Source organism: Oreochromis aureus, linkage group 3 (assembly GCF_013358895.1).
Source record: "Oreochromis aureus strain Israel breed Guangdong linkage group 3, ZZ_aureus, whole genome shotgun sequence".
Taxonomy (NCBI): Eukaryota; Metazoa; Chordata; class Actinopteri; order Cichliformes; family Cichlidae; genus Oreochromis; species Oreochromis aureus.
The window spans coordinates 101,536,672-101,597,619 of record NC_052944.1 but is presented as its reverse complement, the minus strand read 5'-3'; the positions used below and the strand labels follow the sequence as shown (position 1 = coordinate 101,597,619).

The 60,948-nt window shown below is 42.7% G+C and overlaps 3 protein-coding genes across 4 annotated transcripts in view; all 3 read left to right on the top strand.

Moving 5' to 3' along the window:
- The first annotated feature begins 892 nt into the window (after window positions 1-892).
- Window positions 893-32,732, top strand: LOC116336262 (NACHT, LRR and PYD domains-containing protein 12-like). 2 transcript variants are annotated; one of them, XM_039608990.1, is made up of 10 exons: window positions 893-962; window positions 3,443-3,559; window positions 6,565-6,800; window positions 6,920-8,711; window positions 10,311-10,484; window positions 21,613-21,789; window positions 23,757-23,930; window positions 28,363-28,539; window positions 30,560-30,733; window positions 31,751-32,732. In XM_039608990.1, exons 1-10 carry the CDS (start codon window positions 904-906, stop codon window positions 31,761-31,763), a joined length of 3,093 nt encoding a protein of 1,030 aa, XP_039464924.1. In that variant the 5' UTR covers window positions 893-903; the 3' UTR covers window positions 31,764-32,732. The 2 variants fall into 2 exon arrangements, with proteins under 2 accessions (XP_039464924.1, XP_039464925.1); XM_039608991.1 differs by lacking the exons at window positions 21,613-21,789; window positions 23,757-23,930; window positions 28,363-28,539; window positions 30,560-30,733; window positions 31,751-32,732 and having other exon boundaries at window positions 6,920-8,706; window positions 10,311-10,478.
- Window positions 32,733-52,513: 19,781 nt separating this feature from the next.
- On the top strand, window positions 52,514-57,900 carry LOC120434868 (protein NLRC3-like). The gene is made up of 6 exons (XM_039603405.1): window positions 52,514-52,570; window positions 52,655-52,756; window positions 54,354-54,432; window positions 55,277-55,397; window positions 55,639-56,559; window positions 57,824-57,900. Exons 3-6 carry the CDS (start codon window positions 54,430-54,432, stop codon window positions 57,898-57,900), a joined length of 1,122 nt encoding a protein of 373 aa, XP_039459339.1. The 5' UTR covers window positions 52,514-52,570; window positions 52,655-52,756; window positions 54,354-54,429.
- A 47-nt stretch (window positions 57,901-57,947) lies between these two features.
- The window catches only part of LOC116336263 (neoverrucotoxin subunit beta-like), an 8,279-nt gene continuing 5,278 nt past the window's right edge, over window positions 57,948-60,948 (top strand). Inside the window, exon 1 of the mRNA XM_039603395.1 lies at window positions 57,948-57,997. Coding sequence (XP_039459329.1) covers window positions 57,948-57,997 — 50 coding nt within the window. The remainder of the gene's footprint in view (window positions 57,998-60,948) is intronic.

The following is a 60,948-nucleotide window of genomic DNA, read 5'->3' as shown; positions in this document are numbered from 1 at the left end:
TCCTGGGCCATCTGACCTCAGGAATTCACATGACAAGGTGGGGCCAGGTTTCACAATGAGCTCACCCGAAACCCTGGCTGATTAGGTCCCACACCCGCTTTCGCACCTTGGCGCATGTGATTAGAGGATCACCAGGGGGTCCTTTGTCCCTCTTTGGGGGGATACTCCCACTGGGTTTAAATCTGGGACTCTCGGCCATTTGACCTTAGAACTGAAGAAGCTTCTCGGATGAGAGATGAAACGTCTTCAAGCAACTTAAAGAAGTCCAGACGCTTTTCTTTGCAAACTCCTTTGACTACGATGACCTGGATGACTGAGAACCTTCACAGACTTACGAAGGGTATGTTGTGACTTACCTTCAAAATTACAGTGGTCCCTCACTTCCGACACTGCAAAATAACATGCTCCAAAGTTTCCTCCTCTGCACAATAATCATAGGTCCCTAAATTATGTTTCCCTATCAACAATAGTGTAGAATTCAATTCTGTATGTCCAAATCTCAGTCTTTACGACACGACCACCACCACATCCTCCTCCTCCTCCTCGGTTTCAGTTCTGCTGTTAGTCTTTACTGTTAGGTGAAGCTAGAAAGTGTGACTGGATCTATAGACTGGAAGCAGAGAAACATGCTGAACATTTAAAGCTTTGCAGTGTAAATGTTCATCTTGCAAACACAGCAGAGCTGATCTGGGATCAGTGTTCACACCTGCAGCTACAATAAAGTTTCATGTCTTCACACGTCAGCATTTGAACTATACTGTGACTCAGCGTCACTCTGACTCAGTCTATACAGTCAGACAGCATATTTTTAAAGTTAACACATAAACACACACATAGCTGAGGCCGTCCCATCTGTCCTGCTTCAGGTGGAGACCAGCCTCCTTCCAGGAAGGACCTGTGTCCATGATTAGTCTCCAGGTGTGGTGTGGAGCTTGTTATTGGTGTGTTCGTTTGAAGAAACTGTAAGTTTGCTTTGTTTCCTCCTTAACAGTTTTACTGTTTGTTTCTGCTCTGGGATGTTTGGACCAGATGTTCAGCTCTTATTTCAGGACAAACTTTGATCACTCTTATGTTTGAAGACAAATCCACATGATTTTAGATTATTGATTGACTGAATCCACACTGGTTATGAGTCAGTAACTCTGCACTGAAATATTTGGTACTGTGATGGATCTGTATGAAACTTTAGAAACATCAGACATTGATTAGTGATCTGATAGAAAATTGATCTTCTTTTAACTGGAAACAATCAGATAAAATCAGTTTGTTCTTAAGAAGTTGGTGTTCAGGTTTTACTGAAGTGACAGAAAAAAACCCCCCTTCATACATCTGCATGTGGAGGATTTTACTCGAGTCATGCATAATATGCAGCAAAGTATTTGGACTCTGCAGCTTTTCCATGACTTTGTGTTTTTAATCAGTGGATTTGAGTCTGAGATTTCTTTTAGCATTTGAAGCTGTGAATCATTATTAGTTGGTCAGAGTGTGTCTCTTGTGTTTCTCTCTAGTTTGTGGTCTCTGGGTTGTTTTGCTGATGATTGAGGCGTCACAGAAACTGATGGAACAGAAACAGAAAGTGAGACATTTTCAACTTACTGCTGATGCTTCACAGAGATCAGCTGTTCTGTAAACTGAAAGAATGCTGCTTGCAGTTACCAGTTTTTCTAGTTTAAACTCCCATGAAGAATGTTCCCTCGGCTGAAAAATACGGGCTCAAATCGTGATCATAAATATTTTGTACTTGTAAATCAGGATTTGTATGTGTAAAAAGAATTTGTGTGTGCGTAAAAAAGATTTCTATGTGTAAAAAGAATTTGTGTGTGTGTAAAAAAGATTTGTGTGAAACTCTGTACTCAAGTTTCAAGTTACAAGTACGAATTTTGACCCTATTTTTCTTCCTTTCATCTGATTGGCCAATGTCATGTCAATCACAAATTTAAATATCCAATCAGAGAATAGATGGGTTTGGCTGTCGGAGGGGCGCGTTTTTGAACTGCAGGTCCTTGAAGGGTAATACAGTTTGAAGCTGGAGGATCTCTATATAAATATCCGATAGAAGCTAGGTCCCCTAACTATCAGTAGCTGTGAGCCATAGCCCAGTTACAGACCTGAGTGCCTTCACTGCAATCTTGGGGGACTTCAACCATGTCACCTTGGACAATACATCACCAACATTCACACAAAATGTGGTCTGTCCCACCAGGGGGGAGAGAATCTTAGATCTACTGTATGCTAATGTCAAGGATGCATACAGCTCCTCCTCCCAGGCCCCCACTTGGAAGGTCAGATCACAACCTGATTAACCTCATCCCCGCTATGTGCCGATTGTGAGGAGGGAACCTGTGACCACGAGAAACAGTAGGATGTGGTCAGAGGAGACATTAGCGGAACTACAGGGCTGTTTTGAGGTGAATGACTGGGAGACACTCCGTCAGCCTCACACCGAAGACATCAATGGGCTTACTGAGTGTATGACTGACTACATAACTTTCTGCTCTGACTCCATTGTTCCAGCTGAGACTTTCCATTGTTTCCAAAATAACAAGCCGTGGCTGAATAAGGACATCAAAGCTATCCTCAATGACAAGAAAAGGGCTTTCAGAGGGGGCAATAAAGAGGAGGTGAGAAGGGGTGAGGTGTTACTAAAGGATAAGATCAGAGAGGCTAAGGACAATTACAGGAGGAAGCTGGAGTGGAAACTCTAGCAGAACAGCATGAGAGAGGTGTGGAGTCACAAGAATATCATTTGTAACCTTCACTAAAGCTGTTTCTGTGCTGTGATGAGCTCTGAAACCTGACTGAAACTCTTCAAATAAGCTATTTCTCTGCACATGATCTGTTAGCTGTTTGACAACAACTCTTTCAAGAATTTTTGGTATGGAAGAAAGGTTGGAGATTGGCCTATAATTAGCTAAGACCGCTGGATCAAGAAATGGTTTTTTAATTAACGATTTAACTACACCCAGGTTGAAGGCCTGTGGTACATAGCCGATTATTAGAGATAGGTTGATCATGTTTAAGATTGAATTAAACAAACAGTTCTCTATGGTGGCATCATAGTAGTACTAGAGAAGCTTATGGCAGCTTCTTCTGTTTCACACTGGTATCTGACTGCATTCAGCTGACACTGAGATGAAGCAGGAAAGAAGCAGACGATATTTGGACAGCACACGTGATGGAAAGGAGGATTTCAGTTGATGTGCACAGGAATGATTTGTGTTTCCTCTGCAGGTGAAGGTAGAAAGTGTGTGTGAGCTGAATTGAGCAGCATGGATCAGTGTCAGGACAGAGATGAGGGAGTCCCTCCCTCTAAAACCACTCTGTGTGGGGAACATGAGAGCCAGACCAAAGTTCAGAGGTGAGATGACCATCTCTAACTGTCCATGACTCTTCTCCATGTCACAGCTCAGCACTCATATTACTGCTCCATCATTATTCACAGGAAGAAACGAGGAACTAAACGCAAACATGAACCCGGATCTGATCCCAGCTTTGTGTCCTCAAAGAGCAATGTGCCTAAAGATGAGGTCATTGATTTTAACGTCTCTGCTGCAGAGAGGTGAGCTGTTAGTAACATGAACTGATGTCCGTTTGGTGTCTGATTTAAATGACTTTTATGTTTCCTGTTTTCTAAAATGCATATCTGTAGGAGAGCAGTGTCTGAAAGAATGCACAGGTGTAACTGTCTTTTTAGCTGGTTTTAAGACAGATTTGGACAGAATTGTCAGTTTTTAACTATTGGAAACAAAAATGAAGCATCACTTTGTGACAAAAAGTGGAGATACTTTTCTGTTGGAAGTAGGGCTGCCACAAACGATTATTTTGATAGTCAACTAGTCACCGATTATTTTTGCGATTAGTCGACTAATCAGATCATGCATCCATTGGACGTAAAACGTACAGCTTATTGCACCAGCATGCATCTGCTCTTATATAACTATCATTAGCTTACAGCTTTAAGTGTTTAAGGTATGTGCTAACTAAAAATAAAGACAAGATGATAGTTTATTTAATTTTAATGAAATCTGCAGATTGTTTCAGTGGAGTTTAATAAACTTAGCCATCTGCTCCTTGCTTTCTAAAATATAACAGGACACTGGAGTAAATTCTTGAGCATCTCACACTTCTGATAATCAGTTGTCTGCTTGATGTTTATTCAGCTGTGTAAAAACTATAACTTTAAATCTCAGCCAAACCGATTTACTCAGGAACAAATAAAATGAAAAAAGCCAAACAATAACATTTTTAGGTTATCTAAGTGACTTATATATCATGTTTAACCTGAGTAGCGAAAGACGGCGGTGGGTTTGAAAATGATTTGCCGGGAGTCCGCTGTTCTCACCGGCTCTAGTGAGCCTTGAACCCCGGCTAGCTATCGAGCTGGTGGGTAACAGACGTCTCCAAAAACGTCGGCATGCTTTTGAAAATAAGTGGTGTCTTGATAAACCAAGCAGATACTTGAGGTTTACACTAGAGATGGACCGATGCGATATTACGTATCGGTATCGGTCCGATACTGACCTAAATTACTGGATCGGATATCGGTGAGAAATTAAAAATGTAATCCGATCCATTAAATATATATAAAAAAAACACCTCACAAAACTTGCGACACGGCGTAACTGGCCTCATAACCGTAGCATGTCGGAGCAGTGTGCGCTCACGTGATAGAGCGGCTGTGTGTATTTGTAGCCTCGCTACCAAACCAGCATTTCATCTCCTAAGAAGTTATCCCAGAGAGAAGTAAAGCAAGTGTGTAAGTTCATCTCTGAGTGTTTGTAAAGCGTTCCCATGTTAAGCTTAACAACCGATATATGGAGCGAGTGCCTCTCATTTTCTCTCCCTCTCCTGCCGCTACTTCATGAAACTGCTTAATGATCAGCTGATCGGCTTTTCTGTCGCGAGTCCGTCTCTCTTCTTTGTTTTTGGCCCACTTTGCACCAGAAAGAGGAAACCAGCGGCGGAACAACAGCAGCACCTTTAAGCTTTAAGCTTGATAAGCTGTTGTTAGAATTTATTTAATATTACTTTCTACACCAGGATCCTTTTCTACGTAGCTGACGGCTGGTAACTGTGCAGGGGCGGATCTAGCAAAGTTTAGCCAGGGGCCGATAGGGCATGAACGGGAAAAGGGGCACAAAGACATACTTTTCTTTCTTATTCTCATTTAAAATATCTAGCTTTTAATAAATAATTATCTGAATCTTACACCCAAAGTTTTAATCTGATGTAAAATATATAGAAGTCCATTACTGTATATAGTAACTGTTAAGTCTAATATACCCTAGTAAGCTACAGTACTTTTTCCTTTGGGAAAGTACCATCTGTGCACTCTGCAATTCTGTTGAAGAAAGATGTTGAATCTATTTAATTATTCTTGAAAAGTAATTTAATTCTGTGCATTTTTTTTCACCCTGCATCAAATTAAAGTTGATTACGTCGATTAAGCATCATGAGGTGGAGGGTGGGGGGTGGTTCCCTATTTTTTTTTTTGCTGGGAGTTTGCAACCCTATTAGTTAGGTTGCTTAATATTTCTGCTAAGTACTCTTTAAAATACCAGAATAGGGAGGATGGAGTAGGTTTAAGTTTATTAGATTGATCAGTGTTGCTGAACTATAAAATATTTTGGGTGCAGTGTATTTTTTTACATACAGGTATAACAGAATAGCTTTAGTGTTGTTGTTTATTTAAACTTGAGGTTGAACTTATACAAAATGCAGCAAGATATTAAAAAAACAGTTTTATTGATTAAAAAACACACTATATCGGATTCATATCGGTATCGGCAGATATCCAAATTTATGATATCGGTATCGGTATCGGACATAAAAAAGTGGTATCGTGCCATCTCTAGTTTACACAGCTACATTCTAACATGAAAATATGTTAAAAGTTTATTTTGTGACCCAGAAAGAATAATAAGTGTAATATTAAATAATATCAAACAATGGTTGCTGCCATTGTTTGAAACTGAGCAGGGCTGCGCTATGAATTCTGGGACACAGCTTCTTCTTCTTCTGGGTTTAACGGCAGCTGGCATCCTTGTACATGCAGTGCTGCCACCTTCTGTTTCAGTCCGTTATTACACTCTTAAATCCTACTACTTATTCCTGCGTCTTTTGGGATCTTACAAAGCTTCAAATGACGTGTCGACTATTAAATTAATCGTCCACGATTTTGATGGTCGACTTAATCGTGACTAGTCGACTAATCGTGGCAGCCCAGTTGGAAGGCACTGTTCAGTCTGGAAACAGTCTGGCTGGGGCAGACTGCATGTAGTGTGAAAAGGACTCAAATGCAGACAAAAACAGAATGTGAAACGCGACGCTGATTAACAAAATCAAGCCGTTTATTAAGGCTAGCAAAAATAGATAGAAACAAAGGGCATGGGTGAAACTAAACAAAAACCTAAACTGGGAGAACTACAATTAAAACATGAAAAAAAATTATCGTAACACTTTTACTGTTCTCTGTGACCATCAGAACTTTTTCACCATCTTTTAAATTTGGATATTTTTAGCAACCGTCAGTAAATGATTTTAGTGATAAAAAAATGTGTTCAGAGAGAGGAAGAGGAGTGCTGTTTGTGAGGAGGAGCAGCTGCCCTGCTGTCCTTTCTGTCAGGACGTCCTGAAGGATCCAGTCCCTACCAGCTGTGGACACTGGTTCTGCAGACAGTGCATCTCCTCATACTGGGACCAGTCTGCCTCATCAGGAGACTCATCCTGTCCCCAGTGTAGAGAAAGATCCAGAACTGGAGCTGGACTGCAGACAGCCAGTCAGAGCAGCTGTGTACAAAGTAAGACTGAACATCTGTCTGCTGATGGACTCATTTCTGAAAACTGGACTTCTTATTCCGTTGTTCTGACATTGAAGAGTTTTCCTTCTCTTTAGTCTCATTGTTTTTCTTTCTTTCAGCAGATGTTGGTTTGCAGGAGGTTTTAGATGAACATAAGATCAGTGTGAGGAGGAGATGTGAACGTGTGACTGAAGGAAGTGATAAAGCAGGAAGTAGAACCCTCCTCAACAGGATCTACACTGAGCTCTACATCACAGAGGGACAGAGTGAAGAGGTTCATACCCAACATGAGGTGAGGCAGCTGGAGACAGCTTCCAAGATGGACACCCTCCATGACACTCCAATCAGGTGCATGGACATCTTTAAAGCCTTACCTGACCAACAGAGACCCATCAGAGTGGTTCTGACCAACGGCGTCGCTGGTGTTGGAAAAACCTTCTCAGTGCAGAAGTTCACTCTGGACTGGGCAGAGGGCTTGGAGAACCAACATGTCAGTGTGGTGGTTCTGCTTTCATTCAGGGAGCTGAACCTGATCAGAGATGAGCAGTACAGTCTTCTGGAGCTGCTCCATGTTTTCCATCCAACATTACAGAAGGTCACAGCAGAGAAGCTGGCTGTCTGTAAACTTTTGTTCATCTTTGACGGCCTGGATGAAAGCAGACTTTCATTGGATTTCACCAACAGGAAGCTGCTGTCTGATGTCACACAGAAGTCATCAGTCAGCCAGCTGCTGACAAACCTCATCCAGGGGAATCTGCTTCCCTCAGCTCTCGTCTGGATAACTTCCCGACCTGCAGCAGCCAATCAGATCCCTCCCACATGTGTTGACAGGCTAACAGAAGTACGAGGCTTCACTGACACCCAGAAGGAGGAGTACTTCAGGAGGAGATTCAGTGATGAAGAGCTGTCCAGCAGAATCATCTCCCACATGAAGACATCCAGGAGCCTCCACATCATGTGTAGTATCCCAGTCTTCTGCTGGATCACTGCTACAGTTCTGGAGCACATGTTGACTACAGAGCAGAGAGGAGAGCTGCCCAAGACCCTGACTGACATGTACTCACACTTCCTGCTGGTTCAGACAAAGAGGAAGAAGAACAAGTACCGTGAGGGACATAAGATGAGTCCACAGGAGCTGATGGAGGCTGACAGGGAAGTTCTTCTGAAGCTGGGGAGGCTGGCATTTGAACATCTGGAGAAAGGCAACATCATGTTCTACCGAGAAGACCTGGAGCAGTGTGGTCTGGATGTCACAGAGGCCTCGGTGTACTCAGGAGTTTGTACAGAGATCTTCAAAAGAGAGTGTGTGATCTTCCAGAAACCAGTTTACTGCTTTGTTCATCTGAGTATTCAGGAGTTTCTGGCTGCAGTCTACATGTTCAACTGTTTCACCAATACAACGACAAAGGTGGTGGTGGACCTTCTGAGGATAGATTGGAATGAGTCACCTCTGATTGTTTTCCTGAAGAGAGTGATGGAGAAATCCCTCCAGAGTAAAAATGGCCACCTGGACCTGTTTGTTCGCTTCCTTCATGGCCTCTCTCTGGAGTCCAACCAGAGACTCTTAGGAGGTCTGCTGGGTCAGACAGAGATCAGTCCAGAAGTCATCCAGAGAGTCATCGACAACCTGAAGAAGACGACCAGTGATAAAATCTCTCCTGACAGAAGCATCAACATCTTCCACTGTCTGATGGAGATGAACAACCTCTCATTATTTCAGGAGATCCAAGAGTTCCTGAAGTCAGAGAACAGATCAAAGAAGGAACTCTCTGAGATCCACTGCTCAGCTCTGGCCTTCATGCTGCAGATGTCAGAGGAGGTTCTGGATGAGTTTGACCTGCAGAAGTACAACACATCAGAGCAGGGACGACTGAGACTGATTCCAGCTGTGAGGAACTGCAGAAAGGTTCAGTGAGTCTGAAATCTAATGTTAAAAACATTGACAAATATCCAGAGCAGTCACCGTCTGAGCTTCTCCTTTGTGCTTTGATGTTCTTATCCACGGCGTTAATGTGCGCTGTGAAGGATTCCACTTCTTGTGTTTTGATTTTGACCGAGGTGTTGTCTACATATCTGTACCAGTGGCTGGGTACTCTCCCTTTAAAAGAGCCAAGAGCCTTTCTTTCCACTTCTTCCATGTAAAGGTTGGCTACAATAGGTGACATGGGGGAGCCTTTGGCACAGCCATGTTTTTGTCTGTAGAAACCCTTGTTGTATTTGAAATATGTAGTGGTGAGGCAGAGGTCTAACAATGTGCAAATCTGATCAGGTGTGAAGTTGGTCCTGTCTTCCAAGGAGCTGTCTTCTTGTAGTCGTTTTCTGACAGTCTACACTGTCAGAAAACTGTCAGAACTTAATTTTAACTCAACTTAAACTTAAATAAGTCCAGACACTTTTCTTTCCAAGCTCCTTAGACTACGATGACCTGGATGACTGAGAACCTTCACAGACATTTTGGGGTCCTCAGGGACTAAGTAAAGCGCTATACAAGTACAGCCCATTTACCATTTTATAGTGATCTCTGTAAATTGTTGCCTAGCCGCCTCCACGACGGCAGGTCCTAGGTGTGTTAAGGAAGTTACAGTTTCAGGAGTCAGTTCCACAAAAGCAAGTAGATCATCAGTGTGTAGCCAGGTTTCAGTAATAAAAAGAAAGTCCAAGCCATGAGAGACAAACAGGTCACGGTATATGAAATTCTTGTTCACCATGGACCTTGCATTGATTAATGCCAATTTGAATGAAGAATCCAAGACTATATGTGTGGCAGCACCAGGTAAAATAGTGGAAGGTACAAATTCCAGACACTGAAAATTGTTGGTGCTGGCAGCTCTGTTTTTTCTGTGCAGTCTAGTTGAGAGACCATGGGGAGCTGTCCAGACAGATGGTATTTGGTGAGAAAGTCTGTTTCCCACAGGATAATTATAATCACGGCAGCCCCGGTGAATGTAGCGTGGGCGGGCATAAGTTTGGGGAGGCAGCCGAGTCCTCATGTTTAGACATAGCAGTTCCAATTTTGAATAATGCATTCCCTCATTCGCATAAAGGTCTGAGCCTTTGGTATGGCTATAAAAAACACTGCATAGTCCAATAATAAAGCCGAGCAATGGTAGGCATATCAAGTGTATGGTTAAAAGGGAAATCATAGTTTCTAAATTTGTTCACACAGCCAGGTTAAACCACGTTAGCCAGCATGCAACGGCCACGAACTACAGCCCAGTGCCAGAAATGTAGCTGTGGTTACCTACCTGGCACTGTGCACACCGTCGGCAGCTAGAGAAGGCAGATGCTGTGACAGGCCAAACAGTAGTACATGCACCAGGGCATGTGTTAGGCTGGTGAGTCAGGTGCCCTCCTTTATCTCCAAACTAAAGCCAAACAAAGATTGTCTATAAAAGTCTGGAGATCTGAGAGAGACTGAATCACATTGTCATTTCAAACATAGTAAGAGGAGCTGAAGCACAGATGTGAAGAGCACATGTGTGTTTATAATATTATTTTCCATAATCACAGACTGACTCAGTGTGGACTCTCAGAAACTCACTGTGAAGTTGTGGCCTCAGCTCTGAAGTCCAACCCCTCCCATCTGACAGAGCTGGACATGAGTGACAATGAACTGCAGGATTCAGCAGTGAAGCTTCTGTGTGCTGGACTGGAGAGTCCAAACTGTCAACTGGAGACTCTGAGGTGAGTTTGCTGACTGCAGCTGTTTTTGTTTTTCTATATTTCGGATCTTTGATGTTTGAAACATTCTTTGGTTCATAAATGTTCAGGATGTATCTGAAGACAAATGTGAAGAAGTTTGAGTGCTTTCAGAAATGCTGTGTCTTCCCAAAAAACTGAACAACAGTTTTTCCTTTTGGCTCCAAATAGAAGTGACAGACTTGAGCAGGGTTCATTTAAAGGCTGACAGAAGTGGAATGGTGACGGGGAGATGTTTGACAGGACAGTTTTTCAGCCTCCACAGGTTCATGTTGTGCTCCATCAGTCAGTGTGTCTGCTGACTACTTCATCAGTACTTCATTAGTACTGACTTCAGTACTGATGAGGCTGTAGAGTGTGTGAGGGATGTGGATCAGGCTGTTGAAGATCTGATGATAGCAGATAAAAACAGGCTGCAGAGACATTGAGCTTCTGTGGAAACAAAGAGAGAGAAAAGAAAGACATGAATGTAAAAGCTTATAAAGGTGAAGTTAGGAGCGGTGATGATGTTCATGGTATCAGAAGCTGCTATGGCTGCTACAGAGATAACCCATTTAGCTGCTGTGGGGATTTGTGTGTTAAAGCAGAGGAACACAGAGCAGCCTAACACAGACCCAAACATGACAACAAAGCAGGATTCGGGGTCTGTGAGAGGATTTCAAACAGAGGCTGGAGAAGAGAAAGGACTCTGTTAGAATGACTACAGAAAGAAGGCAGCTTAGACCAGCTGACTTATTCATCACATTTATTCCTTCCATAAAACTCCCCTTTCTCTCACCTTGGCTCAACGATATTAAAAACATAAGAACTGTTTTCATTTTGTAAAAAAATCTCAATTCTTTCTGCCCATGTCTGACACCTGTTGCAACAGGGATTTCAGCCCAGCCAATCAGAGTAGAGTTTGACAAAAAAGCCAAAGATGGCCTCCAGTGAAGGTGGGACATGATGGTTGACATCACTGCAGCCATCATGTCCCACTTCTGCTGCTTTCATTCATTTGGAAGTCCTGTCGCTGAGTTTGGGAGAGACCACCAGCCTCGGCAGCAGAGGGGAGAAAGGCCAGCTGTAACACCATTACTTTACTCTGTTTTCCCTGTGACATCATTTTATCAGAAATGATAAATGTTGTTCTGTTGGTGCTGTTTATTATTGTGTTAGTTTTGATTCCTGTCTCTTGGATGGACCCCAGCTGAGCATAGCCTCTGGCCCCTGTGGTCAGAGTGTGTGTTGAGGCCAAATTGAAATGGGATTGTAAAGTACACCTGCATCCCGCATCGCCCCCTTGAGCTCACTGCACCACTCCTTCCCTGCAGTGGAGGCAGGGACCACATCTCTGCCACACACCTCCACCGCCCAACTGATGCCGGAGAGCCATCCGGCGGAACCCCTCATGGACTCCAGGACTGCGGCCACCCGCTGCATATGCTCCGCTATAGGTGTCACTATGGATGATCATGTCATCCAGGTAGGCTGCAGCATACACAGTGTATGGATGCAGAACCCGGTCCATGAGGCGCTGAAAGGTTATACAGGTGCTGACACTGCTGAGCCTGGAGGAAATTCTCCTGTGATAACCTCCCCAAAGTGTGGAGTTTCGCTCTCAGGTGCAGCACGTACTGAATCTCATTCTTTGCGAACTCGGTCTTTCCTCCCATCTTTCTTTAATCAAGTCGAGCCCCCACGTGGCTTCCTGCCGAACAGGAGTTCAAAGGAAGAAAATCCTGTGGAGGCCTGGGGCACCTCACACACTGCAAATCACCAGCTGGATTTCAGCTGGTGATAGGCTTTTAGCCTATTAATCAACAAAAGACCAAGACAGACTTTTAATTCATTTGAAAGCCTGATGGTTAGCCTTGTCCACCCTAGCGGCAAAAGTCAAAAACCAGTCTTATTCGTGATTATCTATCGTTGACCTGGGCAATCCATGTAGATGCTAAAAATGAAAGCCTCAACACAGCATTTAATCTGTTATTAGACTCAATTGGCTTCTCTCAAAATGTGAAAGAACCCACCCACCACTTTAATCACACTCTAGATCTTCTTTTAACATATGGCATAGAAACTGAACATTTAACAATGTTTCCTGAAAACCCTCTGCTGTCTGATCATTTCCTGATAACATTTACATTTACAATAATTGATTATACAGCAGTATGGACTAGACCTCATCACTGTAGATCAACTGCTGTAACTACATTTATAAAAAAAAAAACACCCACTGTTATCTTCAATGCCCTGTACCAACATAGAGCAGAGCAGCTACCTGAACACTACTCCAGAGGTCGATTATCTTGTTAATGATTTCACCTCCTCACTACGTATGACTCTGTATGATACTGTAGCTGCTGTGAAAAATAAGGCCTCAAATCCGAAGTACCTGACTCCGTGGTATAATTCTCAAACACGTAGCCTAAAGCAGATGACTCGTAAGCTGGAGAAGAAATGGTGTTTCAAAAATTTAGAAGATCAGCATTTAGCCTGGAGAAATTGTTTGCTGCTTTCTAAGAAAGACCTCCGTAAAGCTCTAACATCTTACTATTCATCACTGATTGAAGAAAATAAGAACAAACCTAGGTTTCTCTTCAGCACTGTAGCCAGGCTGACAAAAAGTCAGAGCACTGTTGATTCAACCATTCCTCTAACGTTAACTAGTAATGACTTCATGAACTTCTTCACAAACAAAATTTTAACCATTAGAGAAAAAATACCTATAATAATCTCACAGATGTAACATTATCTACAGCTACTTTTAGTACCATTGTTATTTATTTAGTCTTTTTCTCCAATTTATCTTTCTGAGTTAACTTCAATAATTACTTCCTCCAAACCATCAACGTGTCTTTTGGACCCCATTCCTACAAGACTGCTCAAAGAAGTCCTGCCAATGATTAATGCTTCAATCGTAAATATGATCAACCTATCTCTAATGATCGCCTACATACCACAGCCCTTCAAGATGGCAGTAGTTAAACTGTTAGTTAAAAAGCCATCTCTAGACCCAGCTGTCTTAGCGAATTATAGGCCAATCTCCAACCTTCAGATTTCTGAGCCCATTGCAGCACAGAAACGGCTTTAGCTAAGGGTTACAAATGATCTTCTTCTGGCCTCTGACAGTGGACTCATCTCTGTGCTTGTCCTGCTAGACCTCAGTGCAGCATTTGATACTGTCGACCATAATATTCTATTAGAGCGATTAGAGCATGCTATTGGTATTATAGGTAATGCGCTCAGTGGTTTGTATCATTGATAGACTCCAATTTGTTCATGTACATGGAGAGTCCTTTTCACACACTAAGGTTAATTAATGTGTTCAGTGCTAGGACAAATTCTGTTTACATTATACTGTCCTGATTTGAGATATTGAGAACCAAAACAAAATACCAGGGGCCCAGAAGGATGCAATCAAACAGATGAGTTTATTGAACACACGCGTGGGAAGAAGCACACAGCATCACATCTGCGGGGTTCTTCTCCCAAAATACACAGAGAAAGGTTTTTATAACGTCGGGGTTTGACGCCCCCCTCTTGCGTTCTATAACATATTTTTGTATTTCTAAGAACATCATTTGCATCTTGTACAGACAATAATCAATTTTTAGAGCTAAAGTCAGACACAGAAGTTCCTCTTTCTAGCATCTTCTTTCCAAATATGGTGATGATCTCAGACCCTGGAGATCCCCATAGACTTGTCCTCCTGCTGACCCATCTCCTATCGTCTGTTGCTAAGCAAACTCAAATGCAACAGGTTGCACAAGAAGCTGAATACGTTCAGGCCTTCACTCAAGCCTATTTCTAGATTATATGTACTATATGTGTTTTGTAAGCATGTATGCAGTTTTAACCTTAATGCAATGTGTGTGTACAATTATTATGGCTGCTCCTGTAATAAAACGTTAATGTGAGGCCAACAGGTTTTAATGAACATCTTAATGCAGTATCAATGCTGTAAAGCAGTAAAATAATTTCTTCAATTCCACAATACATGCTTCCCTTAGGCAGTATCTTCAGAAGGCATAGCATACATTTTCAATGCTATTCAGATGAAACCCAGCTCTATCTATCCATGAAGCCACATAACACACACCAATTAGTTAAACTGCAGGAATTTCTTAAAGACATAAAGACCTGGATGGCCGCTAACTTTATGCTTCTTAATTCAGATATAACTGAGGTTATTGTACTTGACCCTGAAAATCTTACAAAAATTGTATCTAACCAGAGTCTTACTCTGGATGGCATTACTTTGGCCTCCAGTAACACTGTGAGGAACCTTGGAGTTGTTTTTGACCAAGAAATGCCCTTCAATGCACATATTAAACAAATATGTAAGACTGCTTTCTTCCATTGGCGCACCTCACCCAGGAGGCGCCCAGGAAGGATCCTTGTCAGATGCCCAAACCACTTCAGCTGGCTTCTTTCGATGTGGAGGCGCAGCGGCTATACTCTGAGACCCTCCCGGATGGCTGAACTTCACACCCTATCTCTAAGGGAGAGGCCAGCCACCCTTCAGAGAAAGCTCATTTCCACCGCTTGTAACTGCATTCTTGTTCTTTTGGTCACTACCAACCGCTCGTGACCATAGGTGAGGGTAGGGACATAGATCGACTAGTACATTGAGAGCTTCACTTTTATACTCAGCTCTCTCTTAACCACGACGGACCAGTACAGCGTCTGCATCACTGCAGCTGCAGCACAAATTCATCTGTGGACCTCCGGCTCCCTTCTCCCATGAACAAGACCGCAAGATATTTAAACTTGGGGCAGGAACTCGTCCCCGACCCGGAGTGGGCACTCCACCCTTTTTTGGCTGAGAACCGTGGCCTCAGATTTGGAGGTGCTGATCCTCATTCCCACCGCTTCATACTGGGCTGCAGACCATTCCAGTGAGAACTGGAGGCCATCACCCGATGAAGCCAACAGAATCACGTCATCCGCGAAAAGCAGAGATGAGATTCTGAGACCACCTAAGTAAAAGCCCTCCGTCACTTGGCTGCGCCTAAAAATTCTGTCCATAAAAGTTATGAACAGACTTAGTGACAAAGGGCAGCCCTGGCGGAGCCCATCACCCACCGGGAATGAGTCTGACTTATTGCCGGCTGTGTGAACCAAGCTCTTGCAAAGGTTTTATAGGGATCAAATGGCCAACACCAATTGGCCGGACACTCCATTACTCCCGCAGCACCTCCCAAAGGACACACCGAGGGACATGGTTGAATGCCTTCTCAAAGTCTACAAAACACATGTCGACTCGTTGGACAAACTCCCATGCAGCCTCAAGTATCCTGGAGAGGATAAAGAGCTGGTCCAGTGTTCCGTGACAAGGACGAGAACCACATTGTTCCTCCTGTATTCGAGGTTCGACTAACAGACGAAGTCTCCTTTCCAGTACCCTGGTATAGACCTTCCCTGGGAGACTTTTCTCAGTCGAAGTCAGCAGGGCTCCACCAGAACTATACACAGTACAGGTAGAACACCGCTTTCCCCTCCTGAGTCACCTGACGGTTTGCCAGAATCTCTTCAAGGCAGTCCGAAAGTCTTTTTCCATGGCCTCTCAGAACTCCTCCCACACCCAAGTTTTTGCTTCAGCCACTGCCCAAGCTGCATTCGGCTTGGCTTGTAGGTACCTATCGGCTGCCTGCGAAGTCCCACAGGCTAACCAAGCCCTTCTTCAGCCTGGTGGCTCCCTTCACCTGTGTTCTCCACCATTTGGTTCGGGGGTTGCCACCACAACAGGCACCAACCACCTTGTCGCAGCTCAATGCAGTAGCTTTGGCAATGGAGGCGCTGAACATGATCCATTTTGACTCAATGTCCCCAGTCTCCCTCGGAATGCTGTTGAAGCTCAGCCGGAGGTGTGCCTTAAAAATCTCACAGACTGGGACCTCTGCTAGGCGTTCCCAGCACTCCCTCACTATACATTTAGGCGCGCCGGGTCTGTCCAGCGTCCTCCCCCGCCACCTGATCCAGCTCTCTCTTCAACCCTCTCTTTACCTGAGTATCCAGAGCATACACCTGCAGATCTGGTGATGCAATTACAAAATCGATCATTGACCTGCGGCCTAGAGCGTCCTGGTGCCACATGCACTTGTGGACACTTTGATGTTCGAACATCGTGTTTGTTATGGCCAAACTATGATTTGCACTGAAGTCCAATAAGAAAACACCACACGGGTTCAGATCGGGGAGGCCGTTCCTCCCAATCACGCCCCTCCAGGTCTTACTGTTGTTGCCAGCGTGAGCATTGAAGTCTCCCAAAGGACAACAGAGTCTCCAGGCTGAGCACCCTCCACCACCCCGCCCAGGGACTCTAATAAGACTGGGTACTCCGAGCTTCCACTCAGCGCATAAGCGCAGATGACAGTCAGGACCCATTCCCCGACACGAAGGAGCAGGGAACAAACCCTCTCATCTACTGGGAAGAACCCCAATGTACAGGCAGCAAGCCGAGGGGATATTAGAATACCCACCCCAGACTGAGACAGTCCAGCCCCTCTCCAGGAGACTGGTTCCAGAGCCCAAGCCATGCGTTGAGGGGAGCCCGACAATATCTAGCCAATACCTCTCAATCTCACGCACTAACTTAGGCTCCTTCCCCACCAGAGAGGTGACATTCCATGTTCCAATTGCCAGTCTTGGTAGCTGGGGATCAGTCCGCCAGGGCCTCCGCTCCTGGCCACCGCCCAGCACACAATGCACCCAACCCCTACGGCGCCACTTGTGGGTGGTGGTCCAGCAGGAGGATGGGCCCATGTCCCCCTTTTGGGCTGTGCCCGGACGGGCCCAATAGACTAAGGTTCGGCCACCAGACACTCGCCCTCGTGCACCCTCCCCAGGCCTGGTTCCAGTGCGGGGCCCCGGTAACCCTATCCCGGGCAAGGTAAACTGTTCTCTTGGTGAAATTCTCATAGGGGTGCGATAAAACCTGTCTTTTAATAATACAAAGCGCGGGTAGGTCCACACGGCTTCAGTGAGCACCACATGACCATTGATCTCAGTCACTTGGTCGAAGGCTGAGCGTAGGGTGTCATCACTGCTCCAGTCGGAAATCTCCCGTGCGGGTTATTTCCAGAAGGCAGGTCCTTCCAGGGAGGACCCGCTCCCACCCGCCTCCCTGGAGTCAGTGTCGGATGTCACTGCTGAGCGCCACACAGACACTACACGCTACTAATCATGATCGCATCCCCGCAAACTGACCCAACACATGATGAAACCCCGGCCAATTCGTGCCCAAGATGAGGGGATGCAATAGGCGTTGGCTAAGCACAGCCTTAACTCTATGGGTTTTACCCTTATATTTTAACAGCAGTGGCACTATGAGATATTTGTTGTGCGCATCACCACACTTCACCTCCACCCACTCTGCCTCTAGCAATGCCCCGGGGCAAACCAAGTTTTAGTGCACGAGGGTCTCCCTACACCCTGTGTCCACCAAAGTATGGCGTATACCTCAAGATCTTACCGGAATGCTGTACGTCCCTCCTGGACCGGGGGAGGGTGCTGGGGCACCGCCAATGCGGAACACCTGTCCCACTTCCATCAGAGGGCAATCCCTCCTCAGGTGTCCCGGCTGCCCGCACTTCCAGCACTCCTGCCCCAGCGTCTGTGCCGCTCTCCGTGGCGCAGGGGCAATGTTAGTTGTCTCTGATCAATGGGGAGGAAAGGCGGGAATGAACAGGTTAGTAGGACTCCACACCAGGGCCCATTCTCCTGGTATCGGTGCAGGAATCCGTCGCCTCGGTGCCGGCACCGGGGCTTGGTTGCGCGGTGGCCGGCTGGCTCCTCCCGGCTCCTCTGTTTTGGCGGCCAGGTGATCCTCCGCCAGCGTGACTGCCACCTCCAGCCTTGCCGGTCGATGGCACGGGACCCCCTTAGCGGTCTCCACCAGCAGCCCCTTCACAAACTGCACCAGCATGACTTTATCCACCAGCTGGGCTTCTCCCACCAACTGCCCTGGCTGCAGACACTGCACTGCTGCATCCTCCCCAGTCAGCCCATTGTCAGTAGCATAAACTCAGCCACTTACAACATTTCGAAACACCTTGCTACCATCCTAGCACCTCTTGTGGGGAACACCCCACACCACATCAAGAACTCCACCGACTTCACCAACAAGGTCCAGAAACTTACCCTGGATCCAGATGAAAACATGGTGTCCTTTGATATAGTCTCTCTCTTCACTTGCATACCCACCATGGAGGCAGTGGAGACTGTCAGAAAACGACTACAAGAAGACACCTCCTTGGGAGACAGGACCAACTTCACACCCGATCAGATTTGCACATTGTTAGACCTCTGCCTTACCACTACATATTTCAAATACAACAGGGGTTTCTACAGACAAAAACATGGCTGTGCCATGGGCTCCCCCGTGTCACCTATTGTAGCCAACCTTTACATGGAAGAAGTGGAAAGAAAGGCTCTTGGCTCTTTTAAAGGGAGAGTACCCAGCCACTGGTACAGATATGTAGATGACACCTGGGTCAAAATCAAAACACAAGAAGTGGAATCCTTCACAGCGCACATTAACACCGTGGATAAAAACATCAAGTTCACCAGGGAAGACACAAAGGACAACTGTTTGCCTTTCCTGGACTGCGCTATGCACATTGAAGAGAATGGCAACCTCAACATTGAAGTTTACCGGAAGCCCACACACACGGACCAGTACCTCCTCTTTGACTCCCATCACCCTCTGGAACACAAACTTGGAGTAATTAGGACCCTACACCACCGGGCAGAACATGTTCCCTCTAAGCCTGAAGGGAAAAAGAAGGAACACACACATGTAAAGGAAGCACTCAAAACATACGGTTATCCTAATTGGGCGTTTATAAAGTCAGCAAAGAGGCACAGAAAAGAAGATCAGACACCAGCGAGGGAGGATAAGAAATACAGACGCAATAACATTGTCATCCCCTATGTAGCCAGTGTATCAGAGAAACTCAGGAGAGTTTTCTCCAAGCACGACATCCCAGTGTACTTCAGACCCAGCAACACACTCAGACAAAAACTGGTTCACCCGAAAGACAAAACTCCAAAACACAAACTTAACAATGTGGTGTATGCTGTACAGTGTAGCGAGGAATGCCCAGACCTCTACATTGGAGAGACCAAACAGCCACTTCACAAGCGCATGGCACAACATAGAAGAGCCACCTCCACAGGACAAGACTCAGCAGTCCATCTGCATCTAAAGGACAATGGTCACTCTTTCGAGGATGCCAGGACAGTTGGTGTCGTAAGCCACCGCCTCTGTCCAAAATGTTCAGGACAGATGGTTTGAAAGAGGAGTGAAAGAAGCCATTTATGTCCACTGTGAGCGACCATCTTTGAACAGAGGCGGTGGTTTACGACACCAACTGTCTGCCATCTATAATCTAGTTTTGAGATCCCTTCCCAGACGCCTTAACGCCCACTCACACCCTGGGCCATCAGTCCAGACGCTTTTCTTTCCAAGCTCCTTAGACTATTCCCGCTGGGCCACCACCTGGTCTCAGCACAGCGTTGCCATCTTTGCCAGCATCTGTGCCAACAACTGCGCAGGCTGAGTGGATGGCGCATGGTGTTGCAAGTTCACATATTAGTCAGGCGGCATAGACTGTTGAACAGCGAACTCACAGCTGTCAGCACACATTTGCATCAGCACAACAATAAAAGCACAAAATCTCCCCAAAACGCTCCATCAGCTGATTCATGACAAATGCCAGTTTGTGCTTCATCATTACCCAGGGGTAACTCTGTGATTATTCTCATCCTGTGGGACTGGATTAATCTCACATCATAAATGTTGAGTAATAACTTGACTCTCAAACAGCGTGACTGAAATGCCTTTAAACATCAGTGTTATCCTGCTGATCAAAGTCCAACACTGAGTTTGTAAAAACATGTTTGTGAATCATTTTGTTTGGTTTCATCATATTTCCTCATAACCCTCTGTTGCCTGAACATTTGAATCACATTTAAATTTCCAAAAAAGGACTCCACAGACTTTGGTGAAAATAATGACAGTAGATGTTTGTGTGAAAGTGCTGTAAGCAAATTTGTGTCTCATGTTCTGTCATGGTGCTGGGTCATTGACCCAGCTTTTTGTGTTTTATGATTATTTTCCTCTGTTCTAGTTTCTGATTTTGGTATTCTGTGTCCTCCCCCCTTGTGTCCGGTTCGTGTTCTAGATTTCCTGTTTTATTCTGAAGGTCTGTCTGTTGTCATTGTGTTCTGCTTGTGTCCTTCAGTCATCATGTGTATTAGGATCAGCTGTTCTTCCCTTCTGTGTGTCATTACCCGATTACCTTGTGTGTGTATATTTAGTGGGTGTCAGTCTGTGCTCGTTGTCGGCTCGTCTGCGTTGGTCTGCGTTGGTCTGTGTTTCTCCGCGTTTCTCTGTGTTTCTCTGTGTTCCATGGTGTTTCGTTCGGCTCTCTGCCCCGCACCCTGTTTCGTATGTTCTCAGGTTTGTTATTTAGTTTTCCCAGTTTAGGTTTCTTTAGTCATTTCTCATGCCTCACTGCTTGCTTGCCACTATCCCACCTTGTAAATAAACGTCACTCGAATCATCAGTCACTGCCTGCATTTTGGGTCCTCTTTTCCTCATTCCACAACACGACTGCTGCCCCAGCCGTGACATGTTCTTTCAGTGTTGCACTTTGTAGACGCTCCCTGAGCACTGGTCTCACAGCCAGTTGCACATAGAGCCCAGTGTTGTTAGTCCAGGTCAGAAGGTGACTTGTTGGAATGAAAATGAGCTTGTAGGTTGTCTGCTGTAGTAATGGGATTAGAAAATTGTGCTGTTGGACTTCAATTATGTCCATTTCGTTCCAAATCGACCTTTAAAAGTGAAGCCATTTGGTTCCTTGAATGAAAAGCCCAACTTTTTCAAGTCTTCCTCATGTTTTTATGAGAAATGTGCGACATTAATGTGAAAAATTCAGAGTTTTTTTTTTTCTTCTTGTGTTTGTTTGAAGCTGCTTCCTGTTGGCTTCAGCTATTTGGAGTTTCCATTTTATAAACTTCTACATTCTGAACCTTCTTCAGCTCTAAATCAGATTGTGAAACACAGAATGATTTCAAGAACACACTTTGTCTAATAAACTTACATCTTTCATTGTTTATACAGATTGATGAGCTGTGGTTTGTCAGAGATCAGCTGTGATTATCTGGCAGCAGTGCTGAAGTCCAACCCCTCCCATCTGAGAGAGCTGGACCTGAGCTGGAACAACAAGCTGGAGGATTCAGGAGTGAAGCAGCTGTGTGGTTTTCTGGAGAGTCCAGGATGTGGACTTGAAACTCTGAGGTCAGTCACCATGTTTTAGTTGTGCTGAGATGAATATGATGTGAAAGTTGCCCTGACACTAAACTGCAGACATAAGGCTGAAATTATACTGATCCACACTGAGGATCTTCATGGTAAAGTCTGTTTTCTTATCCTCTGGATTAGTCCATTGACAGTAGCAGAATTATGTTCACATTTCAAACAGTGTAACCCTACGTATTGCCCGCAGCACTCCACAGGATGCCAATCAGCCTGCTGACCTTTCCTAATTCAGAGAGCGGGGACCCTGATTAATTGTGTGCTGTTCTTTCCTACAGTTCTAAGAATAATCCACAGCTGAAAGGTCAAAGGTCACGGCACACAGCAATCTGTGAAACTGAAATGGTTTGGAGCAGGAATTATTGCACATTTCCCAACTGAGACTGCTGCACAGCATGCTGGGTAATGCTAGCTGGTCAGGTATGGGTATGTTAATGGCTGTGAGAGGCTCCATGGCTGGAGAACACTGAAGAAGAGAAAAGAGAGATGGAGGCCACACAGTGACAGTGAAGCAGGCGAAGAGTAATAAATAAAGACTATAATAGCAGACAGGATTTCTTAAGCTGATGTACAAACATGTAGAATGATGGTGGCAGGTACAGAAACAGGTTCATACAGACTGAAGCATGTCTCCATTCCTTTGCATATTCCATATTTGATACTGAGAGTTTCCAGAAGAGCAAACATCAAGCATGCCTCCAAACATGTGACGAGTCAGACTGACATCATTTCTACAGAGAACAGTGTGAGCTCTCAGCGGGTCACTTCAATAAGAAGGACAAACAGTGCAGCAGGAATGACTAAACCCACTAACAGTCTGATGTTCCTGTTGTTCTACAGCGTCATCATTAATGCTGCTCCACCACCATCACTGCAGCTGACTAATGAGCTTCTGTGATGTTATGTGACACTCTGTGACTCAGACTGGAGAAATGCTAAATATCTAACGTGAAGCTAACCTGAGTTTGGTAGTACTGTGTGTGCACAGATGGACTCCACATGAGATCTTCTTTATGAAGAAACTGAAGTTTTTCCAACAGTGGGAACATTTCAGAGAATATCTCAGAGAATATCTGTGAAGCACAAGCTAAACATAATAATAGAAGAAAAGCAAAATAATGATCAAAATCCTGCTCTGAGCCATCGTTTAAACATCACTATGCCTGAGGTTTGTAAAGGCTTCCAAAGACTGCTCACCTCTCAGACTTAGTTAAAGATGCTTGTGCTGATCACAGACCAGCTGACCTGGCGGGTCTCCATGATCAGCTTTGTTTCCTGGAGATAAAGGCTGAGCCCTTTAGAGCTTCAGTTCTCCAGAGCAGTAGGATGGCTGAGGTTTGCAGAAACACAAAAACACAGCAGCTAAAAATAGTTGGGAGCTGCTGATTCCTCAGCTTTCATACTGGATTTGCTTCAGTGTTATTACAATCACTGCTGTAGGAGCTATATTTAGTCACAGCTGATTGTCTTCTTTGAACAATAAGAATGAACATTGTTCTAAAGCATGCTGGTGGTTAGCACTATTGTCTCACAACAAGCTCCTGGGTTCAGTTCCACTATTGGAATGTGAAAAATTCAGAGTGTTTTTTTTCTATTGTTGTGTTTTTCTGAAGCTGCTTCCTGTTGGCTTCAGCTGTTTGGAGTTTCCATTTTCTAAACTCCAATGCGTTCATTGGAGTGTGAATGTGTGTGAATGTTTATTAGTTGCACTTGAGTTTAGAAGTGCTTGTATGAGTGGGTGTGAATGGGTGAATGAGGCATGTTGTAAAGAGCGCTTTGAGTACTCCGGGAGAGTAGAAAAGCGCTATATAAGAATCAGTCCATTTACCATTTACCATTTAAACGTCTACATTCTGAACCTTCTTCAGCTCTGAACAGATTATGAAACACTGAATGATTTCAAGCACACGCATTGTCTAATAAACTTACATCTTTCATTCTTTATAAAGATTGAGGAGCTGTGGTTTGTCAGAGATCAGCTGTGATTATCTGGCAGCAGCACTGAAGTCAAACCCCTCCCATCTGAGAGAGCTGGACCTGAGCATGAACAACCTCCAGGATTCAGGAGTGAAGCAGCTGTGTGGTTTTCTGGAGAGTCCAGGATGTGGACTTGAAACTCTGGGGTCAGTCACCATGTTTTATTTGCGCTGAGATGAACATGATGTGAAAGTTGTGCTGACACTAAACTCCAGGCATAAGGCTGATATTATACTGATCCACAATGAGGATCTTCATGGTAAAGTCTGTTTTCTTCTCTGGTTTAGTCCATTGACTATAGCAGAACAATGTTCACAATTTCAATCAGTGATACTCAACATATGGCCCGCGGCCCACTTGTGGCCCTCGACAGGATGCCGAGTGGCCTGCCGAACTTTCCTAATTCAGAGAGATGATTAACTGTTCTTCCTCACAGTTCTAAGTATCAGACACAACAATGAATAATCCACAGCTGACTCTCTTTAGCAGGTCAAAGGTCAAGGCACACAACAAACTGAAACACTTTGGAGCAGGAATTATTGCACATTTCCAAACTGAGACTGCTGCACGGCATGCTGGGTAATGCTTACTAATGTTAAACTGGGATCCCAGTTTTTGTATAAATATAAACATCTGCAGAATTCTCTCCTCTGAGCTTTGACTTTATGAATGAGTAAATGACTTGGAGCATCGGTCAGCTGGATTCAAACCCAGGACCCTCTGCTGTGAGGCCACAGTGCTAACCACTGTGCCACAGTCATTGCTTGGTTCATTGTATCTCTGGGTAATTGTGTGGATTACTGTCGGCTACCTTCACCTGGTATGTTATTTGCCATGATATTTACTTCTGGTTCATTCGATTAAGACTCATTAAAGTAGATCTGGAACTAACTCTCTGTGCCTACTCTCTGACCGGAGTCCCTGTCCTAGAAGGAGCTATCAAACCATTACAGAGATATCCAGCCTAATAAATAAGGAGAGCTCATTATGATGAACTGAACATGATTCACTGATGAGCAGAATTCAATCCAGCTGTTTGGGGATTGGACTCTGATGGCCAATGATGGTGGAATGGTTTCCCAGCAGTGAGAGGGATTAGGCAGGACCAATGGAGTCTGAACACTGGTGATGGAGATGAAGATAGAGGCTTGGATGGAGCCTGAGTAACATGGGAGACGGAGATGGGGAGGAGGTGGGTTGGAAAAGGAGTCTGCAAGGAGAAGGACAGATGAGCCGTGAGATTTAAAGTATGTGGAGTGGAGGCTGATTGGCCTGCAGAAGGCTGCAGAAAGATGGAGACTAGACCAGTGATGTCAGCAATATGGCAAAGAGGAAGTGATGTAAGCGTAGGTTAGCAACCAAACACCGAGGAAGCTGACAGATGTGTGATTACAGATGTTTGTTATTGAACTTACACATAAGGTTCATTTTTGGCTCAGCTGGAACCTAAAATCTTAAGCTGTGTGAGTAACTGTGTGTTTGTTCATGAAGCAGTTTTCAGTGTGCAGCATCTTATCAAACAGGAGTAGAGCAGAACAATTCTGTATCTTCACTGAGGGTTGGTACCGACTGACAAAGACACGATCAGAGTGAACAGGAAGTCATTGGAGCGCAGTAACCCCAGAAATCACTGATTACTCTGATCAGATGCTGCTGAAAGTCTCTGTCCTGTGTGGCTCCAGCCACCTCAAAGCTGATTGGAAATGAAAGATCACATGTCCCAGTGATCTGGATTTCATTAAAAACATGCTACGCTTAAGAGTTTGGCTGAAATCAGAAGGTGACGTCTGGGAATCGGTTAAAAGTAACTGGAAGAGTTTAAATTCGAACGTGGTGAATGAAATCAATTAAAAACAAAGTATAACAAGGACGTCAACAGATACAAAGAGCTGAATAACACAGGAAGAAGAAAACCTATAAAGTAAAACGGAGTGTGTTAAGAATGAATTATTATTGGGTGAAACTCACAAGAAGTGATGTCAGTGGTAATGTTCGCTCTACCAATCAGAGCAGGCGTGGCAGTAGTTCAGTGTGGTGCATTAAAGGTTCCCTCAGAGAGCTGCTTGCTTATGTTCAGCAGTCTGCCGTGAGATGGTGACACCATCAGCTCCTTTTACAAATCATTGATCCCTTTGAGCTCCAACCAGGAGAGAGGAGGTCATCACAGCATCGTCAGCTAAACAGTGATGAATCTCCAGGCCCTGACAGCTGCCAGCTGACTGTTAGAAACTTTGTCTGGATGACATCATTGACCTTTAACCTCAGTTTATAGTTTGTGGTTTGAAGGATGGTGTTCTGTGCAACTCCTTTTACCGTGGACTCTTGTGCTTCTGATATAAAAAAGGAGATAACTGTGATTTAAATGATTATATTATACTAGACTGAATTATGTACCAACATGTGCAATGAGGGGTCTCCAGATGTGAGACAGACTGTACACAGAGAGATCACTGACAGCAGTAATACATCAGACATATTCCATCAGCATCAGGGCCAAATGAAAGCAGCACAGAGGGAGTGTGGATCGGCTCTGACCTCACTAAAGCTAATATTAATATCCAGGTTTAAGATGACATGAAGGTTCTGGGTCTCTGGATCAGCGGGAAAGACTGCTGTGAGTCAAACTGTGGACCAGTTTGACTCACAGCAGTCTTTCCCACTGAAAGAAGGTGAAGGGAAAGAAGTCTGGAAATGGGAAAACAAAAACCCTGATCATGAAGCTGGTGTGAAGATTGTTCAGTGTCACACTGTGTCCAGATCACGTTCTTATCAGCAGTTTCCACCTCCACAAAAATCCATCATGACTGAATAAACTGAGGTCCAAACTGATCTGGGGGCCAAACCGTGAGCAAACACAAAGATCTTTAATGCAGAAAAGTCCCATAAACGCTGGTTTAGGAGCCTCTGATCTCAGGACCTGCTAAAAATCCCTTGGACTAAAAATAAATGTGATGCAATGAACAGAGGAACGTTCTGGATCACTGGGAATAAAACTCACTGCTACAAGTTCAAAGGTAGAGCTAAACCCAACGTCCCTGACTATAAACTCTTCTTTGGAGATTTGATTGAAGAAACATTTCAGTATAAACTGGACACCATGTATACAAAAACCATGTATACAAATCCCTCAACAGTGCAGAGCGCCGCCACATGGTCAGACATAAATGAGACAGTTTGTCTTGTTTGAATCAGCAGATTTCCTGTCAGGGCTGTGGTTCATCACACCTTACGTTAAAAACACATCCAATGACAGATGAAGATGAAACATGTGCTGCTAGGCTGTTGTAGATCGACTCCAACAAGACAGAAAACACTGCAACATTGAATCCAGTGTAACATCTGTGACGTGCGGTCTCATTAAGGACCGTTTTGGACAGTCAAAGACGTCTGCTCTGGTTAGTAATGAGCATCATTAACACTCACATGTGGAAAACCAAAGTTTTACTGAGCAGAGGATGATCATTAGTGTCTTTAAATATACTTTTGCTGACCCTCAGCAGGAGGAAAACCATCAGACTGAAGACCAACAGTCCTCTTTCCCAGACATTTCGAAGCTTTAGTGGTTCTGATCAGTGTAAACTGTAGATCAGTGTACAAGCTTAACCATGAAAGAAAGAACAGCAGTGAGAGAAGGCACTTAAAAAATTACCTTGATCACCTGTTGAGAGAGAGAAAAAAGAAAACAATGATGCTAACCACCAACAAAGAGAGCTACATACTGAACACAACACCATTGCAATAACCTAGATAAGTGTAGATAACAGTAAATACTAAATATTGAATGTTATTGCGCAGCACAGAAGAGATGTGCTTTGAGGTAACAGCCAAGAAAGGTATACAGTAGTTTGTGTCTATGAGCAACTGTGTGGATGAGCACACTTATATTCAAAAGGTTTCTCCATATAACAATCTGCCAGAGGGTGTGGGGAGCCATAGCCTCATCCCCCAAGGCATGAAGCAGGCATGTACAAGATTTAGGCCCCAGACATCCAGAGGCCAAGGAGGACCAACGGAGTGGCAGCAGCACCACCGTCCTTGAAAGAGCTGAGGAGAGCCCCACACGTGGGGTCAACCAGCAGCCACGGTGCAGAAGCCACAGGGGGCTGCAGTGAATTCAAACAGGCTCTGTGGGCAGCCAGCCACACCAGAGCAAACTGAGCTCCGGACCCAGAGGCCCAAGGTTCGAGGCCCCCCACCACCAGGAGTCAGCCGGTACATACCTAAGTGCCCAGCTTTGCGCTCACGTATGTAGTTTGTCTGCTTTAATAAAGTGACTGGAAAAAGGTGCTGTTGGACTTCAAATATGTCCATTTCTTTCCAAATTCACCGTTAAATTGAAGCCATGTGGTTCACTGAAAGAAAAATGCATGAAATGTGTGACTTTAATGTGAAATTTCAGAGTTTTTTCTCTTGTTGTGTTTGTTTGAAGCTGCTTCCTGTTGGCTTCAGCTGTTTGGAGTTTCCATTTTCTAAACTTCTACATTCTGAACCTTCTTCAGCTCTGAACAGATTATGAAACAGAATAATTTCAAGCACACACTTTGTCTAATAAACTTAGATCTTTCATTCTTTATACAGATTGATGAGCTGTGGTTTGTCAGAGATCAGCTGTGATTATCTGGTAGCATCGCTGAAGTCCAACCCCTCCCATCTGAGAGAGCTGGACCTGAGCGACAACAACAACCTGCACGATTCAGGAGTGAAGCATCTGTGTGGTTTTCTGGAGAGTCCAGGATGTGCACTTGATACTCTGGGGTCAGTCATCATGTTTTAGTTGTACTGAGATGAATATGATGTGAAAGTTGTGCTCACAATAAACTGCAGACATAAGGCTGATATTATACTGATCCACAATGAGGATCTTGGTAAAGTCTGTTTTCCTCTTCTCTGGATTAGTCCATTTACTGTAGCAGAACAATGTTCACATTTCAAACCTTCAAAGAAGAAGAAAAATCACTGCGAAACTCTAAAACTTTATTCCACCTTAAAGTCTGTCTGACATTGAAATTCCAAACCAAAATGGCCGTCTGCTTTACAGATAGCAGTCCACCACAAAACATACACATATCAAACAAAACAAAGAATGATTGGAAAAGAGGAGGAACACTCTGATATTCAGGATTAGAATGAGTTTCATAAAGCAGACTGTGAAGATCAAAGCTGCATTAGAAGCTTACATGAATGAATGAGTGGACATAAGTGGACAGAGATCATCTCAAACACTTCAAATGCTTTAAATAATTAAATTTCTCTTCATTCTTTATTAACTGTGTTAGTTTCTATCAGTTTTCTGTGTAATGAAGCTAACAACATGCTAATAAGATGCTGACCAATAGGTTTCTATTAAAGGTTGTAATTTGTATATTAAAAAGTGCTTTGGCTCAGCAGGGATCAGCTTACAGGTAGAATACAGCTGCTGGATGTGATTAGCATGTCATGGCTATCTACCAAACTGCTAACTGGGGAGTTTCAGGCCATCTATGAATCATTTTTACTAACTGTTTATTCAGCTTAGGCTCACAGGGCTGGAGCCTGTGCCCTAGCTGTCATAGGGCAATAGGCGTGGTCCACCTGCACAGGTGAGCAGTCTTTGACAGGCCCACAGAGAGACAGAGAAGCACTCTCTCACATCCACACCTACAGTCAATTTAGAAGCACCAGTGAACCTAAGCAGCATTTCATTGGACTGTAGGAGAACATCCAACCTCCACAGAAAGGCCCAGCTGACCAACAAGCTTCAACCTACAACCTTCTTGCTATAAGGCACTAGTGCTAACTACTTTTCCCAATTTCAGCCCAAATCCTGCATTTTCCTGTTCCTGACTACAGGCCAGCTGCATGAACACTTTCTCATCAGACACTGCCACCTAGTGGAGCAAGTCTTACTTTGATTTGAAGCTTCAGATTACAGTTAGTTCCTTTAAAAAATGGTGGAGGTGGTGGGGCTACATGACCATCATCACTGAGTACCATAGGACACTTAACCTTTGTTTCCATATGCTGGGAACTTCTGCATCTGCATTCACAACAACGGGCAACAAGTAGAATGGTTTTAATTCTTGTGGACAAAGAAGTGTCACATAAACAAACATTTAAGCCAATATAAGGATGGCAGAAACAACACACAACATCTAATATTTAACCAAAAATAGCTGGGTCAACTTCTATTACTGTTGCAGTTAGTAACATGATTTTTGTCCATAACATTTACACATTCATTACCTCTGCAGGAATCCTCCATTACTCACCCACAATTCTTTGCCATTTGTAGTTAATGCAGGGTGACATTTGCGACCGTAGGTGGTGGCATTGTCCCATTAGCGGAATTTAACTTGTGCCTTTATTAATTATGTTACAAAAGCAGTCCCTCAGTTCCAGTATAGTCTTTGGTCCAGACTGGAACAACTGTGTGCTCAGTTTGAGCTCTCTTCAGTGCTGTGATCTAACAGACCCAGAGGGCCATCACATCACATTTAGAAGCTCCCCTAATGGAGCCACAACACATGTCCAATACATGGAAGAAATGATTCAAGGACTTAGTCACAGAACAGAGATTCAAATCTCCTAAATCAGACTGGCTGCATCGGGACATATAGTCTGAAAACTGCAGTTTCCTGTTTGAAGCTGCTTCCTGTTGGCTTCAGCTGTTTGGAGTTTCCATTCTCTAAACTTCTACATTCTGAACCTTCTTCAGCTCTGAACAAATTATGAAACACTGAATTATTTCAAGCAGACACTTTGTCTAATAAACTTACATCTTTCATTCTTTATGCAGATTGTGGAGCTGTGGTTTGTCAGAGATCAGCTGTGATTATCTGGCAGCAGCACTGAAGTCCAACCCCTCCCATCTGAGAGAGCTGGACCTGAGAGGAAACTACCTCCAGGATCCAGATGTGAAGCAGCTGTCTGATCTTCAGCAGAGTCCAGACTACAGACTGGAGACTCTTTGGTCAGTAGAGTGTTGGAGTGAGTGGGTGGTGCTGTCGACAGTTTTGTAATAACACAGTCAGTATGAAACAAATATCGAGATTGTCCTATAAAGCTGCAGCCTTCTCGGTGAAGCTTTGAGAGGAGAATGGTGACAGGCTTCAGAATTGGACACAAAAACTTCCTGTTTCTTCTTTTTTTTCCCCCACCTTTTCTTTATGAGCTCTCGATCGTGGCTCAAGAGTTGGGAGTTCGCCTTGTAATCGGAAGGTTGCCGGTTCGAGCCCTGGCTTGGGCAGTCTCGGTCGTTGTGTCCTTGGGCAAGACACTTTACCCGTTGCCTACTGGTGGTGGTCAGAGGGCCCAGTGGCGCCAGTGTCCGGCAGCCTCGCCTCTGTCAGTGCGCCCCAGGGTGGCTGTGGCTACAATGTAGCTGCCATCACCTGTGTGTGAATGGGTGAATGACTGGATATGTAAAGCGCTTTGGGGTCCTTAGGGACTAGTAAAGCGCTATATAAATACAGGCCATTTACCATTTACCTTTTTGTTCACCATAGTAAGGGCTGACACGCTGTGATCAAACACTGACTACAGCCAATCAGCTCTCTGAACAAAGCATGCTCCAGACCAATGACTGCATTCATTTCCAAGTTTAAAGCAGTGAAGAACACAGTCTGTAGGCGAGGAAGAATTTAGTGAGACCAGAAGTTTGGATGGAATTCCTCCAGTTAACAGCTGGAAACATTCCATCTGGATTGTTGGGGTTGTTGTTAAAGAGCTCACAGTGGACAGACCAAGGTTATTCTAATGAATGAAAGTCCAAACTAAAGCTAGGAGTGAAAAACATTTTCATGAACTTCAATAAAAATCCAAAGTAAAGATTAGAAAAAGTGAAACAATAATGAGTACTACTACAGTCCCAGCACTGAAGTCCCTGCTGGTCTTTATACTGGATGTGCTGCATCACTGACTGACAGCTGCTGAAGAGTCTCTGGAAAAACCTGTTTATCTCCTTTGCTCTTCCTTCTTCTCTCTGCAGGTTTGGATGGTAAACAGGACAGTGTGTGTGCTGAGAGAGGATGAGCTGTGTCCTGATGATCCAGAGAGGTTGAAGCAGGAGCAGCTTGTGTGTAGAGACGCTCTGACTGGGCCTTGTTACTGTGAGGTGGAGTGGAGAGGAGAGCTTCATCCAGCAGTGACTGACAGAGGAATGAGAAGAAGTGCAGATGACTGTCAGTGCTGCAGAGTGAACTGCTCTGAGAACAGCTCCACTGTCAGACACAATGTAGAGTCCAGCATCATCCCTGTGTGTCCCTCTGGATCTAATAGAGGATCATCAGTATATCTGGACTGCTCTGCTGCTGCTCTGTCTTTCTACAGTCTCTGCACAGTCTCTGTCTGACACTGGCTTCAGAGCCTCCTGGATCAAACTCACCTGGAAAGGCTTTCAAGCACCTTTGAATAATAAACATCATGTTTTTATAAGATAAATATCATGTTTTCATGTATGTGTGCAGATTGAGCCTCAGTGGATGAATCAGTGCTTAATAATGATCAATAAATGTGCTGATTGGAATAAAAGGAATTACTGGGACTGAATTTGTTCCTGCTTGTCTCTCATGTTGATCTGATCCAGACCTGCAGCTTCTGCCCTCTGCCTCACATTTGTCACCCAGCACAGCAGCTTTCCCATTAAATCTCACTTTTCCCACCTCTAAAAGGAGCCTCAGACACACCTGGAAACATGGATCAGAGAAGTGTGACAAGATGAAGAACATCTGGGAGAAAAGACACAACACAAGCTTCTCGTCTGTGACTGAAACCCTAACCGAAACACTCTGGATCCAGAGTGTCTGTCTGGCCTTAAACTCTGATTGCTGTTCGCTGTCTGCGTTGTTTTGTGACAATGACCAGAGGAGTCAACTCTCACTTTGCTAGCTGGGGTGGATTTATTCTCCCATAACTGTTTAAAATAAAAATAAAAAAATAAAAACAGTACAGCGACTTTACTGGACTTCTGCATGAACACAACAAATCTAATTAACAAATATTCTGAGATTGGCTAACTAGCATGTTACAATAAAGTGCTTTACTCAAAAGAGAAACAACAATTCAATTTTATTTATATAGCGCCAAATCACAACAACAGTCGCCTCAAGGCGCATTATATTGCTTTATATTAAAAACTCCCTTTTAACAGGAAGAAACCTCCAGCAGAACCAGGCTCGGGGAGGGGCGGGGCCATCTGCTGCGACTGGTTGGGGTGAGAGAAGGAAAACAGGATAAAGACATGCTGTGGAAGAGAGACAGAGATTAATAACATATGATTCAATGCAGACAGGCCTATTAACACATAGTGAGAAATGTGACTGCAAAGGAAAAACCGGCAGCCTACATTTATTGCAGCATAACTAAGGGAGGATTCAGGGTCACCTGGTCCAGCCCTAACTATATGCTTTAGCAAAAAGGAAAGTTTGAAGCCTAATCTTGAAAGTAGAGATAGTGTCTGTCTCCCGAATCCAAACTGGAAGCTGGTTCCACAGAAGAGGGGCCTGAAAACTGAAGGCTCTGCCTCCCATTCTACTTTTAAATACTCTAGGAACAACAAGTAGGCCTGCAGAGCAAGAGCGAAGTGCTCTAATAGGGTGATATGGTACTACAAGGTCATTAAGATAACATGGGGCCTGATTATTTAAGACCTTGTATGTGAGGAGCAGGATTTTGAATTCAATTCTGGATTTAACAGGAAGCCAATGAAGGGAAGCCAAAACAGGAGAAATGTTCTCTCTCTTTCTAGTCCCTGTCAGGACTCTTGCTGCAGCATTTTGGATTAACTGAAGGCTTTTCAGGGAGTTTTTAGGACATCCTGATAATAATGAATGTTAGTAGTCAGCCTGAAAGTAATAAATGTGTGAATTGGTTTTTCAGCATCACTCTGAGACAGGATATTTCTAATTTTCAAGATGTTGCGCAAATGGAAGAAAGCAGTCTTACATATTTGTTTAATATGTGCGTTGAAGGACATGTCCTGGTCAAAAATGACTCCAAGGTTCCTCACAGTGTTACTGGAGGCCAAGGTAATGCCATCCAGAGTAAGAATCTGGTTATCTCTCTGGCTCTTGACGAAAGCGGTCGCACTTTCTCCCTCTCCCTTCCCTTATCTGTCCTGCTTGGCTTTCTCATGTCTCTGTCTAGTCTTGTCTGCTTCTCTCCCTCTAACCTGGAAGAGTCAGTCTGTTCTCTAAAACCTAAAAGAGGAATTATGGATTTGAACAACTGGTCCCTGAATGCAATTGACACCCTCCTCTCTGAGAAGCCTGGGTCCGGGAGAGCACATTGAAGACATCTATCTTTTGGAACCATGATAACAGGATTCTTGATGATCACCCCGGCTTGGTCCCGGCTTGGCCCCGGCTTATCGAAGATTAAAGAAAGCGGAAACAGCTGTTCAAATACCCACAAGGCTGCCCGCTATGTTGATTGGAATGATGGAGCGAGCCGCAGCTTCTCAGAATGGGCTCATTAGACGTAGCACGGATGACATCTTGGAGAAGCTCGCGGCTGCCGTGAACACTTATGCTCTTTGAGCAAACTGGATAACATCTCGGTGTAGCTGGATAACATCGTGGAGAGGCTCACGGCTCTCCAACGGGAATGGTGAGGAACCAGTGATGGACATTAGACCAACTGTAAAATTAACATGCAGTGGTTCGCACTAAAGAGGGAGGGGTGGCAACTTGCAAGTGACAAATAAAGGCTTTATTTAGGTATCTTATTTCTAAGATTTTCAGGGCCAAGTAAAATAATCTCAGTTTTATCTGAATTATGAAGCAGAAAGTTAGCGGCCATCCAGGTCTTTCTGTCTTTAAGACATTCCTGCAGTTTAACTAATTGGTGTGTGTTACCTGGCTTCATGGATAGATAGAGCTGGGTTTTATCTGAATAGCAGTGAAAATGTATACTATGTCCTCTAATGATACTGCCTAGGGGAAGCATGTATAATGTAAACAGAATTGGTCCTAGCACTGAACCCTGTGGAACACCATAATTGACCTTAGTGTGTGAAGAGGACTCTCCATTTACATGTACAAATTGGAGTCTATTAAATAGATATGATACAAACCACTGCAGCACAGTACCTGTAATACCTACAGCATGTTCTAATCGCTCTAATAGGATATTATGGTCACCAGTATCGAATGCTGCGCTAAGGTCTAGCAGGACAAGCACAGAGATGAGTCCACTGTCAGAGGCCATAAGAAGATCATTTGTAACCTTCACTAAAGCTGTTTCTGTGCTGTGATGAGCTCTGAAACCTGACTGAAACTCTTCAAATAAGCCATTCCTCTGCAGATGATCTGTTAGCTGTTTGACAACTACTCTTTCAAGGATTTTTGATATAAAAGGAAGGTTGGAGATTGGCCTATAATTAGCTAAGACAGCTGGGTCTAGAGATGGCTTTTTAAATAAAGGTTTAACTACTGCCACCTTGAAGACCTGTGGTACATAGCCGATTATTAGAGATAGGTTGATCATATTTAAGATCGAAGAACTGATTAATGGCAGGACTTCTTTCAGCAGTTTTGTAGGAATGGGGTCTAAAAGACACGTTGATGTTTTGGAGGAAGTAATTATTTAAGTTAACTCAGAAAGATCGATTGGAGAAAAAGAGTCTAAATGAATATCAGTGGTACTAAAAGTAGCTGTAGATAATAATACATGTGTGGGATGATTATTGGTAATTTTTTCTCTAATGATAAAAATTTTATTTGTGAAGAAGTTCATGAAGTCATTACTAGTTAACATTAAAGGGATGGTTGGCTCAATAGAGCTCTGACTTTTTGTCAGCCTGGCTACAGTGCTGAAGAGAAACCTGGGGTTGTTCTTATTTTCTTCAATCAGTGGGAAGGGCTTTCTCATAAAGCAACAAACTATTTCTCCAGGCTAAATGATGATCTTCTAAATTTGTGACATGCCATTTCCTCTCCAGCGTACGAGTTATCTGCTTTAGGCTACGTGTTTGAGAATTATACCACGGAGTCAGGTACTTCTGATTTGAGACCTTAGTTTTCACAGGAGCTACAGTATCCAGAGTCGTACGTAGTGAAGAGCTAAAATTATTAACAAGATAATCGACCTCTGTTGTAGCAGCGTTCAGATAGCTGCTCTGCTCTATGTTGGTACAGGGCATTGAAGATGATAACAGTGGGTGGATTATATTCTTAAACTTAGTTACTGCGCTTTCAGAAAGACATCTACTGTGATAAAGTCTACTCTCCACTGCTGTGTAATCAGTTATTGTAAATGTAAATGTTATCAGGAAATGATCAGACAGCAGAGGGTTTTCAGGAAACACTGTTAAATGTTCAGTTTCTATGCCATATGTTAAAACAAGATCTAGAGTGTGATTAAAGTGGTGGGTGGGTTCTTTTACAGATTGAGAGAAGCCAATTGAGTCTAATAACAGATTAAATGCGATGTTGAGGCTGTCATTTTTAGCATCTACATGGATGTTAAAATCACCCACAATAATTATTTTATCTGAGCTGAGCACTAAATCAGATAAAAAGTTAGACTGGTGTGAAAAATTGCTGCCACACCGCCCCCTCGGCCTGTGCTTCGAGGTTTCTGGTAGTTAGAATGACTCGGGGGTGTTGATTTATTTAAACTAACATAATCATCCTGCTGCAACCAGGTTTCTGTAAGACAGAGTAAATTGATTTGTTCATCGATTATTAAGTCATGTACTAACAGAGACTTGGAGGAGAGAGACCTAATATTTAATAATCCACATTTCACTGTTTTATTGCTGTTTCTTTGTGATTGTTTAAGTTTAAGTTGTTTGTTGCTGGGTTTTTTTTTTTTTTCTGTTTGGGAGCTGACACAGTCTCAATGGAGATGGGTTTTTGGGGGGGTAACAGGAGGAGAGAAGCTGCAGAGAGGCGTGCAAGATTGCAACTCTGCCTTCTGGTCCCAACTCTGGATGGTCATATTTTAGGGGGTTAAATAAATTTGTCCATATACCTAGAAATGAGAGCTGCTCCATCCTAACAAGACCAGGTTTCCTCCAGAATTTTTGCCAATTATCTATGAAGCCCACATTATTTTTTGGACAATACTCAGACAGCCAACAATTTAAGGAGAACATGCAGCTAAACATGTCACTCCTGGTCTGATTGGAGAGGGGACCGGAGAAAACTACAGAGTCCGACATTGTTTTGGCAAAGTTGCACACCGATTCAATATTGATTTTAGTGACCTCCGATTGGTGTAACCGGGTGTCATTACTGCCGACGTGAATTATGATTTTACTGAATTAAAGTTTACCCTTAGCCAGCAGTTTTAAATTTCCTTCAATGTCGCCTGCTCTGGCCCCCAGAAGACAATTGATTATGGTTGCCGGTGTCTCTACCTTCACATGTGAAAACAGAATCACCAATTACCAGAGTTTGACCCCCGGCGGGTGTGTCGCCGAGTGGGAAAAAACGGTTAGACACATGAACAGGTTGGTGGTGTACCTGGGGCTTCTGTTTAAGACTATGCTTCCTCCTCACCGTCACCCAGCCGCCCTCTTTCCCCAGCTGCTTGGGGTCTGCCGGGGAACAGCTAGCGGGTTCTACGCTATCTTCGGCTGCACCAGCATTTACTTACCTGGATGATTGAGCATGCATCTAGACGTAAAAACTGAATGTTAACGTGATTGCTCAACAGCTCGAGGAAAGCCTTTAGACCCATGTAGGGTTCGCGTTTCATCTTCTGCACCTTTCGGACATCTCCCTACACGGAGAGGTCACTTCACACATCACAATGGCAGCTGTCTGTCGTCCTCTGGTCAGGCCTGTAGAGTTAGAGAAGGGGACATCCCCTAACAGTAGAATTTATAGGCCTGTCTTTCTCTGGGAGAGTCAGTCTCAAAGGTTTGGACCTTCTGGTGTCATCACAAGTCCAGGCAGACCATCTTCAGAGAAGACAGCTTCTCTTTGATTTTGTCTGTTAGTATCTGAGTGTAACAGTCCAAATCGATGCACATAAGGGGGCAAAAAACCCACAAATATCTTACAACAAACCACGAGGCAGCTGTGCAATATAAAATAATGGGGTACATGAGCCTTAAGGGGTTTAGTAACTACCGGTCCCCCACACAACAACTCAATGTCCACTATATGTAGGAGCCACACACATGCCTTCTCCTCTCGTTAACTGAGATAAACTGCTGGCATATTTTACATCTATACTGTCCAGTCTCTCCTGGTGGACATGGCATACAGCAGCATTGTTTAATCTCATTTGAGTCATTGTTGACCTTAGCCATCTTTTTAGTCTTCTGAGAGCACTGAAGCTTCTTTCAGCCTCAGTACATGCGTTTTATCCTCAGATTAAAATTATTATTATGTGCTTGATGTGCCTCCCCTTTGGCCCTGGCTCCTCCCCTCTGACTGCACTAGGACATATTGCTACCTGATAAAATAACACATGGATTCGTGCCATATAAAAAGTGAGACTTGTCAATTCAGATTCTTTGTCAAATATACACTAATGAATCAATTTACATCAGCAGCCTAACAATTGTCATGATAATAAATACTAGTTAATCTATAGCACCAAATCATCAGTCAGTCACCTGTGACCTCGCCTCTTCACCTCGGTCCGAGCTACAACATGGTAGAGCTGCCTCTGTCACCTGATAAATAACAGTGAGACATTCCAAATACATGCAGTCACACATGTGCTTCAAATACAGAAATGAACCACCAAGTCATCATCCATTGGTTCTTCTGTCACCTGACAAATAGGACATACATGACAATAAGAATAAAATGTGTCGCTGCTTCAGTGTTTCTGTCACTTTGTGCAGATCTTGACTCATCAGTAATGTTTGTAGGGTGAGTGCATTTTTAAAACAATTTGTGCAAACTGCACTACAAGCTGGAATATTTGCAAAATCATGACTACCTCATGATATTTTGTCTCAAAAATTAACCCTATGAATATGTCAGTACCATTAGGATGAAATTATTGTGTCACCAACATTTTAACGTTAGACGTATAATTTTAACAGCCTCTGTAAACTAATATCCTGGCTTGCTCGAGGCTGCCGTTTTCTCTGACAGTTTCAATCAAAGTTAGAAATGCTACTCTGAGACTGAGAGAACTAATAGTGCTGCCTGTTGTGCAGTTAGTTTCCAAAACACGTTATTCATGGTTACATACAGTTTTAGACTGATGTGGGCCAAAGCCTAGCATAGCCTGTAACGTTATTATGACGGACACATTTTATGAGTGAGCTTGGCTTTAAGTGACTTACAGGTTTCTTTGAAAAACACTTTCTTATATCCAGGTTCTTCCTTTGTGCTGCCATCCTCCTCTCCTCCTTGCAGGTCCTTGCAGCGCAGGTTTGCCGCTGCTAAAACTAAACAGAGTTCCCTGAAAGGCACAGCCAATCACATTGGCCATATTTGTCACATTAGGCAGGACTCCAGTAGAGAACGTAATTTAACTCTTTCTGCACCGCTGGGTGAATGAGACGCTGACAGATCGTATTTTTCTTTCTATCGGGTTTGTTTTTCTTTACTCGAAGAGATCAAATTATTGGTGGGGACAATTCAATAATCGCTGGATATTGGTGGGGACGTGTCCCTTCTGTCCATGACAAATCTACGCCCTTGGACTGAAGTCCACAAGAAGATGATGATGGAGGAAGAGGAGGACAGAGCAGAGTCTGGAGTGTCCAGCTGTCCATCTGTGAGGAGTGACCGGTCCAAAGATCGACCTCCACTCTTCAGTAATGAACTTGGTCCCGATTACGGCGTTCCTGCGTAACTCATCTCCCGGTCCCTTGGTTTTTCTAGTTTCTCGCGTGTTTTCCTTTGACCCTTCCGGGACACCTTTAGTTAAAATAAAGTTTATTTTTCGTACTCCTGTGCGTATTGTCTCTGCTTCTGGGTCCAGCTTGTGTACTGAACTTCGGTTCATGACATGTCCAGTCTCTGTAGCTGCTGGTGAAATGAAACATATTTCTGGTGTTGCTTTAGGGTACTTGTTACTAGATCTAACAACAATATTACATAAACCCTTTTCTTTTTATACCTTATGTTCAGTTTTTCCTGGTCCTGGTCCATGGTTATGAAGGAAGGATGCCTCAGAGTTTAAGTCATCATCATCATGGGCTCATCCGATTAGAATGAGAATAAGCAGTCATCAATCATTCACAGGGTTCTCCTTTTATTCTCAAAATCAATAAGGAAAGACACACATGGACTGCCAATGCTGAAAGAAAACAGAGATTTAAATTACTCATTACCTTAAACAATACATGAAATCAAACCCAAACAGAATCTCACCTCCGCTGCTGCCCCGTATAATATTGTTGTGAGTGGAGAGGTGTACTTACGGGCAGGTCGTGGCTGGTTGAAAGATGAAACAGGACTGGCCTTTCTTGGTTGACACTTGCCTTCCATTTCCAACCAGGATGAGAACAAAGGCAAGGTATACGTCATTTCTCCCTGTTCCCTGCAAACGTGCCGTTTAAAGCGACTGAAATGCTCTGCAGGCAACTTTGCTAACAAGCGATCAACATGGGAGCCACAATCTAGTTCTGCATGTCCTTGATCTTCCATAGTGCTAAGCAAACCAACTAAAGCTTGTACACAAAGAGCAAAGTTATCAAGACTCTGACCATCACCTGCTCTGATAGGAGGGAGCTCCAGTATATTCTTTAGTTCTTTCAATGCTAGCTGTCTTGGTTGTCCATAACGTTCATCTAGGGCTTTGATGGCTTGAGTATATGGGTCAGGAGCATAGGAAAAGGCAAGAGCTAATCATTTAGCTTGGGCTACTTTCAGGTGATCAAAAAGGACATGATATTTGAAGTGCTCTGTCTCATGAGGATCAAGAAGGTTTGTAAGGGCCATTCGTAATCGGTCCAATCCTGACCTAAATTACTGGATCGGATATCAAGGAGAAATCAAAACTGTAATTCGATCCATTAAATATCACAAAAGCACCTCACAAAATTTGCGACATAGCGTAAGCCAAGTAGTGACCTTAGCATGTCAGAGCAGTTGCATCATCTGATGGAGCGGCTGTGATGTGCGAGACCTGTCGGTGGTCTGGAGTTAATTCACACTGAAAGAATTTGGAGCCTTGCTACATGCTGCCAAACCGACATTTCTTCTCAGAGCAAGCTATTTCAGAGAAGTAAAGCAAGTGTGTAAGTTCATCTCTGAATGTTTGTTAAGCATTCATCCTTTTAGTTTAACAACCGATATATGGAGCTCAGACATATGTGCGTTGTCATTGCTAAGTCTGACTGTACCAGGGGTTGGCAACCTTACTGATGATGAGTGCCATCTAAAATTTCCTCAGAAGTCAGTGTGCCATATGACTGCATTAGCAATACATTTAATAAAGCGCTATATTACAGTTACACACTATATAGAACAACTTTATATAATTATATTTGTTTGCAGATGTTGGCAGCTATCAGCGAATAGTTATCAGCTACTTTGAAGAAAAAAAAAGAAAGAAACTTTTTGTCCATAACAAGAACTCCATAACAGCAAATGAACTGTACAACAGAACATGCAAATGCTACTTGTGGTCTCCCCACAACAATGATAAGAAAAATAAACTGGGCCAGTATGGTATGTTTATTAATACAGAGACACACATGTTAATGTGATCTCTGGTCTCCCACTAAGAAAATATGGGTCTCCGAGTGTCCAGCATTCAGACGGCTATCTGAGGACACTCTTCATGTGACAGAAAATCTGCTCACACAGACATGTAGAGCCAAATACTGTCAATAAGGCCTCTGCAATGTTCTGAAGACAGTTAAACTTGTCAGGTAGTGATGTCCAGCAGGTGAAACTGCATGCTCCATGAACACACACATCTGTAGTTTCCAGCTGCGTTCGTAGTTTTGCCAACTTTGACCCTCACAGAGTCGAGCTTTTCAGTTCAATCAGCTGCATTTTGATGTCCTCTGTGTCCAGCCAGTTAATGCGAGACAAATCCAGCTGCTCATTAAAGCTTTCTGGTTTGATCAAAAAAGAAAACATTGGTCCATACACCTGAAAGTCCCGAAAACGCATTGTGAATTCTGTCTCGAGTCTACGGATGTATCCATGTATTTCCGCTGTGCTGATGCTGCTCTGAGTGGACAGCTCCTGAAGCTTTTGAAGTGTCGGAATGTGGAAATTTCAACATTGCTTAAAAAAACTGACAGCTAGCAACGTCCCTCTCACCGGTGGCTAAGTTATTTTGAATCTGGTAGTTGGGGTTGTTAGCTAAGATACCGTCATTAAGAAGCTCCACAACTTATGTGTCTACGGCTGTGTCCCAATCCAGCGACCGCACGCTTTGTAGTGCGCATTTGTAGACTGATTATGTCACAGCGACGCGACGAAGGGTGTCCCAATTCGAAGTGTGTTCCAAATGCGGTCGACAAATGCGCACCTCATTTCCCCAAATTTGAAGGGTGGGTCTGGTGTAGACTTTGTGGTCCCATATATCCCACTATTCATATCGCGGTGGTGGGTGTGGATATTTTGTTTGGAAAAAACAGCGGATGGCTGAAGTGGGGCATCGAAGAGTAAACTTTCAAAAGTAAGTACAGAATATTATGTCACTTATTTATGTGCGAATGAAGAAACTGTGGTCCACGTAGTTCACATGGTATGGCCTTAGATTGGACCGAGCTCCCCAGGTCAATGCAGCATCCTCATCCCACATAGCAAAATTGGTATGGCCTGGATCTGGCCCACACAATGTGCTTACACATGGCCCACATACCAAAATGAATGACGGCCCTTTGGTGGCCCAGATCAGGTTTGCCAGAGGCGGCCCAGACATGGGCCAGCACAAGGCCAGTTGCAGACACACTGGTGGTCCTGTGCTGGCCCACAACAGTTTCAGCTCTGGCCCCAGATGTCAGCCTAATGTGTACCTTAATCAAGCCATGTAATAACAACATAGCACAGATCAAAAATGTCTCAACAAAGGTAGCTAATTTATTTTGGATTGAATAATTTATATAATTAACAATATATCAAATAATACTGGTGCTGGAACATAATAGTGCAAAAGCAACATGCTGAAACTCAGTTCAGACAGTGAATGGACTGATTCACATACGGCGCTTTTCAACTCTCCCGGAGTACTCAAAGCGCTCTATACAACATGCCACATTCACTTTCTGTAAACTAAGTGCTTCCTAACTACATTCATACACAGTCACACTCTGATGGATGCACCGGAGACCAGCTTGGGTTAGTATCTTGCCCAAGGATACTTGACATGCAGACTGGAGGAGCCAGGGATCGAACAACTAACCTTTCCGATCAGTAGTTGACCTGCTCTACCTCCTGAGCTACAGCCACCCAGTGGTAAATGTGAGTAAGCCCTCACTACCAGTGGTAGCCTAGTGGTAAACACTAGGTTTTGGAAAAACTGTACACTCACAAACCTGTCAAACCTGCATTTGAAACGTTGGCTACCATAGCAGTATAGTATTGCAACATGGCGTTTGGGTCTTCTAACTAAAATAGGAAAATAGGAACATAAATAGTGACATCATTGCCAGACCTGGCCCACATCTGGTTGACATACACCCTGCCATGACACCAGTCAGTCAGAAGTGCCAGCTTGATGCCGGATCCAGGCCAGACCCGTTTTCTATGAGCCTGGGCCACTTAGTATTTGTGCTTGTAGGTTCACTGTGTTTATTCAATTGTACCTAGGTTGTTCAGTTTAGCATTTGGTTATTAGGGTTCCCCTGTGTCCTTGCCCTTGTGTCTCCCTCTGTGTGCCTATGTTTATATTGTAGTGTGAGTCCATGTTTCTCCCTGTGTCTTATTCCCTATCCGTCATGTCTGCCTCTATCTCTCGTGCTCCTGTGTTCCCTCTCTCCTCTTCCAGTCTGTGTATCTGTGTGCTAGCTGTTTTACTTGGCAGTGTACGTCATGTGGTGTTTTCCCCTCCGCCCTCGTTACAGTGATCTGTGTCAGCTGTGCCCTGCATCCATTGTTATCCTTCTGTTTATTTATGTCAGCGTCTTCCTCAGTTCTGTTTCGTTTCAATAACGTCACCCTCACCTTCTCCGTGCTGTGTCTCGCCCTCCATCTTCAGGTGAAATTCCAGTTCCCTCGCCGAGTCAGTGCTTCCTAGTTTAAGTTCCCCGAGTCTGGTTAGCTTTAGTTCAAGTTTGTGGATCCTAGTTTGTTGTTTCTTCTGTCAACGGATGTTCCAGCAAATAAAGCTGCGCTTTCAGTTAACCTCCTGTTTCCAAGTCCTGCATCTGAGTCCACACCCTGCCTGCACACAGCGTTAGCCATGACAGTTACTTTGTTTTGTAGGGCATCTCACAATATGATACATCATTTATCAAACACACCATATACAAATCTAATATGTCAATAAAACAATAAGGTTACATTAGTGGAATCTTTTTGTGACCCCTTTTGAGCTAATGTGATGAAATCATAACAATATCTTGATTTTAGGTTCAGAGGATTTAAGCAAATTTGCGCAGGGTTAGTAAATCTAGTGATAAACCAAACCACAATCTAGTCAGATATGGCATGCCATCACATAAACAGTGCCATCTATGCCATGCCTGACCCATATCTGGATGACATACCACTTACCATGCCAGAAGTTAGTCAGCAATGTTGGCTTAACACCACATCCGGGCCAGACCTGCATGCTACGTGGGAGCTGGTACAGTTTTGGAGCCCCTGCAGGTCCGTCCACACCACCAGGGTCTTCTCACTCACCTTTTCTTTGTCCTTGTCCTTTATCCGCCATGCTGAGTCTTTGTTCTTGCAGTGTTGTTCCCACGATGCAACGCTGATGTTCCCACCTCAAATGCACAAAAATGATGGCGCTGGTCTTTCCTCGGGTGGGAAAGCATCCTTCACTAACCGAGAAAAAAGATCCAGAGTTTGATCCCTCCTAGGAGAACAGGAAACATAGTCATAAGAGTTTCAAAGTGTCTTTGTAAGCAGACATGATTCAAATGAGTCAGTGTAAGTTTGGCTCCTGCAGTTTGTGCATCATGAACAGTGCTAAAGCAGAGGCAGCGTGTGCTTGATGTGGATCCGATCAAGACCTCCAGCTTCTGCCCTCCGCCTCACATTAGTCACCCAGCACAGCAACTTTCCCATTAAAGCTCACTTTCCCCACTTTTAAAGGAGCCTCAGACACACCTGGAAACACGGATCGGAGAAGTGAGACGAGATGAAGAACAGCTGGGAGTGAAGGCACAAGCTTCTTGTCTGTAACTGAAACCTTTCAATCAGACTCATTTTTAATCAGTTCTTTCCTGTTAAACTGGGCAGTGATGCAGCTTTGAACACAGGAGACTCAGCATTGACCTGTAAATGACCCTGTGACCTTTCCTCCAAGGCCACCCTAATTCCACAATCAGGGTGTGACTGATTAACTGAGCTGTGCAGATCAATATTCCAGGAGTTTCACAGACTTGATGCTGCACTCTGAATAAAACGAAGTTTTATTTTTAGGAGCAGTGTATAGTTCGCTTCCTGTCACTGACATTAAGACACATCAGAAAGATAATAATAATAATAAAAAAAATCTGAAACAGCTCAATAAAACAAAACAGAAATATTTTAATGTAAGAAATTAAGTAAAAGAAAAGAAAAAAGTAGAATTCAATAAATTTAAAATAAAAAAAAATGAACACCACAATATTATGATCATTAACAAAGCATAGGTTATGATTCATCATGAAAATACAGAGAAATCTAAAGTATGTAAAACAAACAAAACATAAAGAAAATTGAAACTAATAAAAGAAACTGTAATAAATAATAAATTAATAACAAAATAGAATGAAATAACATCACTTATCACCTTAATATAAAATTAATAAAGACGTTGCCATGAGTCTGACTCTGAGAAACTTCTTGTGTGTCAGCTTAGCGTTGCTGCTGCCTCACGGCTCATGTTACTCAAAAATTAACCACACAACTTTGAAAACCTTATATAAAATATATCTGAAAATTTCTGAGCATGGTCCTATGGTCCTCGTTCTTTGTGATACAATGGAAAAAGAACATCATCTCCTCCTCCTCCTCTGTCTCTAACAGAGCAGCAGTGTATGTGGACTGTCCTGCTGGCACTCTGTCCTTCTACAGAGTCTCCTCTGACACTCTGATCCACCTCCACACCTTCAACACCACTTTCACTCAAACTCTTTATTCTGGGTTTACGGTCTATCGAGGTTCCTCAGTGTCCCTATGCTGAGTTGAGTGTAAAGAGTGTCCTTCTGTTTGTTGTTGCGTTTCTGTGTTTTTCCACTCAAAGCTTCACAGTGAATATCAGTATGTTGTGTTTCTGTGAAGCTCAGTTCACAACCAGCTCCTCTGCATTTTCAACAAGTCTGAGCTCATTAAAATGAATCCAAATGTTTGATGTCTCCTTTTTAATGGGATTTTCTCAAACTCTCCACATGCTCTTACTGTTTCACTCATTGTTGGACGCTCATCATTTGAAAAGGTTTCAGCCATATAAGCTGAAAATATTAGATCAATAGTTTTTATTCCAGTTATAACCAGAATCTGATTGTATTGAGGGATCATAATGCATGTGGCTTATCTAATAAAAAGCAAAGACTTCAATTCTCATTTGAAACTAGTCTTGTGTATTTCCCATGTTAACCAAGAAGATGGTGCAGGATGTTGGTAACAGCTTGGTTATCAAACTCCTAGAAACATGTAAATGTGTGTGTATAGCAATGCATATGTTGTGTATCACCTTAGTTTGTATGAAACATGAAAACTATCACAAAGGGTCCTGGTGAAGAATCTGCTGGAATTTGGTGTCAGAGATTACATTTACTTTGATGTCAAACTTTTAGAAGCCATCTCATTGTTTTTCATGCAGCTCTAATTTTATAAAAAGCTGCATCGAAAACAAAGAGGAAGTAATGACAGATATGTTTATGTCCACAGAGGAAAAATTCTCCTTTAAAGAGCCTTTTAGAAGTACAGACGATGCTGTATCCACAGTGCTTCACTGTGTCTTCACTAGACAACAAGAATAGTTATGCCAGAATGCTGTTTGTTGACTTTAACTCAGCATTCAATATAGTCATTCCCTCCAAGCTGATCACCAAACTTGTGGATCTTGGAATCAGCAACTCTATCTCTAACTGGATCATGGACTTTCTGACCAACAGACCCCAGCATGTTCATGGTCAGGCCATAACTGCTCTACCACCATCACACTCAACTCTGGCACTTCACAGGGCTGTGTGCTGAGCCCGTTCCTCTACTCCCTTTTAACCCATTCCTGTAGGTATAAGTATTGATCCAACTCCATCATCAAGTTTGTGGATGACACCACGGTGATTGGTCTCATCTGTGACAACAATGAGTCGGATTAAGAGAAAATAACCTTTATTAGTCCAACACGTGGGAAATGTGTTGTGTCACAGCAGAAAGTGGACAGTGCAAAGTCAAAGCAGCAAGGATTAAGAAGAACAATGGAATAGGATAAGATAAAAAGAATAACATACTATGTACAGTAGAATAAAATACTATGTTCCATACATCCGCTTCTGCTTATACTTTCCAGGGTCGCGGGGGGTGCTGGAGCCTATCCCAGCTGTAATAAGGTGAGAGGCGGGGTACACCCTGGACAGGTCGCCAATCTGTCGCAGGGCCAACACACAGGGACAGACAACCATTCGCACTCACATTCACTCGCGCATTCACACCTATGGACAATTTGGATTAACCAATTAACCTATCCCCACAAGCTGTTGTGTATATAAGATTTTTAATTTAATTTTATTCTTTCTTTATTTTCTTTCCTGTTTACAATCTGTGCATATGGTTTAGAACAAGGTTTCATGTCTTCACATGTCAACATTTGAACTTTACTTCTTCCTGAACCAGTCTGAGCAGTCAAACAGCATAATTTTAAACCAGCACATGAAGGTGTGGCCCTCTCACACTCTTCAGGTAGAGTCCCTCCTCCTTCCAGGAAGCAGCTCACCTGTGTGTCTGTGATTAGTGTCCTGGTGTGGAGTGGAGCTTGTTGTTGTGTCTCTGTTTAAAGAAACTGTAAGTTTGCTTTGTTTCCTCCTTTAACAGTTTGTCTTTAGGAACTTTACTGTCTGTGTCTGCTCTGTGATGTTTGGACCAGATGTTCATCTCTTATTTCAGGAAAAACTATGATCACTCTCGTGTTTGAAGAAAAATCCACATGATTATAGATGATTGATTGTGCAACTCTGCACTGAAATATTTGTTACTCTGATGAACAGTTTTAACTTATCTCCTGAGCCCCAATGCGTCCAGTACCGGGGGCAAATGGGGTGAACTGCCGTTTAACCCTCCACAACATCAAGTCTTTTATGCAAATATCGACGTGTGGTATCCACAGAAACCTCAGAATCTTAGCATGAAGCTCATAAAAAAACAATTCCTACAAGCGAAAAAAAGCAACAATTAAGAGGAGTCATGCAATTGCGCAAAAGTTTTCTAAACACAAATGGAGCGACAAACTAACCCGTCTTCATGTAAACAGGTAAACAATGCCCGGTTAGCAAGCAGAGCTGTAATTTTCAACAGACTCAGATCAATATTCACTGAATGTTTAGAACCATTACCATCAAGAATTGCCATTTTAATACCAGTGACAGACATGTGACTGGATTACGCAGCGTTGTAAATTTAGAGTCTAGTAAAGTTTTCTCTTTGCAACTTCTGATTGGTTGAACTTACGCTAACGCAGCATTCTTACCTTGGTTATATTGGCTCATACGATCGAAAAGAGGCGTCAATCATGTAAATCAGCCAATAGAAGCCTAAGTTACAGCCCTCAAAGTTTAAAGCACCAGGGTCTATTTAAACTGGCTAAAATGCAGGGCAAAATAGCTTGGATGCGATTGTGTGTGTAATTCTTTCAAAATATTTTTTTTAAAAACCCAACATTTTTAGGAATGTAAATGGATTTAAATAAATTGTGCTGTTTAATACCTAAGACATCTCAAGTCTAATTGGTGTCCAAAGTGTGCCAAAAATGGACAAAATACACGATGCCTGGATATTTATTTAATAAAAGTGCTTTAATTTTTCACAGTTTCACTTCAGAAGCATAAATCTTTGCATATACAATGTTCATGTGTTGATTACTGGTTTTCTGGACTTAAATGCGTACCAACTCCTATTTTCAAAGTTGGATAGTCCAGTGGTAAGACTACACATCTTTGGAGTGGGAGTTGCAAGTCTGATTTCCACCCAGTATCCAGTATGGGTCCTGGCTATGCCCCCCCTTTCCTTGGGGTTCCTTTGGTGCTCAATTCTGCTTCCTGATAAAAAGAAGCCTTTTCCTGACATTGCGTAGACACTCCTCCAGAAATCCAGTTGCTGGCCTGTGAGTTCTGCAAGGGCTGAACCACACATCCTGTAATTTTTAAACAAATGAAAGAGGTCAGTAACATAAGATTTAAAGATTATTTGCAGTTGTTTGGTTATGTCAAGTTGTCTGTAATCCTGGAGCGGTGAACTCCAACACTACACCTGGCATTTGCTCAGAGAGGACAAAACAACAATGAAGCAGACCAGTCTTTGGTTGTGAATGCTTGGAATTAATTGTTAGGAGATGGACTAAGCCAAGATCAAGCATCATGTTTCACACACTTTATCCTGTCACAAGGTTGTACAAACCTTTTTGCAAACTTCGCAATAGATTTAAACAAATGTTATTATTTATGCCTCTATAATGTGCACATGACTGAAGATGTCACCTAGATGACCGACATAATGTGCATACATCTTTTAAAATTATGGAAATTGAGGACATACATACTGTATATTTATTTTTATAATCACAATGACTTCCAGTATACTGATTGAAAAACTGACCAGTATTCAGGTTTTTTTAATTGTCGTGTGTATCCATTGAAGTGTAGATGTATACATATCCTGTACTATGGCAGTTCTTTAAAGATAGACACTGATCTACTATTGATGATGCCAAAACTTTTTTCTTGACTCTTATTGGATTTATTCCTAAAGTTGGGCTGCAAGCAAAAACAGTTGCAACTAATAAAATTGGATAAACAAAAACTTTACTTTTCTATAGATTTCTTGTAACATAAACAAACACAAAGAGCAGAAGCTTTGAAAAAAAAAATAAACCAACCATTTTTGACTGACCCTGTTTGTTTACATCACCCCAGCGCACACACTTTAGGAGCTGCCGATGGAGTTATTTTACTTGGGCCAGCACAGCACAGTGTCCTTGACGTTCTGACCAAGAAGCCCAAATGTCTCTCTCACACACACACACACACACACACACACACACACACACACACACACACACACACACACACACACACACACACACACACACACAACATAGAGTAGCTAGCACTGCCTCCATCTGTGAAGAGCAGATTAGCTGTATACTGAGCAGGGTCCGAGTGCAGCCAACATTCTCACCCCTGCCAGGTTAACACTTTAACAACTTAGCCTTGTGTGTTGACTAAGAACCAAAAGGCTTAATACAAATGATATTTAGATGGCATTAAATTAGTGTTTTTTATTTTACTTTGATTACATGTAAACTTCGGAGTGGCTGACCTTAAAGGCACCAAGGTCTCAGAGTGAGGATCGAAGATGGTGGCTAAATATTGGGGGTGGCAGTACAAATACTCACGTATGTTGCTGTTGCCATCACGCTTTCATTAGTAGCAAGCGAGTTAAGTGCAGGGATGATTTAATCAGTTTGTTCTTAAGCAGCAGACATGCAGGTTTTCCTTGTCTTTATGTTGTAATGAACACTTTGGCTCCTGCTGCCAGACTCTTAAAGTTTTATGTTTATTTTTGTACTTTGTCTTCTTAATCAGTGGAATTTTCTTCTTTTACTGTTTGATGCTTTTAATCATTTTTAGTTGGTCAGTGTGTGGTTTATTGTGTTTCCCCCTGCATAGCCTTCCATTGACGTCTTTGGATTTTTTATTAAACATTTTGAAATGTTTTCAGTCTCAATGAAGGCCTTCTTAAAGTCATTTGAGTTAGTTGTGCTGGATTTGGCCACAAACCTCTGCTGGCCAATGCCAGGAATATTGCGTTAAATATGTTTATATCTGTCCCTCAATAACTCAAGAATGAGTGAAGTGCAGAAACAAACCCTAATACTTGTGTTTAATCTATTTCAAATTAAGTTTTCAAAGAAGAAAAAAGTTGTTAGGAGTTTTCTTCCCCTTTGTGAATTCTATTTCATGGATAAGACCAGAGGCCCTCAGACTCTTGCACTCTCTGTAGGTAGTTCATTACTCTGCCAGTCTAATCTAGACTGTTCACCCTTTCCATTTAAAATAGATGTATTCATGAAACATATAAAAATACATTTAAAAACAGAACAAATTGATTAGAATGAAGTTTGAATTACTTGGTTAATGTTCACAGACAGACACACACATACTGTAACATCTCAGACATGAGGAAATGTTCAGTTAAACATTCCTTTGCTCACAAATGATGATTTGAGGCATCACAGAAACTGATGGAGCAGAACAGGACGTCAAACAACTCTGTGTGATTTGGATTAATATGTAAATCAAACAAGCCTCTGATCTCTGTTATTGTTTATACAGTCCTGTTAAATAACATAATGATGCTTCTCAATGCTCAGGTGTGCTTCAAACTAAAACTATGCTGCATGCAGTTACATTTTTTTCTAGTTTGGTGATCTATAATCACATCCACATGATTATAGATTATTAAGTAACTGGAATCAAACAATTTGATGAATAACTGACGTTTTATTAATTTATTTGTAAATCAAACTGTTTTGTGTTATTTCTCAGAAGGAAACGGTCATCTCTCTATTTGAAGTGATACAAAGCTATTTGCTGCCATTTCCTGTTGGTTGTTTTAAAATAAAATGACTAATGTTGGTAATGTTGGTTTGGTTTAGCTGCAGGGCAGATGTGACAAATGATGCTGCACAGTCTCAGTGTTCATGTGTCAGCCAGACAGTGTGAGAGAGAAAATTATGTTTTTTCATCAGCGTACCACCAAACTGCTTCAAAATTTACATTTACAGTGAAGCTTGACACAAAAAGCCTTTCCACATAAATAGCTTGTTAAAATTTCACTCAAAGAGCAGTGTTTATTCCTCTACGTGTTTTTGTTTTCAGCATTTACTAGAATATTTTTAGCAAAAGTGTGTATTTCTACTGAAAGGTGGTGTGTAGTTTTTCCACCTCTGGTCAGAGTGGGTGTATGTATGAAGCGTTGTCTGTCTCACACATGACACAAGGACATTTTGATGAACTCAGAATGAACTGCCAGCCATGGGATATGTTTGAGAGCTTCGCAAATGGTAAGATGTATATGTGACAGGACTGCAGTTGGTGACTTGAAATGTTTCTGTAACAGTGCCAGCTCAGGGCCAAGGCAAGAAGCCCAACTAGAAAGCCCGTTTTAAGTATTTCCAGATGTTGGCAGTTGGGCCACAGCATGTGTATACATAAATGTTGAGGAGTTTGTCCTTTGTCTTTATTCTGTTGCACGAACCATACTGGACTAAATGTTCCTCATTGTCTCCTAAACCTCCATTATAGCAGGTTGGCAACCTGTCCAGGGTGTACCCTACCTCTCACCCTATGAATAGGCTCCAGCCCCACCTTAACTCTTAAAAGGATAAGCGAGAGAATGTATGGATCAATAATTTGTGTTTCCTCAGCAGGTGAAGGTAGAAAGTGTGTGTGAGCTGAATTGAGCAGCATGGATCAGTGTGAGGACAGAGAGGAGGGAGTCCCTCCCTCTAAAAGCACTCTGTGTGGGGAACATGAGAGCCAGACCAAAGCTCAGAGGTGAGATGACCATCTCTAACTGTCCATGACTCTTCTCCATGTCACAGCTCAGCACTCACATCACTGCTCCATCATTATTCACAGGAACCCACCTGGACCTCCACCCAGCTCTGTGTCCTTACAGAGTGACACGTCTGAAGATCGCGTCATTGAATTTAAAGTCCAGCCTGTGTCTCCTGCAGAGAGGTGAGCTTTAGTAACATGAACTCTTTATATAACTGTTTGATGTTGCTGGATATAAACTGCAGTGCAAACACGTCATTCCCTCAATCCCATTTAAACTGTCTGTTAAAGAGCAACAGGATGTAGGTGCTCTTACAGTTTTCCCCATTGCTTGTCTTGAATCTGGCTGATGGGGTTCAGACCTATGCAGAATCACAGTGGGGACAGACCATCTCTTTCGTAAATTCCCATTTGCTGGTGTTTTGCCCCTCAGGTATTTCTGCCAACTACTTTCTGTGTGTATTATTGTAAGGTCTACCTTACAATATAAAGTGCCTTGAGGAGACTGTTGTTGTGATTTGGTGCTGTATAACTAAATTTGAAATTGAATTGAAATTTCTTTGTCCCGGTCATGTATTGAGCCATGTTTCGTTTCATCTTAGCCGCTGTGACACTTGGCTCAAGCCCAACAAGCTTCACCGAAGCTTCCATGGTGTGCTGAGGCAGGTCATTGGTCAATAGTTTTGAGTGGTCCCTTCTGGGTATCCTTGGTGATCAGAACTGTCCAGCCTTCATTTCACCTTCAACACAGCAGTTAGAGTTTATAGAATGGATGTGGGAGGAGGTGTTTCTTCAGTGAAAAAAAAAAAAGATTTTTCTTGGAATTTTCCCACAACTCTTAGGTCATGGCACTTTCTCTAAATAGTGACTGTGGATAATAAGCTTAAAAAATTGCCTTGTTTTGTTAACCCAGGATGATTTTTAAAACCTGCAGGACACCGGCCCTTGAGGCCTGGAGTTCGACAACCCCTGGTCTACATTGAAAATTTATACATTAAAATGTAGTTGTTGCAGTCCTCTATCATCCAGTTTCATTCTCATTGAGATGGGATTTACAGTTCTCTCACAAATGGCATCAAAGCAAAGCCTCCTCCATCCAGGCCTCACATAAAGAACAATGTTAAAACCACTGAAATTTCAAAAATGGGGGTATCTTTACACTGTCACCACATAATTATAACAAATTCTACAAAGATGAAAATTTTATAGTTTGCATTACTTTTGTATTACTCTGGATGTTGGTCCTGAGTTTTATTCCACCACCTAGCCGGGGTCTTTCTATGTGGAGTTTGGATGTTCTCCAGATGTTTGGGTGGGTTCTCTCCGGGTACTCCAGCAGTCCAAAGACTTGCAGTTAGTGGTGTTAGGTAAGTTGGTCAATCTAAATTGCCCATAGGTGTGAATGTGAATGGTTGTCTGTATTTCAGTGTTAGCCCAGAAACAAATTGGCGACCTGTCGAGGGTGCAGCCTGCCTCTATGGTAGCTGGAAAAGGCTACAGTCCCACATGACCCCTAAGCAGAAGAAAATGGATGGATGGATAATCTGGACGTTTGTACTGATGGCTCTCTATTTAAAACTCAGCAGTTCTTTGCTCCAACGATATAGATTCTTATATCTTGTGAGAACTGCCCTAGCATTAGCATAGACACACTTTAGAAATGATTGCTTTTTTGTTACTATTATTATTGTTTTATTATTTTTTTTTAATGTCAAGGACCAGCATCTTGACTAATTGGTTATGTTTATTATTATTCTTGATCTTCATGATGCCTCCACAGAGTGGACCAGGAGAGCTCAGAGCTTCCCAGTGGTCAGGCTGCCCAGCAGCATCAAACACAGCTGGACTCCATATTTATGGTCTGTACATGTACAACAACTATTTTTGTTGGAGGAGGAGGCAGAGTTATTTGACAGACCTCTGCCTCCTCTACACTGCGTGACATAATTATATATCATGCAAATACATGTCAAATGCTGGCTCTGTTGGTAGGGCCCAGTAAACTATTAGCTAACAATTAGCTTCTTTCTAGCTAATTAGTAAGAATTATAGAAAAAAATATTCCTTGGTCTTTCATGAAATGTCTTCATCAAGTTTTTAAAAGAAGTCAAGGTTTGGATTTCATTAGGACTCTTGATATTACACATAACTGAATTGATTTCTATGAATTAAGCCTTTACTGTGAACAATTGGTTGTAAAACAGTGGTTGTAAAAATGTTCAACCCAGTGGTTGCATCAGGGTGTAATTAACATGTGGCAGAGGTGAGATGTCACATAACCTTGACATTAGCTGAATATCATATCTTTCATTTAAGAGCTCATATTTCCTTGGTTTATCAACCAATTACTTCACTCGCAAACTGCAGGTTTACTTTTGGTTCCTAAAGTTTCTTACAGTAGAATGAGATGAATAATTCTGAAGATCCTCTCCTTTAAAATCAGATACCAGTTTGGTTTCAATAGAAAGACGCCTGTCTTTTAAGGCTTCCAACTTTCATTTGTCCTTGTAGTTAGGGTCAGTGGTGAGCTTAAGCTGGGAAACTTCTGATGATGCTTCTCTTTTCTAACCTTCTCTCTCCATTCTCATTTATACAAATACTGCGTGTCTCTGTTCTCCTTCTTGTCACTTGCATTTTGCTCTGTTGTTTCTCAGTATCTATGGCCCACCTCCCCACCCTCATTCATGATGTATTCCATTGCAGGTCTTGGAAGACAAAATGATCACTTTTGTAAAAGAAGAACTTAAAAAGATACAGAAGGTTCTGAATCCAGATTATGCAGAATGCTCACAGAGTCAGAGGGAGAAAAACCAGGCATTCAAGGGTGAGGAAGAATGCCATAAGGACAGTAGAGAATCATTAATAAAAATCATACTGAACTTCCTGAGGAGAATGAAGCAGGAGGAGTTGGCTGATGAAGTGCAGAGCAGTAAGAGGATTTCTGAAATGATTTAAGCTGCTAGATAAACTGGGGTTCTAGTATTGATTCAATAAATACACATATATATTCAAAATAAGTGCATGTAACAATTCCTATTGATATTTTTGTCTATTGACTCATTTAGGAACCTTAATTAGGAACGCTGAGTGGACTAAGCATAAACTTAAATCTACTTTGAAGGAGAAGTTCCAGTGTGTGTTTGAGGGGATCGCTAAAGCAGGAAACCCAACCCTTCTGAATCAGATCTACACAGAGCTCTACATCACAGAGGGAGAGACTGCAGAGGTCAATAATGAACATGAGGTCAGACAGATTGAAACAGCATCTAAGAAGCTAGACAATTTGGAGTCTACAATCAGACATGAAGACATCTTTAAAGGCTCACATGAAAAAGATGAACCAATCAGAACAGTGCTGACAAAGGGAGTGGCTGGCATTGGGAAAACAGTCTTAACACAGAAATACAGCCTGGACTGGGCTGAAGACAAAGCCAACCAGGACATCCAGTTCATATTTCCATTCACTTTCAGAGAGCTGAATGTGCTGAAAGAGGAAAAGTTCAGCTTGGTGGAACTTGTTCATCACTTCTTTAAAGAAACCAAAGAAGCAGGAATCCGCAGCTTTGAAGACTTCCAGGTTGTGTTCATCTTTGATGGTCTGGATGAGTGTCGACTTCCTCTGGACTTCCACAAAACTACAATCCTAACTGACCCTAGAAAGTCCACCTCAGTGGATGAGCTGCTGATAAATCTCATCAGAGGGAACCTGCTTCCCTCTGCTCGCCTCTGGATAACCACACGACCTGCAGCGGCCAATCAGATCCCTCCTGGATGTTTTGACATGGTGACAGAGGTCAGAGGGTTCACTGACCCACAGAAGGAGGAGTACTTCAGGAAGAGATTTAGGGATAAAAAGCAAGCCCACAGAATCCTCTCCCACATCAAGACATCACGAAGCCTCCACATCATGTGCCACATCCCAGTCTTCTGCTGGATCACTGCTACAGTTCTGGAGGATGTGCTGAAAACCAGAGAGGGAGGACAGCTGCCCAAGACCCTGACTGAGATGTACATCCACTTCCTGGTGGTTCAGGCCAAAGTGAAGAAGGTCAAGTATGATGGAGGAGCTGAGACAGATCCACACTGGAGTCCAGAAAGCAGGAAGATGATTGAGTCTCTGGGAAAACTGGCTTTTGATCAGCTGCAGAAAGGAAACCTGATCTTCTATGAATCAGACCTGACAGAGTGTGGCATCGATATCAGAGCAGCCTCAGTGTACTCAGGAGTGTTCACACAGATCTTTAAAGAGGAGAGAGGACTGTACCAGGACAAGGTGTTCTGCTTCATCCATCTGAGTGTTCAGGAGTTTCTGGCTGCTCTTCATGTCCATCTGACCTTCATCAACTCTGGACTCAATCTGGTGGAAGAACAAAAAACTTCCCAGAAATCTAAAACAATAGATCCTACATTTTTCTACCAGAGTGCTGTGAACAAAACCTTAGAGAGTCGAAATGGACACCTGGACTTGTTCCTCCGCTTCCTCCTGGGTCTTTCACTGCAGACCAATCAGACTCTCCTACGAGGTCTGCTGACACATACAAGAAGTAGCTCACTGACCAATCAGGAAACAGTTCAGTACATCAAGGAGAAGCTCCATGAGAATCTGTCTGCAGAGAAAAGCATCAATCTGTTCCACTGTCTGAATGAACTGAATGACCTTTCTCTAGTGGAGGAGATCCAACAATACACAAGTTCAGGAAGTCTCTCCACAGAAGAACTGTCTCCTGCTCAGTGGTCAGCTCTTGCCTTCATCTTACTGTCATCAGAAAAAGATCTGGAAGTGTTTGACCAGAAGAATTACTCTGCTTCAGAGGAGGCTTTTCTGAGGCTGCTGCCAGTGGTCAAAAACTCAAATACAGCACTGTAAGTAAATTTGTGCTCATCCCTTTATTATTAAAATACTTAACGGAATACCATGCATCCATCCATTTTCTTCTACTTATCGGGTCACGAGGTGTAGAGTGGGTGGAAGTGCTGGAGCCTATCCAATCACCCTTAAGGGTGGGAGTCAGGGTATACCCTGGGCTTTTGACCAATCTAATGCAGGATTAACAAAGAGAAACAGAGAAGTATTCACACTCAACTACTGAATTAATCTTAAAGTAAAGTAGATTCTGTTCATATGGACGTAATATTCTCACTGGGAGGGACGTTTTGTCATTCAAGTGACATCTTCAGTCTCAGATGATGACAATAGGTTTTAGGTAAACCATAGTGGGGTTTTTTGTCACAAATGTTATTGTGTTTCAGACTTGGTGGCTGTAACCTCTCAGAGAGAAGCTGTGAAGCTCTGTCCTCTGTTCTCAGCTCACAGTCCTCTAATCTGAGAGAGCTGGATCTGAGTAACAACAACTTGCATGACTCAGGAGTGAAGATGCTCTCTACAGGACTGCAGAGTCTGTGTTGTACACTGGAAACTCTCAGGTAAGCAAACTTTTCCACTTTAATTCAAAAAATCAGAATTTCTGGATAATTATTATTGCATGTACAGCTAAACTTTAGAAAAATGTAAAATAACATTTTGACATTTTACATGCATGATCAGATTCTTATTTGCTATCTAAAAATGTTTGATATGCAAATTCTGTTTTAGATTTGTTTGTATAAATTACTTAGGCAATGATCATTCAGAGATTTAGGGCCATTTGTGTTCCAAGCATTTTAGTTTCCTTTTATTGTTATGAACCTTAAAGTCAGGGCTGAGATAGGACTGTAGAAAAATAGGAGAAAGCTACATTTGGCATTCAACTAGATTGCCAAAAAAAAAGTATATTGTACATACATCCACAGAGATGCTGAGACACATTTGTCAGTGATTTTTCCTGAGGTCACCTGGTATTTTGGGCTCTAAAACACAAGTAGAGTCTTGATTGGTGATCCAGCCAAAAGAGTTAACTTGTCAAACAGTAATTCAGCAAATGTACTACTTATAAAGTTAGGGAGACTAAAAAAAACTTGGATGAGTGACATCGACTGAAAATGCTATGTCCAGATACAAAAATCAACAAGACTGTGTCTACAAATTATGGAACAACTGAAGTTGGGAAGATTTTTTTTTTTTTAATTCTAGTGAAAACATTTCCAAGAATCTCAGGTGGCACTGTCCTGATGTGGTTGTGGACCTGTGTAGTAATTTTCAAGAAGAAATCAAGTCTGTTGTTAATACAGTGCCAACTCAGACCCAAAGATAACAAGCATCCAGTATTAAATTAGTTTAGTCTGTTTACTCCATGCACAGACAATCTGGAGAAATCATTGGCTGAAAACCTTGACTGGAGTAGAAAGTCTACTAGACAATGTGAGTGCATCATAATGGACAATCTCTACTACAGCCAACACTAAACACCAATCAACAGATCTACACCATATCAATGGTGATCCTTGAAATGTGTGGCTACAAGACAAACATCCACAAGGAGCATTACCCTCCATGAAGGGGTATAGAGGCCAAGATGAACCATAAAGGAAAGTTAGTCAACTATCAGAACTGCAGCAGAGACATGCCTTAAATACAAAGCAATAAGGCCGTACCTGATGATTAGCTAACTGCCTAAACAAGCATATCAGAGAGTAAGAAGCCAGTAGAATAAATCAGCTGTTTTCACGTGAAACATCCAGGGTGTGTTGCTACCAGCACGTGAACAATATGAGCATGGCAGCCCCTCCTGTTCTGCATAGGCCTGAGCCCACCCCCCAGCCAGATTATCAACAACTGGTTACAGAAGCCAGTCATGGAATGGAGCAGTTAATGACCACGTCTTCCAAATGGATAACATCCATTTGGAAACAACCAAATATATGTGCAGGTGTTCCTAATATTAGGCCAGATTGATCTATGAACTGCACTTATTAGTTAAAGGCATCTGTATTGTTATTGGTATGAATTTAGAAAAAACAAGCCCTTTGTTTCCTTGATATCAATTTAATACAGAAATGTACAGTTATGCACAAACTACATATAGTTCCTAGAGTTTTCAAAAGTAGATGAGGATTATTAAAAAAAATAAAAATGAGACAACAAATATTATAGTTGTCTCACTATAAATAAAGCAAAAGAAAACTGAAGAAAATGAAAAAAAATGAAGTACATAAGAGAGCTGTTTATTGATGAGTTGTTGTTTGGTGTATTTTCAGTCTGTCAGGCTGTCTGATCACAGAGGAAGGCTGTACTTCTCTGGCTTTAGCTCTAAGTTCGAATCCCTCTCATCTGAAAGAGCTGGATCTGAGCTACAATCAACCTGGAGACTCAGGAATAAAACTGCTGTCGGCAGGATTGATGGATCCATCCTGGAGACTAGACACTCTCAGGTATGAAGAGAATGTCTAATAGAAGAGGGGGAGCTGGGAACATTTCTTTCCATTTTTCCTGTGCTCACAAAAGAAACATTAGTCCACTTTGTCAAGAAAATTGAGAGATACTTACAAATTGGGATACCAAGAACTTGCCCAGGAACAATAATTTTAACTGGCTATAGCTCTATGCTGTCCTCACTAAAGTTTGTTGCAGGCAGCGTAATTTCAGCTATACAGCTAGCTTAACATTCTTTATTCCCAGCACTTCATCCTCCAAGAAACAGGCCGCTTGTTGTGTTTGGCAGGATTTAATGATGAAAATAAATTCTCTCTCTCTCTCTTTTGTTAAACTGTACAAAGAAAAGGAATACAAACTACACAATGAAGACATGTTCCATTACACTGGGAGAATAACATTACTCTAATGAAAGATACATGACCACAAATGAAGCATCTGCTGAAAAAAATACAAGCATCTACCTGCCTCCATATGATTTAACTCCTCTACAAAAAGACATTCTACTTAGTTACCACTAGGTGGTAGTAACCCTTCTTAAACAACTATAATATGTCCGTTCCATGACACTCCCTGCCTGGCATATTAAAGATATGCCACTTTATGCCACAGTCTCAATACCCTAGCTTGCTGATGAGTCATTATCCTGTGGTGAAAACAACAAGATTACTTGAGAAACCGGTCTAGAGAAGACCTTCGCCGTCTGTTTCTGTATCACCTTAACTTCAACTTTCCTGACAAGTCCATCTCTGCTGGGAACAACCTTGACAATAATTCCCATAGGCCACTGATTCCTCTTGGTTTGATCGTCCTTGAGCAGAACAATATCTCCTTCTTTGAGATTAGGTTTCGGTGGTAGTAACACTTCTTAAACAACTATAATATGTCCATTCCATGACAAGCTCATTATTTAGTGACAGTTTTGACCCTGATTCAGATTAGACTAGATTATTTGAATACCGGGTGCTAAAATGCATTAATTAGAGTTTAGACAGAAAAGAGACTAGTCTTCACAGTAGTTGTGTTTTGATTTATTATGATTCATCCCACATAGCATGCAGTTCTG

Coding starts and splice junctions, on each gene's coding strand:
- LOC116336262 (XM_039608990.1), top strand. CDS start 904: ATGATTAGTCTCCAGGTGTGGTGTGGAGCTTGTTATTGGTGTGTTCGT. Junction 963..3,442: donor TGTGTTCGTTTGAAGAAACT/GTAAGTTTGCTT, acceptor CATTATTCACAG/GAAGAAACGAGGAACTAAAC. Junction 10,485..21,612: donor TGTCAACTGGAGACTCTGAG/GTGAGTTTGCTG, acceptor TTGTTTATACAG/ATTGATGAGCTGTGGTTTGT.
- LOC120434868 (XM_039603405.1), top strand. Junction 55,398..55,638: donor GAAAAACCAGGCATTCAAGG/GTGAGGAAGAAT, acceptor TGACTCATTTAG/GAACCTTAATTAGGAACGCT. Junction 56,560..57,823: donor AACCAGAGAGGGAGGACAGC/TGCCCAAGACCC, acceptor ATTGTGTTTCAG/ACTTGGTGGCTGTAACCTCT.